The sequence below is a fragment of the Symphodus melops genome (genome assembly GCF_947650265.1).
Source record: "Symphodus melops genome assembly, chromosome: 10".
Taxonomy (NCBI): Eukaryota; Metazoa; Chordata; class Actinopteri; order Labriformes; family Labridae; genus Symphodus; species Symphodus melops.
In genome coordinates this window covers 19,491,135-19,552,082 of record NC_136700.1, presented here as the reverse complement: position 1 = coordinate 19,552,082, position 60,948 = coordinate 19,491,135, and the positions used below count along the sequence as shown (strand labels likewise).

At 40.1% G+C, this 60,948-nt stretch overlaps 3 protein-coding genes across 7 annotated transcripts in view; 2 read left to right on the top strand and 1 right to left on the bottom strand.

Annotated features, from left to right (window-relative positions):
* The first annotated feature begins 475 nt into the window (after positions 1–475).
* fli1 (Fli-1 proto-oncogene, ETS transcription factor) lies at positions 476–32,444 on the top strand. 5 transcript variants are annotated; one of them, XM_079353922.1, is made up of 10 exons: positions 476–619; positions 2,446–2,525; positions 11,334–11,545; positions 11,834–11,988; positions 12,834–13,037; positions 20,343–20,411; positions 28,272–28,331; positions 28,625–28,684; positions 28,989–29,036; positions 29,208–32,444. In XM_079353922.1, the coding sequence occupies exons 2-10, from the start codon at positions 2,487–2,489 to the stop codon at positions 29,735–29,737; spliced, it is 1,377 nt and encodes a 458-aa protein (XP_079210048.1). In that variant the 5' UTR covers positions 476–619; positions 2,446–2,486; the 3' UTR covers positions 29,738–32,444. The 5 variants fall into 5 exon arrangements, with proteins under 5 accessions (XP_079210048.1, XP_079210047.1, XP_079210051.1 ...); XM_079353921.1 differs by having other exon boundaries at positions 11,831–11,988; XM_079353925.1 differs by lacking the exon at positions 20,343–20,411 and having other exon boundaries at positions 11,831–11,988.
* A 2,262-nt stretch (positions 32,445–34,706) lies between these two features.
* LOC306831042 (ATP-sensitive inward rectifier potassium channel 1-like) lies at positions 34,707–39,737 on the bottom strand. Its single transcript, XM_079354899.1, has 2 exons — positions 39,624–39,737; positions 34,707–36,571 (listed from the first exon to the last, which is right to left on the bottom strand). The coding sequence occupies exon 2, from the start codon at positions 36,559–36,561 to the stop codon at positions 35,440–35,442; it is 1,122 nt and encodes a 373-aa protein (XP_079211025.1). The 5' UTR covers positions 36,562–36,571; positions 39,624–39,737; the 3' UTR covers positions 34,707–35,439.
* Positions 39,738–53,071: 13,334 nt separating this feature from the next.
* kcnj5 (potassium inwardly rectifying channel subfamily J member 5) overlaps positions 53,072–60,948 on the top strand; it is a 24,252-nt gene continuing 16,375 nt past the window's right edge. Inside the window, exon 1 of the mRNA XM_079354528.1 lies at positions 53,072–53,772. The gene's annotated coding sequence lies outside the window, so the exon portion shown is untranslated. The remainder of the gene's footprint in view (positions 53,773–60,948) is intronic.

Genomic DNA, 60,948 nt, shown 5'->3' with positions numbered 1-60,948 from the left:
GTAAATACATAAAACAACGTTAGATATTGCTGGTGTAAATTCCTTCCTCTATTACAGACTTAATCGACGTCTTTCATTTTAGAAGGAAAGTTTCCAGGTAAAAGAAATTAAACAAAGTCATAATCCTGGGAGTAAAAATGATGTATTGACAATTTTCACTGTGCTTTTGAAGTTCTCTGTTTATCCACATGCGCAACTGCTGCTGCAGTACTTGAAGTGTTGTGTATTATTTTTTAAACCTCTGATGAACACCTCTGAGAACTCCGTCTCGTAACAATTAAAACATTACTCGTTTGTTTACCCTTTTCTTTACAAAAAGGGCTTTATAACGCAGATTTATGACGCTCTGCTTTTCCCTTATTTCATGGTTCAGTGGCCTCACACGGCAGGCAAGGGGAGGTTTTCGCTCGCTGCTCATTGGTCGCGGCTTTCCCATCTCAGCAACATTTCCATTCATGCACCCTGCGCTCCTTTACAGCCCCTTTCTAAATAACTCAACTGTCAACAGCATTGGGAAACAGCTTTTCCAGGACGGGACTAATTATTTAAAATTGGTGGAAGAGTGATCAGATCGAAAAGAAAGGAAGAAAAGAATAAACGACCGACACTGAAGCGACAGGTGAGTGAAAAAAAACAACCAGCTTTACCAAAGTGATTGGAGTCCGTGCAAGTTGTGCTTAGACAAACTCTGCAGCGAAGATGTGCATGCATGACAATAATAAATAAATTCCACATGTTTTAGGGTTTTTATTAATGATCGGTCAAATTGTAAACTGATTGCAATTAATCGTTATGAAGAAGTAGATGGTCCGGAATGAGTCTAATAGTAGATTAAAAGTATAAACTGCAGCTCAATCTTGGTGTTTTTTTATTTTTTCAAACAATATCTGTTTTAAACGTTTCTCTTTATATATAATCCGGGTTGAAGCTTTAGTTTTTAAAATTGAAAAACACTGTTCCCGATTTTTTTGTCAGCTCACCTTCTTACACTTTCACTCAAGTCTTTGCGTAAAAAGAAAACAATGGAATGCGTATTAGCTGAAAATCGGTTGGCTCTCGTTTATGATGGATAACAGCAAGGTAAGATGCTTAAAATGTAACACTAGAGGGGTCCCAGCCCATGGGGCTGTCTCGGAGGGAGGTTCACGCCGTTATTCACCAGTCCTCCTCTGCCTAATTGGCTGCAGATGCGGTACCCTATGCTCCTTTTACCGCGCAGAAATTGGATGCATTTGGGGAACTTTATGGGGCGAGCCTTGCGTTTGCCTGCAGGATCCAAAAACACACCAGCACGCACACACACACAAAGAAAGAAACATTGGTCCCATACACATACCTGTTTTTAAATTATGTCACGTTCTTATACAACTTTCTTCAATGGCTAGATTTTCATGGGCAGGAATTAAATTAAAAATAACGTGGATTTGTCCTAGAAATAAAGTGTAGCCCCCTGATCACGTGTATGTAGGTATACGTCAAGGCATTTAATTGTTAAATCAGCAGTCTCCTCCTCGCTATGATACAAGTGATATTGGGCCCTGTGATATTTGCCCAATATTACAGGGCCCTTAATATGCATCCACTAATTATACTAAAACGTAGAGTCGCTCAAAGGTTTCTGACTGTATGTTCATAATCCTGCGAGTCAGAGCTCTGAACAGGCAACTAAAGGGAGGAGGACGTCCTAATTGCCCTGCTAAGATATTTGGAACTTTAACGGTGCGTCCTGGTGCCAATATAGCGGTCTATATATGTTCATATGCTTAATCACACAGTCTATATAACAGCCATTTGTGACGGTATGTGCCACTGCCTTCCTAATAATTGCACGGGCTGGGAAGGGCTAAAGACACCGTCCTCTAAGTGCCCTTTCACCCTAGACTTTGTAAGCTGCACTTATTAAAGCGAAAAGTGTTTCAATATGTGGTAAGCTTGAGGGGAAAACTTGATGGGGGTTGGGATGGGGCCCTGTTCTTCATGCTGCCCAGTTCCTTTTGGAGTAATCCATCCATAGTAGCAGTAGTTCAGTGGTGTAATATCCATCTGTTGATGTTGTTAATGTACGGACAGAGGTAATTAAAACGTAGCCGTATCTAATAACTCTTACTACGCTGGAAAAAAAGGCTTCTCTCCGAATGAATCAAGGGATTATGTGTGCAGTCAGACATACAGGGGGCCATTAAGCAAATTTGACTTTCCCTTTATTTTGCTGGAAGTGGTAACCCATGAGTGCCCTGAAGTGGAAGTTCACAAAACCCGCAGAACTGTGTTGATGTATGCTTCAGCACAGACCTGTCAGGTCAAGTGGGCCCCGTCTTGGTGACAACAAGAATAAAAAATGATATTTTGTCTCTAAATAAACTTAGATAGCCATGAATTAAATCAATGTGAAAATCGAAATAGTAGCTATCTTATTGTTATTTCTGTATTATTTCTGTTTTTCAGGGCCCATTGGACACTTAGCACCCCTGGGCCTGTCTGTAGACATGTTTCAGACTGTCCCTGACACGTCGTCTTACGTCAAGGTAAGACACCACCGTCTCTACGAGCAGGTAAAGTTGAAAGGGCAAACTAAGAGTCTTCCTTCCTTTTCTTTTCTTTTCTTTTCTTTCCTTCTATGTTCTTTTTAACTCAGTCTGTGACGATCAACCATCGTCACGTAAACTATCTTGCAAGCAAGTCTAAAAGATAAACGTTTCTTGTTTCGTTTTAGTCTAAATTGAATGGTATGAAATAGCATTCCTGTAAATGTATATGAGCTTGATCTAAACAAGTTTTTTTCCACATCTGAATTCAACACATGTAGACACATTTTGTCTGCAGTCCAAATGCTTCTGTTATGGCTCGTTATCATATTTGACGTCACTTCTCTGTCTCTCGTGCGCGCGCTCCCTCTCTCTCGCTCTCTTTCCACCCAGTCCTGACTGTATAAATAAAGCAAACAGTCCACATCTGGTTTTCACATTCAAAAAAAAGGCATCATGCTCATATGGCGCATGCATGAATACCTGCAACTGCTACATGGCTACCTGAGACACTGGAACCATTTTAAAAACATCATAATTGTATATGACCATATAATATCCACATAATGCCAAGTTCTACGTGCACTTTGCTCGCAGTTGTGTCAGTTAATTTGGCTGGCTGCTTGACGTTTGCTCACATAGAGCAAAATATTGCTGAGGGTGACTGCTCAGATTGTGCCTCATTAAAATGGACCATTGTGCAGCAGCGCGAGCTATGGTAATATCTTCATAATCAAGGTATTTTCCAAGAGAGGCTTGCTAATGTTTTGAAGACTTATTCCCCCTTGAATAAAGGCTCTTTTCATCCAGCTTCAGCGTTTGTGCCACTGCAGAGAGACTCGGCGTTTCAGTGCTCGGAACAATTCCTGATTTGTTTTGAGAGAGTTGAATGGCTGAGATCGTTTAAAAATGTTTATTTTTTATAGTCTTGTTCCCTCTTAACAAAATAGGCAGGAGTCCAATGGAGGACAAACAAGGTTGTGGTTTGGGTGTAAAAGGCCATATGATAATGTATCCTTAATTTTCAGATCAGATGTTCTTTGCAGTGGAAAAGCAGCCTCGATTATCTGTTTTATCTGATTTCAATAATGTGTTTTTTTTTCTTTTTTTTTAAATTAGTATTATTCTGCCCAGACGTTGCGTGTCGTTTTGCGTGCAAGTGCCTCGCCCTGTTGCTTACTCTCCTTCAGGAGATATTGGTCAGAATATGGCACGCCTCAATACAAAATTTAAAGAAATATTCCTCATTCGAGCGAATCTACGGCCCAGCATTTGGTTTTGTTTGGTTAAGGCCAGGCGAGACTGGAACTCTCCAATAAAAATAAATCTCAAATTAATTATGGCCTAAAGCGAGGGGCCAGACAGTTCGTGCTTATGTGTGCTGCAGACTCCACGTTTTGCCCTCAGTATTTTGACTCTGACTGCCTTCTACCCCGAGAGAAGGAATGGTCTGGATACAAGTCTGCAGTCTAAAAAACAGCCAATTTTGAAGGCTCATATTGAAAGGGACTATTTCACCCAAACCAAATAGCTCCTCTTACAAGTCATTATTTTGATCACTTTCTTCACACGGAGCTGCTTGCCTTATAGTGTTCCACTGACTACACTGAAAAACATGATAATAATTGGACTACAAAGCAGTAGAAAACGATTAAGTAGTTTGGATTAGGTCACCTCAACATGCATATTGCCTTTAAAACCGGAAACACAATTTAGAAACAATTACCAGTGTTGCTCTCCACAGAGGGTCTAAAAAAATGACCTTGATTGAAGTTACCCCTTAACATTTAATGAGTTCTTTATACCATTGTTTTGGACATTTAAATCCTATGTGACAAATAAAAAGTTCTGTTAAGTTCTTTCATTCAGCCTGTAACCATTTGCCATGTAAATCTTAGTCGATCTTCATAGAAGCCTAAAAGGAAAGGAAAGGCCAAACAATTGAGAGTCTGCTGAACATAAACTCTGCATAGCGTCCGCCCACCCCTGGCTGGTTGCCCCATGCAGTGGAGAGACAGAGGAGCTACTGGGTCATGGTGTAAGGAAGAAATGTCTGGCTGTCTAGTTCCAGCATAGAGCCAGATGTTCTGTGGTTCCCTGTGTAAACCAACTTGCATCTGTTTATTGGCCTTCCAAAATGTTTGTTACCACTGTATTCATTATGGGTCTTGGTATAGGTCCTGGAACCCCAGTCACCCTAATGATTTCTTGGATGGCAGGTAATCTAAGAGGAGAGAGAGTGATCTTGTTTGATGGATATTTTAAATCTTAGAGAGCTCATATTTTACCAAACATTGACAAGTCCAGAGTAAGCTCAGACTTGTTATATTTAAATATAAATTGAAAGTGGCACACCGCAGTGCAAAAAAGGCAACTCTTTTTGGAGACATGCTTCTATCTCTGGTCATATGGTGAGTCATCTTAAACTAGTCTTTAATTTGTCACTTCATCACAAGCATCCCTGCAAAAAAACAAGCATAAATGATAACTTAGAGTCAGGAATGTATAGAAAAACAAAACACAGAAACTTAAAGAAAATTAAAAACCAAACCAGTCACTGAAGAGTTAAACAAGGTGTCTCCCTTAATTACACAAGTCTTAACTGGCCTCAGGCAGGAGAAGCCTTGACCCTTAGCAGGATCCAGATGTGGTGGTCCCAAGGGTAGGGGCCCTCAGCCCCACCAGACCCCCAAGTCGAGAGCAGACAGGCCGGCCGTGCTGTCAGTCGCTGCGGCGGCGCGCTCTCTGTTTGGCCACTCTGAGGCCGCTCCCCAAGGCAGAACCCCAACACTGAAAAAAATGTTCACCATCTTCACCTCAGCTAAATCGCAGAAACCTATGTTGTTTCACTATCAGTGCAATATTTATTGGTTTTCATTTTTTGTTGTTGAAAGTGTTTGAATAAAGTAATGGGAACTCAAGTACATTTGCTGGACGACCCTTTTTTATTTGTTCCCTCTCAGTCAAAATAAAAATAATCTGGGATAAAGTGCATTTTTCTTTGTCTATACATTCAAATTGCTCATTGCTAGTTATATATTTGTTTAGTTTGTCTTTAGAGCACATAACACTTAATAAAAAAAGTAAAATGTGACGATAAATCTGTTAAAAATCAAAACAAAAACAAAAACATACTCTTCTTGCAGTGTTATTGGTCTGGTCACGTTCAGAGCCGGCTCCATGTCTAGCATCTGCACTAAAATTATGCTGGAATTGATGAGGGTAATTTTATAGAGCACACGAAAAGGGGGGAAAATCCTACGTGGGGGAGGGGATTACTGGATTTCTCTTTCAAAATTGAGGGGAGTAGGGAATGATATCGAATATCTAAAGTCAATTGAATATCTATTATTGTGTTATGAGCAAAAACAATAATCTACACTGTGTCGTGTTTTCTGTTGACACAGGCTGCATTTCATTCAATGCTGCGCTGAACAGCAGACGCACACGTGTAGCACAGACCCGCAGACTGTAGTGCGGTTAGGAGCTGAATGCTTGGATTTTATTAATGGTGTTTCAGGAAAACTTCACAGATGCTTCACGGAAGGCTGTAAGGGGGGGGGGAAAAGACAAGGTTGCAACTCTTAGGTGTTCAGGTTTCTCTCCTGTGTTGATTTAGAGCTCCTTCAGCGGCATGTCTGAGAAACATCTGTCCAAAATCAAAGATAAACTTTATTCAGTGTATCACTTTCACTATGAAATATAGGATAAAACAGAAAATGGGCAGATTTATACGAGGATGGAGGCATGGCCAGATGTAAGTTCGAAGTGTAGGCGTGAACCGAAAGTGTTCAAACACACAAGATCACAAAAACAGCGACAGAAAACCGCATTCCCTGAAACCTCTGTGAAATGCAGAAATAAGTCACAGGTCGGACAAATAGTAAACGCTTCCACACTATCCGTGATTTTACTGGGAAGAAAACAACAAAGCCCCCCTTTTTTTTACAGCAGGCTCCACAGCAATGGCTGTGCACAACGCAGGCAGTCATCCTGTAAATATTTCCGAGCAGAAAAACATAACAGCGGAGCGAACACTCAATTGTTTTCCCTGCTTATCTCTCTGGGACAGTATCCTGCTTTTTTGAAGGCAGGGCTTTCGGTGACACACAGCTTCCTTCTCAACCTTCTCAACAGTGGTGACTTCACTTCCCAAATTTAGAGGAAAGAAAAAACTCAATCCGGCAAAAGTGTCTCTTTCTCTCCGCCACATACCGGGGGCTGGAATTAATACAGAAGCGTGTCATGTTCGGGATATTTTCGGGGTCCGCTGAAAATTGCGCAAAATGGACGGAACTATTAAGGTAAGGGTGGAGAACGGGGTGTATGAGTTTGTGGGAGACTTCTTTTTCGGAGTTGCGCCTCCTTTTTTGAAGCAATGGGTTGAAATGCCCCTCTGTTTGGGTCTGTGAGTGGAGACCTTCAATCTGACGACCATGAGCGGCTTTTCTGTCTCAGCCTGAAAGCGGTAACAATATATTCTTCCTTTTTTCTTTTCTTCCCACTGTCCTTTAAAAAAAAATCTGACTGGTTGAATTCAAATCAGAGTCACGCTTTGGGCTTGGGGACTAAGCGCACAATTACGCACGTCTGGAAGGGCAAAAGGAGTGGATATGTGTTTCAGACAACACATTGTTGGCTAACTTCAGTGTAGGTACACGTTTTCCTCGAATTCAGTGATTTAGTTTCGTCTGACAAACGGGAATTAAGCAATAGCAATGACTGGATGTACGCTGGACACGATGTGTCGACCTGCGCAACGGCGGTATGGCACATCGCCCGGCTCGGTCAGAAGGTCCTGTCGTATGTCAAAAAACATGTGATGGTTTGGTAATTGGATTATTAATATATATTTATGTTGTCTTTGATGCTGTTGATTAGTGTTACTTTTCTTCCTCCGAAGTACAAAGACTTTTGTTAAAGTGTAAGGAAAGCTGTCATTTGGTAACTTCACTGAGTAACTGTTCAGTTTGCATAACTTAAAAACCACAAGGCTTCACAATGATACCTTGGCTTGCTCCTCATATAGTTACTCAACTATTTTGAAATGGTATGTTTGTAGTCGAGAGCTCTGATGTGCTCTAACACCAGCTACTAGCCACGACAGTCAACTCCTGGATGCATTATGGCTGCGGTCACCAGATGTTGAATGGCAAGTCCCGATTAGCTCGTTTTGCGATGCTTCAGTCTGTATCCTCCGGTTAGAAAGCGGGAGCTAAGCAGGCTGCAGAATCAGCATTTACTGTCATTGTTGCTGAAAAGTAAAGCGACTTGTTTTCTGTTGGGAACTTAAAGTAGCGGGTTTGCGGCAGCTGGGTGTGGTGTGAGTTTTGGAAGAGTGTAAACGTTGGCCAGACAAGAATGTCATACTGCATATAGTCGCTTTAATCTCGTTATGTGCCGCTCAGAACCCTGTGGTTGTTTTCTTGTGTATCAGGGGTGAATGTCATGTTGCAGAAGGACATGAATGTCTCAACTTAGATGATTGTAACAAAGAAGGAGGTTGTTACAATTCATGCAATCATAATTGAATCCTCGGGTATAAATGACGGGCTGCTTGTTGCATTCATGCTCGCTAAAAGAAAGGAAGGGCTCTCTAGCCATGAGAGCTTCCTGTTCTACACAATCTTTTCCTGACAGGTTTCCTCTTCCTCTTTAAACAAAGAGCAGGAATGCCCCCCCTGGGTGGCTCCTACTAGCTGGCTGTGTGTGAACGTCAAACAATCACACGTGTAGTCTGGATGTAGAGCTATTGCATATCCAGTCTGCTCCAGACGCGTCGTGACGCATTTAGAGAGATGGACTAAACAGAACAGAGGTGGCTCCCAGCAGGTGTCACACTCACACAATGCTTGTTATGGTGATTGCAGTTTAACTTTTTCTACCTTTGTCTGAAGTCCTGTAATATGATCAAGTTACAAACACTGAGTTATGAACTTTTTTCTGAGATAATTGTATTTATTTTTTGGTGTTGATTATCTAAATAGATATTCAGATATTGTCCTTGCTAAAAAAAAAAAAAGTCACTACAAGAGGCACATAACCACTGAAATTATCTGAGGACATAGTGGGACAGACTGACTGAGAAAAATAGTGTAACCGCTGGTAGCTTTTACTGGCAGTATGTTCACCACAGATACTGGAAAGAAAACGTAGGCACTGGTCTGTCAACCTCCCAGCTTTTCTTCACGAGTGTGGTGTGTCCTATTTAAATAAAAACATCTGCAATCTTGATGGGCTCCCACCACTTGCCAATCATAGAAACAATTGCACAGGCTGATATGTCAGAGTAAATATAACGTGCAACCCTCATAGTAGTCTTCCAGGCCCTTATCGAGTAGCAGTGAGACATTCCCTCATTCTCTACTTTATCATCCACAGACTAGCTGCTGTGTTCTGCTCAGATAGAGAGTCCCGTCACCGGTGTTCAGACTATGATGGATTCACTGATGAAATCAGTGGAAAATCTAATTCTGGCGAGATGGTTAAATGCTTTGGAGAGGTTCAGCTTTTTCATCAAACCGTTACTCTGAAGAGTAGTAGCTTATCTGAGGAGTTCAAACTTGTGTCTTGTATTTTAGAAGATTTTAAGTAAATTTAGGAAATAAATGACAAATATAGCAAACACCTCAACTTTCACTTTTGTTTTGTGTTAGTTTTTGTACAGCTGAAATGGTTTCAATATCAAATCCATTTATTCCAACTTTAGAAAACATAACGGCCATGATGGCAGCCAATCAATATAGTGCTGGCTTCCTGTTTAACCACGTTAATGCAAAGGAATGCAGTGTTGTGTGTGTTTTTTATATTCAAAATGAATGAATTTTGAAGCAGTTTCGTCATCTGAATCCTAATCCTAATCCTGTTTAAAAACTCTGATCTCCTTTAACAAATAGCATCAGTTACTTTCTTTTAATACAAGTATTTAATACAAGTATTAAAAGAGAGTATGAGAGAGTATCATGAGAGATATTCGACATATTTCATAAAATGTAGCAGCAGCTGTAACCATCATTAAAGATACCCAGGTACTGATTATTGTAGTTAAGAACTGTAAACAGGTTATATTTTGTAGATTCAGCCTTTAAAAGAGAGAGTTGTGAAAGATCCTCCTTGCCATTTACAGTTACTGTTGCGTTGGTGTATATATTTCCATCAACCTACTCATGTAGCAATGACAAAATGTGCTTTAAAAGGAGACATGTGCAACAGAAACGGGATAAGTGAAAACGTTCTACTTGCATGAAAAGACTCCGAATGGAATGATTTTAAACCTTTGTGGGATCATGAGGATTTTGCTTTCATTTTGCTTTTCATTTTAGAGAATGCATAAAAGCTACGTGTTGGAAATATCGATCAATGAATATCAAGTAGCATTTTCTCCCTCAAGCAGATATGTGGCATTTGGAATGAAATAATTCAGTCCTCTGGAATTAGACACGTCTCGGTCTAAGCTGTGCCATCAGATCCAGATGTGCATCAGACCCAATCCTAATCCTCAGCAGAACCATATGACTCTAGTGATTCCACTTCATATTGTGATTTATAGGTTTTTGTGTTCGTTATAGTTAACAATTCTAGATTAAGCAATTACTACTTTGTCATTCTGGCACAGTTCTTAGATGGTGCCAGTGCCCAACTCTATTCATTGTGGAACTTTTGGCAGTGACATCTGCGTCTTCAAATGTAACCTATCATTTACAATACATGCTATCCGTCCTAGACGTTACACGAGGAGCATGTTTGAAACCACGTAATAACTTGGCCGGCACTACGTTTCTGAGTTTGTTTTCTTTAATAAACTGACATTGCTCCAGCTGAGCCACAGCAGAGGGGTCGGTGTAGTTGTGACCTCTTCTGCTTCTGTTGAGTCTTCAGCCATGAAGGGACGCACAAGACAGACATTTCAGGGCATGACAGGGGGATTGAAGTGAAGAAGATACTGACAATGAAAGATAGGAAATTATAGTAAAACCAGGATTCTGTGATATGTTGCTAAGGACATTTGTTTGTCAGTGTTCATCAAATGTGAGAAAATAAGACTTTTCTTTCTTTGCGTGAGCTGATGGGTATTAACTGGTAGAACAGCTGAATGTATGAACAGATAATGTCAGCAACGCCCAAGCTCACAACTCGTCCTTACTCCACTTTGGGCTCGATTGAAGTCATGCAAACATCATGCTAACATCAACAGGAAGCTACAGTTGCTACGTGGGCTGTATACACAAACTACTTAGGATGCCAGACTGCGATATGACCAATAACTGCACGTAATTGCTGTAAACAACAATGCACAAGAGAATTAAAATTTGATATCACAAGTTTCAGTTTGTGTCAGAAGAGACTTGCTGAGGGTAAGATGAGAAGATTTACGCCACTGTTAATCCTGCCTGCCACATAATATGGAACCACAGCAAAAGCAAAATGAACCATGTGCCTGCACCTCTTACAATATTTGATTTACACATGTAGCTCACTTACAGAGTATGTTGCAAATCATTTGAAGCTATGTCCTAGGCAGTCCTTCAGGGTCTGTAGGCAAAATAACTAAAGTTTGTTTAATGGCTTTAGATGTGTATGTGTATTGTGTTAAAGCGGCTAGTTTTTTCTCCACCTGTCTTTAAGCTAAGCTAAGCTCACCAACTTATTTTTGCAATGTGTAATGTAATTTACTGCAAACTAAATACTTTTTATTTAAAAAAAATATATTGTACGTTTTGATTTTAAGTGTATACATAACACAAGGTCTTCGAAAGTGAGGAGTGAAGGAAATACCAAGAATCCTATACATGTTTCTTCCATCTACAGGAGGCGCTATCAGTGGTGAGTGAAGACCAGTCCTTATTTGAGCCTCCGTACGCTGCTGCTGCCCCTCTCCCCAAGACAGAAATGACTGCATCTGGCACACAGGACTATGGCCAGACCCACAAAATCAACCCTTTACCCCCACAACAGGAGTGGATCAACCAACCAGTGCGAGTCAACGTCAAGAGAGAATATGAGCACATGAACGGATCCAGGTATGGAATAACAACCACTCCTAGTATCATACGTAATACGGGCTTCAGAATAATAAACATATATCTGTATTAATTGGAAGGGAAACACAAAAGCTTTTGCTTTGACTGCTGGGATTTTTTATTTAACAAGCCATTTCTTTACCACAATATCTCTTTGAGAAATTTGGCCATGGCAAGTGTAGTGCTGAAAAATCCCATGCTAAAGTCAAAAAAGAAAAACCCAATATGTACCCAATGTATCTATACCATATGTTGCAACTGTCTTCTGTTTGTGTGTTTGTGTAGCAGAGAGTCTCCAGTAGACTGCAGTGTGGGTAAATGTAATAAGCTGGTGGGCAGTAATGACACTTCATCTCAGATGAACTATGGAAACTACATGGACGAGAAGAATGCTCCTCCCCCCAACATGACAACCAATGAGCGGAGAGTCATTGTACCTGCTGGTAAGAACAGGTTTCTCAAACACACAACAAACAGAGGCATACCCGTATCAAATATGAGGTTGATATGATTAAGTTTAATCTAATATCTTTTTAGCTGCTTCATTGGGTAAACCATTGTTCTAGTTGTTTACGTCATGGGATTACTTTCTTAAGGAAGAGATGTATGCCTTTTCCATAAATGTTTTCATTAGTTTCACAAACTTTATCTTTCATTATATATCAAATTACACAGTTTACAACATGACAATTTCTAATTATAGCCACACAAAACAATTTAGAGGCCTGTTTTGATTACACCGTAAGACTGATGCCAAAGACGGGTGATTATTTTCCAAGAAATTAGCACATGTGATGAATTAACGCTGAAAGTAGAATTGATATATTTTCCTATTAGAAGGCTACAGAAATGTTATTGCTAAACTGATCCAAATGGTCACTCATCTATTAACTTAATAGAAGCTCCACGGACACCACTCCTTAACCACAAGTGGTAAATCTGGGGTTTGGTTTCAAAATTTGCTGAACAATATACAAGATTTAGGGGATTTCAGAGCCAATACTACGTTGTGGAAGATATTCTATTGAAGCCTCATCTCTATTGAAACCTCATCTCAGGACTCATCGCAGTCATGCTAACACTATCCATGTGATAAAAAAAAACAAAGAATATTTACAACTATCTGAACAAGGTCTGCTACTGATATAAAATTCTGTTTCCAATTTGTACATTTCTCCCCTGCACTTTACCTTTCCAGACGTGAGACATGTCCAGCTCCGAGCATCTGTTCAGAAACAACTGTAACAGAGTCAAGCTTCCTCTTACTTCTTCTTCTGTATTCCTGCAGACCCATCATTATGGTCCCAGGACCACGTGCGCCAGTGGCTCGAGTGGGCAATCAAGGAGTACGGCCTGTTAGAGATTGACACAGCCATGTTTCAGAACACAGACGGCAAAGACCTCTGCAAGATGGGCAAGGATGACTTCCTCCGGCTCACCACCATGTACAACGCAGAAGTGCTTCTCTCTCATCTCAATTACCTCAGGGAAAGTAAGTACCTGTTTTGCAAATAATGTGTAAAAAACCCCACAAATGAAGACGAAATCAACCAACAAGATGTACTTCTCTCTTTTCATCTCGTATTTACTTCTGGAAGAGAAATATGAGAAGAAAAAAAACGAAGAACATTGGCAGTGACACTATTTTTGTCACTCCGCTATACTCATGTTGCAATAAGTAAACAATGACATTGCTTTTACTGGAAACTCATGTCTCCATAATAACTACTTAGTATAAGGCAGGGTTGTGAAAACCGAGAAGGTTCTTTCCAGTCTCGAGATAACCATCCACTGCATCCCCCACTTGACTTTGCAGCGCCTTATTCCACATGGTCGCGAAAGATGAAGGCCAGGTGCATTGCCTCAGGAATCACGCTAGGCCTTTTGTCTTCAGCACGGCAAAGAAAGTTGATCTGCAATTTGCAATGGCGGCAACTAAATTGGAAACGGTAACCTTTGAAGAGTTCCTCGAAAACAATCCTGGTTCACATGTTTCGGGAACTCAAGCATTTTCCGCGGCACTATGCAAATGACATTTTGATGTAAGCTGTAACATCTGGCATGGCTGTTGGTTTAGATACACAGTGATGTCTGGTCAAGAAAATAGGAACACATTGTTTTCCATAAGGTCATGAATAGTGTGAATATTGAATATAAAGAGAACAGTTTGTCCCATCTTTGAATTCTTAGCATTTTGTAAAATGGTGATAGCCGCTTCTGCCGTGGCTGAGATATCATGACACCGAGTTGGGTGGAGTGACTGATGGCTCAACTAAATTTAAAATAACTTCCAAAATACTGTGATGGGCCACAGCGTGATGTAATGGGAACTGTATTTTGTGGGTGTCAACAGTTTTCTCTATGCACGGCGTCTGGGCAAAGAGAGATGCTTGTCATGAGTATAACAGCCTCATTGTGCAGCGCTGCAGCGGGTGGATCTGTCTGACCGCCACTGGGCACACTCCACCAAGCAGTTTTCATTACGGCCACTGGCTGCGGGACTTAGCCACAGCTTAGGCGTGCTGCACCGCGACTTTGCCCAATGCTGCCCTTTTTTTATTTAGACCTTGTGTGTTTTGGAGACAGAAGAAATGTCTCGGGAATCCTCTCCACTTGCCAGTTAAAATTGCTTTGGATCGGTTCCCAACAATCAAAAAGATGAATGCTCCTGTCCCGTGCCTGGACTGACTGACCTGTTTTGGGGCAGGTCTTTGAGAAGCAGGCAGTGTGTATTATTGACATTGGGAGCCTCAGGGCAAGAGGAACAATGTTAGTAAATGAGCGTCTAAGGAAGACTGAGAGGGAGGAGGAAGAGGAGGAGGGTCGAGGCTTAATGTAGACCCTGCGGGGCTGATGATTTGGAAACTGAAGCCGTTCTCTTTTCCCCCCACAGCACAAACAAACACAATCACAGACAAGGAGTAACCCCGTCCAGAAAAGAGACCTCTGGCTTCACTCACGAGAGCTGGAGCTTGGCCGAGCTTTTCGGAATACAGAAAAAGGGAAAGGAGGGAGAGACGGAGCCAAAACCTGGAAGTATTAGTGACTCCAGATAACGTGATCTCTTCCTCCTTTCCCATTCACCCATTTATACATTACCCCCATATCCTCCTCCAAAAGTTGGATGGTCCAAGGGGGTACGGTTTCATTTCTACACATCTGTGTGCATCATGTGTGCCTTTGGTTCTGTTTATTGAACCTTTGATTAACATTCCTCAAAGTCATTAAGCTCTGTATGTACACACGGCACGGGGCAAGGACACGCTTTCCCATCCTACAGCCATACAATAGCAAAACAATCTCGCCAGGTCATGTGCAGGAATACCATGCAGACACCAACACTGGTGCAACCGCTGGCACAATCACAAGATCTGTCTGGATTCCCAGCTGCTTGCAGTAACAAGGGTAGTTGCCCATGCATTATTTTGGCCTCATTGTTGGTCACTTATCCAGATTTTTATAAGTAATGGCCGCCCGCACCCCAATGTGCTTTCAATTTGGAATGCAATTTGAGAATTTGTTCAAATTAGTCTGTCAAGGAGGGACCACGGATTGTTTGCTTTATCGCACCCATGTAGGTCGGTTTGATACCACATGTGCTGGAAAAGGAGCTGAGCAAAACCTCAGACAACGAAAGCCTGTATCCTCCGACGCACAGAGATGCAAGAGGAGAAGGAGGAATGAGAGGGGGGAAGGCATGAATGAGTCAGAAGGCGGACAATTTAGAGCAAATATACTGAGGATCTAAAACAACAATTTCAGAAATTGGATGAAGAAATATGTCCTTGACAGATGTACTGTATTTCACAGTAGTTATTTGAGGACAAGAGTGTGAGGGTGTGAGCAGGAGAAACTGTTAAAGTAGGCGAGTGTAAGCTCGAAAAAGAAGTCCTGGGGATGAACTATTTTTTAAGGATTGTGTGGAAATTGTCCGAGGTGGTCATGATTGAGTGCTGTTGGAGAACAGCAATAGTTCTGTTTCCCAGCTGTCGCTGTTGCTTGTGTGTCTGGATGGATTTACAGTGAAGGAGTCAAGACAGAGAGAGAGACAGACAGAGAGAGAGAGTGATAAGTCTGGGCTTCTGCACTCTGCAGCTCGCTCCAGAGTGGGGGACATTCTCGAGCCCTCAATAGTTTATACAGACCATAAACATCTGGGCTCGAAGGCTGAGTAGGGAAAAAGGAGGTCTGGAGAGCTCTCTACCCTCCTTCTCCCCTCACAACATTTTTATTGAGCTCCCTTTGCATTAGTTCTTTCTATTGGCAGATTATCACCGGTGCAGAGGGGCTCAGCAGTCTGGCTCTGTGCCCTTTACTGTTAGCTGTCTGCTGTTAGCCACCATTACAGAGCAGTTTGTGGCTGCTCAATGATGGCTGGGCTGCAGAGACTTTGCGCTTAAGGAATTTATGTACATATCACATTAGCATAAGGGGAGGTGGATAATAAGCAGTTGCTATTCATGTAAACACTGAGATGAGCTCAGCTGTAATTTAAGCTAGCTTCTTAGAGGTCCATGATAATTGTACTTTAGTTAAGTTGCCAGTTAAGTATCATGATTTGGAGCTATTCTGTAAAACCTTGGAATTCAGTCAGGGATGTTTTTCAGCTTTATCCTTAACATGTTCATTATTTTGTATAGTAACTTTAAACAAAATCATAGGGTTAATTTATGTGGGGGATCATTTGGATTATGGCAAATGCTTGAACAACCCACACCTGACTGGATTGGTGGGTGTGTTTAACAGAAAAGGAAGTATTTAAACGTTTCAAATGCATTTGAGGGGAAATAGTTAGTCCAAACAAAGTTATAACAATGACATAACAATGTTCGCTATGGGATGTGAATGGTCTTCAATCCTCACATTGTTGATCCATCCCTGAACCGCTTCATTATTTGAGAATTAATCAAATGACCTCTTCAGTTCTTGTCTGTTTAGGACAGTCTCAAACACTCAAGAAGAATGGCGTTGTCAGCTTACCAAATGATTTTAGATTCAGGTCATGCTGTGGGACAGGTGTGTTGTGAATTTCCTTTCATTTATTTCAACTTCCTTTTTTGTGCTTTAGTGGCCAGAACAAAAGAAAACGGCTTTCACGTTAGCATACACACGTTTCAATTCCTTTACTAAACCAAACCTTGACAATGAAGAGGAATCCCTTTTGTAATTTCATGAAAAGAGAACGTCATGTGCAAAGAGTGTGAAGCAACAATTCTTGCCAGAGGAAGGTGGCAGAACAATTCAAATTATTTTAGAGGTAGTGTGAAGTGGATTAGTTTGCTGTAATCCCTCTAGTTTATGAGAGGATTGATAGCAGTTTAATTGAACCCAGTCTCACAGTTTTGCGTAAAAATAACACAACATTGTAATGTTGTGCAATGCATACGCCAAATTGCAATTTTGCATGCATATGATACGCCCAATCCCTAACTTTCGTCAGGAGGAGTCAAGAGGTTACCCATAGACAACTATTCTAACCTCTCCCAATCCCTTTTCCTAACCTTAACCCGTCGGTATGTGTTGCAATGCGTATCATATGCACTATTCTAACCTCTCCCAATCCCTTTTCCTGACCTTAACCAGTCCCGTTTCCTAACCTTAACCAGTCAGTATGTGTTGCAAGGCGTATCATATGCACGTAAAATTACTAAAACAGAGGAAATGTGATCCTCTAAGTACCTTCACTATTCTCTCAGTTACAGTTGAAACTACACATCTCGTCTGCTGCTGATGTTTGCCACTTACTAAAAGTTAACATGGTGAATGTTCGAAACACCTGGTTATAGTATGTGGGGTTGATGGCAGCCTTTTGTGAGGCTGAAATTCCACACATTACTTTGCAACTGGGTTATTCATAGATGTAAACTTTGTAAGATGTGATAATAAGAGTCGGTCTTTCCCAACTGTACGTTTTTTTGAGGGGGGGGTTGATCATCTCCTGCAGCTATATGTTGATATGGCCTTAGTGCTCACTGCTAATGCTGAAAGCTTAATGGGAATATCCAATTTTAGTTTTTTTCTTTGACAGAGATAATCTTGTTGAGCAATACATTGTATTAAGTAATTATGAAATGAGGAATTGTCTTTTTTTTTAAATAACTTGAGAAAATAATGTTGGTGGTGTTGTGACAATAGTGACATCAGAGAATTTGAAAGACACTGATTAATTATATATCCATTTTTGAGTGCTTGTTTCTTACATTCATGAGACAGACATTGCAGCATTATCACGTGAAGCTGAAATGATAACTACTGCTGACCAGAGGAGTAAAGTAACACATTACATTTACTGACATTAATGTAATTGGGGTTTGTGTGTGTGTACTTTTAATTTTGAAATAAGTTGGATGTGGCTGTGACTCTCCTGACAGAATCGTCTCTGCTCCGTGAAAGCTCAAAGGAATACACACATCTAATTCCGGAAAGATTTTCACAATAAAATGTACTTATTGCCATCTCTTCGGTATGCTCTTATTTTAAAGCACACATCAGAAAGTGTTATAAGCTGCAGCAACTTAATAAGATGTTGATAGTGTCAAAAAAGAAAATGATTATCTAAAAGGTAAAATTTGATCATATTTGTAAGGATTGCAATATAATTTTAAAAAACTTTGAGATTTAAATCCTCCCATACTTTTTGCACACAGGAGAGATGAACTTGTAACTTTAACCTGCTGTAAATTTACAACAAGCTACTTTTTACTTTTACTTGAGCACATTTTCAGACTGGTATTTGTACTTAAGTAATGTTTTTTTTTTAAGTAACAGTACTTTGACTTGAGTACTCTTTTCACCTTTGCTGCTGACTGGCCCCCTTTATGTGGCAAGATGCCCAAAAGAGGGTGACTGGAACCGTCCGTTTGTTGACAAAACTCAAACCGCATGTTTGAGGCAACAGTATCAAATAGCTTTACAGAATAAACAGCAGGGGCCTGACGGAGGTCAATCACAATGCTGAGCAAGCCCTCCAAGATCTCTGTCAATATTATGGGGGTATCCAAATTAAAGGACAGCCCCCTTTTTTAAAGGGCCATCACTCATAGGAAGGAGAGAAAAGAAAATTGTTTGTGGATGTTATGTAATCAAGCAGACTGTGAGCAGATGTGACAGGGGAGGGAAAGAGAGAGTGGAGGTCTTAAAGGCTAAACACTGGCCAGTCCTCCCACTGTGCTGTCAGATTACCGGGACGAGTTTGTTTTCTGAGAGAAGGAAGAAGTCGTCCAAATAAATAGGCAGCATGGCCAGGACCCCCTTCACTAAACAGTCAGCTGTCTCTCTCTCTCTCATACTTACTCTCACTCTCCCCATACAGCAGTCCTGATTTTCTCTGTGGGGTGGTTTGAGGTTTTCTCAGCAATGCTGCCTGTTTGACTGTCTGGGTCAGCCCACATATGTGGCACACAGTAGGAAAAGGGTTAATGACCCCTTCCTCCTCCCTTCTCTCCCTCCCCTTCTTTTTTTTTCTGTCGGTTCATCTTTCTCTTACACTTTCTGCCTCATTCCAAAGACGGTGCTTTGGTGGCTCGTTTGCCCCCGTGCGCTTACACTCTGCGTGTGGAATTATTTTTGTACGGGGAGCTGCATTTGATTGCTGTGCAGGGACCCAGCCTCATACAATGGCTCCCCTGTTCTGAGGCCCCCAGGTTTCTAAACTAGACCCAGAGCCTTGGGGGTGCCGTGGAGTAGGTAGAACCAGAAGGGGTGGGGTGTTGGGAGGTTAGAATACACTTGTGGAGCACCCCCCCTCCCAAGCCACCCCCCAAAAAAATAGACCCCTAGTCTGCCACCATGGGCCCCTTACCCCTATTCCTCCAGCTTTTAGGTCCTGCCTCAAAGCTCAAGCAAAGCAAATCCCAAATCTAAATTTGCTTTGACGTTTTTTTTTTTATATGATACCATTCAGAAAATATATCTCCCTTACTCAGCAGCTCTCTGTAGCCATCGCAGTGCTAAATCTTAACACTCCCTGCGTAGTAGCTGCTCTTGTGTTTTCTCTGTGCATTTTTGGCTCTGTTTTTCCACTCGCTGATTTATGCCTGGGGGCAGCTAAAATTAAGAGAGCATTTTGGTGCCGCCCAGGGTGCCTGTAAGTGAAGGAATGCAGTGCAGAGTTCTGCTCCATAAGGTGAAATGAATAGGCCGCCATATGCAGACTCCTGCCTCCCTGACTTTATTATTCAGGAGTAAGGATTGCAGTTAAAACACTGCCAGGCTCCAGGGTTTTTTTCCGACATGTAACGCACAGACTGTGTGCTGGATTGTATTTATTTCAGACCAAATTTATGTGTCATGAATTATTATAGGGCGTCTATTTTTAGTTAAAAACAGGAGCACAATTCAAGAAATGAAAAGGGCTTTATATTGCTACATGACAGTAATTGATCTGAACCTTCTACTGCCACCTGCTGGTTATTTTCTTTATACCCTGTGAGCTTTCTGAATGTCTTCAGGGACATGGTACACTGTAATTACAGTCACTAATAATATCCTGTGTATTAGTTAATGCTATTGATTTTCAAATGAGCAAATATTCTGCAAGCCATCTGACTCTAAACGCAACACTAAATGACTTTCAAAGAGAAGGGAACTTTACTCATTTATATCTTAAACTGTGGGTCACTGATCGCTCTCATGGAAGAATCTATAAAACGTTTTTTTTTTTCATTTTTTAATATCATCTTTATCTAAGCTGATCGATGCTGCTTTTGTCTCAATTATATTTCCTTTCATAACCTATATATTGATTCGATTTTTTTTTCTTACTACTGTGCTCTATTTTGTTTCATTTTAATTCCAGGTAGCTCATCATTATCCTACAACGCACCATCTCATACAGACCCATCCCCTCGCCTGGCTGCCAAAGAGGGTAGGGAAACATTTCATTTACATGTTCGCTTTATCCTGACGATCCCTGTGTGTGTGTGTGTGTGTGTGTGTGTGTGTGTGTGTGTGTGTGTGTGTTGGTAGACTTGGGCTGTTGTCACTGTTAAAACACAGTAAGTAGGTCAAGGTGAAATTGTCAGGCTTAAAAATAAAGAAAAGAATGAAAGGTGAAAACAGAGAAATAAAAGTATGATGAGGAGTTGACCCTCAGAGAACCTTTTTAGACAGTTAGATACTGTACACAGAGACTGCACACACTCTAGCATGCAGTTCACTTTCCACAAATCCAAACCTCAAGCTCTGGTCTGTGCAGGTGCGCCTTTTGTGATTCCAAAAACAATATAAGCCAAACTGCTTTTTTTTTTTTTTTTTGGTGAGAACCGCTGCCTCTTTGACAGACACTCTCAGGAGAGAGGCATGACAAGTGGACAAAAGCTGGGTGTTGATCAGTCCTTTTCACAACAGCAGAGTCAAAAGCAGAAGGTGAATGTGCTGATTATGGCAAAGAAGGGGGACACAAGACTTGTGAATGAGGTTGTTTGGGAGAGACATCATACACAGGTGCCACAATGTGGACAGAAAACACAGCAGAGGAGCCTGATTGGCTTCTTCAAGCCAGACTGAAGCAGAAAGGAGTGTGAGTTGCATGCGACAGTGTGTGTAAGTGATCTATTGGCAAAGAAGATGACAGCAGGTAACAAGTAACCATGCTGCATGTGGGACTTTTAGCAATGACTGGCCATTTTGCAGTTTTAAATATTGTGCACAAAATAAAAATAGATACACATTTTTCAGTCAGTTCTTTACACGTGTTTCAATAATGCAGCCAATTTAGATACGTATCGCTTAAAATGAGCGCAAATTAACTTGAGCTGTGATGAATGAAAAATAATGATTGCAATTTCTTAATATGAGTCATTTTATTGATTTAGTTCTGTATTTCGTCTAGATATTGACAGATGTTAGAAGAACAAATGAAACTGACTGGAAGAATAGAAGCAGTTAAAAAATCATGAGAATTTGTCATGTGTTTGTCATATTAGGATTTTTAGGCAGGTTTTCTCATGACTGGGAGCACAGAACCGAGACTGAGATGGAGCTTTTGTTGCTGTTTATGCTGAGCAAAAGTGAACTGCATCCAAAGCTTTTTTATTTTTCTGCACCATTTCTATGCAATGCCGTGGTGAAGTAGAAAAGTAATGTCTGTGCTGTTGAAGCAAAAGTTCTGCAAAAGCCAAGCTGAGTTTCGAAGAACAACGCCCACAGCGGCTTAGGATGATTGTCTTTTTCCTCTGGATACCTTTCCACTCAACAAACATCATTTTGTGCTGACACAAAACCCTCTCGCTGAAGGCTCAACTGCATATCAGTAAAGTAAAGACAGCTACACATCCTTTACATCAGCTATACGGTGTCACCACCAGAGACGAGAGAAAGGACTGCAATAACAGTGATAGCCTTGCTCACAGGATGAGGGGCCCTATCAAGGCAGGCCTGAGAGGAAACACTAGGTCTGATAAGTGTCCGAGAATGCCCTCTGCCTCTCACTATCGGGCCTCAGTGGTGAGCATTAGCAGGCTGTGTACTTGTTCTCGCCCCGCTTCATTACCAATAGAGCAATGGGCAGGCAAGATAAGATTCTGCTCAGTCACCCCCCGACCCTGCTCTTCCTGGTTCTCAGCGGCAGGTATTTGGACTGGCAGGAGTAGAGGGTCACTCCCTTCACCAGCATTTCCCTTTCACGAGAGATGACTTCTATAATGGGCTCCGGTAACACTGAGTGCGCCTCTAACTTGGACTGACTCTTTGTACCTTTTATTTCCCTGTGGTGTGTTTTATTTTCAAGTTTGCTCTATACAGAAACCAATTCAGAATTTTCTCTGTTAGCCCTTAAAGCCTATTTATATTTGTTAATGTTGAATGCAGACAGGGGTGGAACTCTGTATAATCCTCATTTTGCTTCATTCCCCTCCTTGCACTCATCTGCATCTGCTAAATAAACACATAAAAAAAAATCTGTGTCTCGTGATCCCAGCTGAGCTGCCGCCTCTCGCTTAGAGAAGCCTGGGTCCCAAACAGAGATGACTTTTTAAATGGACCTATTACCAAAATGATAGACTGATTAACATAAGAGTTGAATTAATAGTTGCTTTCCAACTTACTTAAGACATTTTATCACGCTAAATGTTACCTTTTTATACATTTAAACAGGTTTTAGCAGGATGGAGATGTGAACTTGATTCGACAATAAAAGAAGTCTTGCTGCTGGAGAACCTTTTATCAACAGTTTGTCAGAACAACACTGCCAGATGTTCAAGTTCATATTGCCTTTCGAGAACAGTCAAATACCATTCAGGCTCTTTGGGGTAGAGTAAGCACGAGCATGCAGCAGGAGACAACCCATAATCTGCTCCAGACTCGGTGGTGTAAAATGCAATGTTATGAATAAAAGAGAGCATATAAAACATGGAATGCAGCAGCTATGAAAGGAGATGTGTGTGTGTGTGTGTGTGTGTGTGTGTGTGTGTGTGTGTGTGTGTGTGTGTGTGTCTAACGTCTGTGTCTTCAATATGCCTGTGGAGAGGCATGTGTGTGTAGGTGGGATTCTGAATGCCTTAGTGTATTTGTCACCCTTTGAATGAACATCGCTTTTGAGTGCATATGTTGAGGAGTTTCTGTATTGTTGTGTCTCGTTTGTTTCCTACTTGTTAATGTTCGTATACAGCACTGCTTTCTTTTTTCTTCTTCCTCTTTTTACCTTTGGTGCCCTTTTGTAACTTTTTTCAAGTTTGTCACATCTGTTTGAGCCGTCTGCTTTGACATTTTGGAACAGTACAATTCGTAGAAAGCACACTCATATTCTCCGCTGCTTCTTCCCTCGGTGAATGGAGGAAGATGATGACGATGATTCCCCTCTGTGAATCTATTTATTTTGGTGCCACGTCAAACTGGCAATTCAGCGTGGTGTTTGTGCAACCTGTCACATCTATGTATTTCATATGCTCCTCATTGCATTTACATAGACAGAAAAAAAGAGAAAGCTACAATTCTCTCTTTAGAATAAAATAAATGCAAAAGCGTCAAGTGATAGCATTGCATCTTGTTCTTTGCTCCACTCGTCCTCTGATGGCTCCTTCCTTAAACGGCTTTTAAAGCACCTGTATTACGGGTATTAAAACTCTTCACACTGTCTCGGTCTCTTGTCTTGGCTCAGACACAGGTTAAGAACAGTCCATGACTGGATTATCGCCTTTGCTTCTTTTTCTCTTTCTATCCAGCTTCTATGCCCAGTTGTTCTTTCACTCCCACTCTATCTAGCTTTCTCCTTTTACTATATCTCTTTGCCTCTCTCTCTCTCTCTCTCTCTCTCTCTCTCTCTCTCTCTCTCTCTCTCTGTCTCTCTCTCTCTGTCTAGCACTCAGGCCTTGTTTTGACTAACTGGTCCTGCAGTCAGAGTCTCCCAGGAGCATGCACCACACCCCAGACCAGAGTGGAAACTGGCTCAAGTCGCAGTCAGAGCAAGGCCTGGAAAAATGAAGTGGGGGGTGTTTGGGGAGAGGCAGCTCTGTGTGTGCACATTTTGGTCTGTGTCTGTTTGTATGGCTGGTTCGCCCCGAGTACCTCCGACCACTTGGGCTTTGTACATTTTACCTCTGCTGCTTCTTCCTTCTTCTTCATTCAACTTCCCTACCTTTCAGTCAGTCCACTTAGTTTTTAACAGATTATTATAGACTGGGAAAACTTGTATTAGTGCCTGTTCTCGCTTGCTTGCATACTTTTGTAGGTAAATGTGATGAATTGTAAAGAACTTCACCACAGATTTCCTAAAAGCTGAAGGAGACATTATTACTGGGCATCTCAGCTAGCTCATACCAGACGGTAGCAGGGGTTTTCTGCCATTATTTTCTTTTCAAATTCCAATGTTGTGTTTCGTCTGACTCTTTTTTTCACGTTATTTTTCTTCCCCCTCGCTCACATTTCTCCTTCTCCTCTTTCTCTCAGCTTTTTCATGCTCTGTCACTCTGTCTCCATCTTTTGCCCCTCTGCCTCTTAATAAAATTGCTTTCTCTTTCTGTGGCTTCTTTACATTCTGTCTCATTCCTCTTTGCTTCTCCCCCTTCAAACAGCCTCCTGTGCTGTTTGTGATTCCCCCCCCCCCCCACGTATGTGTGGAGGTAGCCCTGATGTGTTTTTTGGGGTGGCGGGGAGTGGATGTGGATAGGGGGGCTGGCGGTGTGTAGAGGGGAAAAAAGGGCCAGTCAAACAAAGAGAGGTTGTCTGCAAGCGAGGCAGGCAGGAAACGCAAGTCTCCCAGGACTCTCCCCCAGTCGCTGCTCCTTGGCTATCCTGCCGACCCACAACAGATTGAACCTGACAGCGCCACTGAGCCACGGCAGCCCGCTTTTTATTTGTCCCTTTTCTTCCTCTTTTTGTCTCCCTCTGTGTTACTCTTTTGTTCATTTGTTTGATCAATATATTCACTTTTCTTTTTCCATTCTATACCTACCATTGCTTTGTGTGTTTTTGAACTGTCACTTGAAACGATAGAACTTTACTCTATTTTAATATTCCTCGATTCATCACACAGACCAGAGACCCTGTGTCATCTATACTGACAAGTATGGGTGCTGAAAAACTCTGTGGTATAAGATAAAAAGTAAAAACTGAGTGAAGAGATCAAGAGGTCCCTTGTGCAGGACGCTTTGGCACGGGTGAATATAGCGCTGTTAATAAAAGGAACAACAAGGCCGCACAGCTTCCTTTGAATGTAGCTCAAGACCGATCATTGGATAGGAAGTGTTGTTACTTTTGATAGGGCAGCTAAGAAACAAATAAGACAGTAGAACTTTGTTTGGCAAGTTACAAAGCAATTTATGTTTTTTGTGTTTACGAAGGTATTTAGTTCAATTGTGTGTCCATGTGTGTGTGTGTGTGTGTGTGTTTGTGTGTAAGGAGGCAGATGTTGATTTCGTACATTAATTATTTCCACTTTAAGAAAATAAAGATGTCAATATGATTTGGTCCACAGGAGGGCAGCATTGTACAGGATTTAAAGGGAGTCGTATACTGTATGAAACTTAGCTGCTGATGAATTATATGCCACTGGAAGTTCCTCTAATGCGGTTAAAAGAGATTGATGGGTCAATACTGCAACTTTCATCCTTACATCTTTGTCTCGTGACACAAAACCACAGACATGCAGTTCTTTGGGGAGGTGGGATGGGGGGGGGGGGTGCTCTGTAGTGGACAAATTAGTCCAACAACAGTGTTCACTGATGTAAGATTGTCACATTAAGCATCAGCTGTACTAACATCTTAAATTACAGGGTAGATTAAATTAAAAGAAGTGACCAGGATAGTAAATGACACGATTGAAATTTGTAATTAGCCTTGAGCTTGCACAGCTCTCTTAGCTTTTGCAATGCAGGTCACATCTACCCATTATTCAAAGACTGATGGAAGAGGTTGCTTTGTAAAGTGGCTACCATGATTAACCTATCCATTCATTGGCATGCATACGCTGCTGACAAAGAAAGGGGAGCAACTTGGAGTTAAGTATCTTGCCCATGGGCACGTCGGACATTAGCTGTAGAAGCTGAGATTCGAACCCCTGATCTTCCGTTTTAAACCTGATGATGCCACCACTGTTCCATATCTTAACATATTTACAAACCACATCATCACATACCAACTCTGCATGACTCAATCAGCCACATGAGTACCATTAGGACTCACAAACTTCTTAACCAGTCTGTATTATAATGAAGCATTTTTAGGGCTTAAGGGGTGCTTGTACTTGTTAATCAGAGCAGGAAGGAAATCTGCACTAAGAGCTATAAATCAAATATGAAATGAAGAGTACAAACTAGGGATATTATGCCAGATATCTTAAGCCTGTATTCCTCACTGACTGTTAAAGGTGTAAGTTGTACTCCCAAGTTGTACTCCACTCGGTTGTACTCCCAAGGTTTGTTTGTTGGAGAAGTTTTGATGTTGTTGCTGATATTCCCAAACCAACAGATAGGAAAGACTTATGATAGACTCAGTCTTTAAAAGAGGATCAACAGGGACCTCTCAACATGAAATCAAGACAATTTCTGGAAACACAACCACATAAAAGGGTGTTCAAATTAAAATTAATGTTGTCAATTAAAATCCCATGGTACTTAATAGTTCTCTTCAAAGTCTTCCACCTTCCCCTTGACAATCTGAGAAGCTGAGAGCTGAGACTTAAAATCATAACACTTGCCCTATTTTTATTATATTTATTATTTATATTTTTTACATTTAGTTGCTCTCATGTGCAAATGAATGAATTTTATAAACAAGAGACCACATCTACTAAACTAACTCCATTTGCTCCGTCACCGGCCTGAAAAGTCAATTTTACTTTTAGGCCTTCTTAAGACATTATGTTTAGATTTTTCCATGAGTCTTAACAAATTAGATCTTCAAAGTGGAGACAGAAAGTTAAGCTGACAATTTGTTGGTGTAGAGATGGGTAGCTTGCATGTTACATAAATACACCGGTTGATGCCTAGTTGAGAATAATTTAAGTACGCATAAATATTCATGACTTACAAACAAACACCTACACATACACACAAAGACTACAGTTGTTTTCTGGGATGAGCATACTCCCTTATAAATCCAAGAAGTAACGAGACAAGAAATTGATCTTGTGTTTCCTTAGAAAAAAAATGTAATCCAGACCTTTGCTGTATTTGAAGCATTTGACTGTCTTTATAAGATTAATTTTACATTGGTCAGCTACTGACCCAAAAGCAATTCAATGTCCACTTACAGTTGCAGCAGAATGAGTCTTTCACCAGGGATTTAAGCTGTCAGCTTTGATTGTCAGTAAGCCTGCGTCTCAAAAATTCCAACTCTACTGATAGGAAACAGGATTGCCTTTTGACCTTCTAACAGCTTGTTTATCTGAGCAACAACCTCTGTCATCACCATTACATCGTCTCTATTCGGTGCCCTTTGGGAGAAACACTGCTGACAAAAAGATTTGCAGATAGTGATAACCCGGTGAATAGCGTGTTACGCACAACACAGAGTGTAAGGCATATCTGGCCACAATACGCATCATGTTTCCCTGTACTCTGACAACTGTTTGAACTGTATAGCCTGAAATAATAGAAACCATCAAGGGGTACTGGCCAGGTGCATCGTGAGTATACCAGGGTGTTTTTGAGACACTGCCAGGTGAACGATGCATCCTCCGTTTTATCTGCTTGTGTCAGAGTGATTGATTGTTACTGGAAGCAGTCCAGCTTTACGTTCAGTCAGGGACACAGCGTGTAGGGCCCATGCAAACGGGGTCAGTTTCGCTCTTAGTCAAGGTTTTATAAAAGCAGCTGCCTGTGTGTGAATATCACATACGTTTGTGTGTTTCAGTTGTAATGGCGTACATGAATTTTAACCAACGCTTTTACTTGTGGTCAGAGTGTTGCAAGCTGCTGAACCAACTGTACCCTCATGAAGATGATGCCATCAACACCTTAACCACCACAGTGTGCCAAATGAAAACCACGTTACAATGCCCAGATATCCTGTTCAGAGCCCCGTGGACCATTTTTTGATAGATTTATTGATGCCATTTGGCAGTTTTGTTATATATCTGATAGGTTACAAAAATATGAAGTGAGGTATGAAATAACAGATTTTTTTGGCAAACAACTGCTGGTTTCTTTAGCTTTTTATTGTGGAGACGGCTCTGTTTCGAGTGTTATACATAACGTTTTACACCGCCAAAAGCAGCCTTAAAATACATATCTTTCATTTCATTTTTTTGTACTCAAACTTCACTTCTTTCCTCTATTGTTCCTTTTAGACCCTTCATATGATGCTGTACGGCGGACAGGATGGTCAAACAACATGCACAGTGGCAAAGGTGAGGATTGCGTTTTCATTTCGTCATCTTGTATCATCATAACCTCTAAAGGATGTATTACTCTAGAGAGGTATCCTCAACCTCCACACAGACATCCTAAAGATTACACCTTCGGTTGACAGAACATTAACAGTCTAAAGAAGTCAGTCCAGCCCTCAATTAGTGCCTTACTGTACAAACTTTGGAACTCTGCTGACATGATGTTTTGAAGGGTGGTACCCTACTAATGTTGTCTCCAAACCTTTTTATGCCTCTCTCATTCTCTTTTTTTCTCTCTCTCTTCCTCTCTACAGGCTCACCAGTTGTTACCCAGAATGTGACTAAGACCGCAGAGCAGCCCAGAGCTCAGCCAGGTATTGGTTTATGGATAGGATTCTTTCTTAAGCAAACAAAGTTAATTATTTAGCATTGTTAGCATGTTCCCCTGTGGCTCTTTCCTTGTTTAAGTATTTTTTGTTTTGACTAATTTCACCAAAGCTAAACTTTAATTGTTCACATTGTCATGTGACATTATTTGTAAAATGTAGGAAAAAATTAGCTGTTGCTTTGTGACAGTCAATTTGACCAGACCGCCATGTAAGTAAGTAGAGTTAGCATTCCATTTTGTCCCAACAGTACCTGCTGTGTAGACCAACAAAGCTCTCCTTTTGTCCACAGATCCTTACCAGATTCTGGGTCCAACCAGTAGTCGTTTAGCCAATCCAGGTAAGATTTTAGGCATCCTCAAATCATGCCTGGTATGAATGGGCCGATTTTTCTCAGAAATCCCTTTTTTACTGGATGGATAATGAGATGTCAAGCTGTGAAAAGTGAATACATCGTTTTTGGTTGAGTGTGGCTCCATAGTTACCGTTGTATGTCTATGTCCACCATCAGGCTCAGGTCAAATCCAACTGTGGCAGTTCCTCCTGGAGCTCCTGTCGGACAGCGCTAACGCTGGCTGCATCACCTGGGAAGGCACCAACGGAGAGTTCAAGATGACGGACCCAGACGAGGTGGCGCGGCGCTGGGGCGAGCGCAAGAGCAAGCCCAACATGAACTATGACAAGCTGAGCCGTGCGTTGCGCTACTACTATGACAAAAATATCATGACCAAGGTGCACGGCAAGCGCTATGCCTACAAGTTTGATTTCCACGGCATCGCTCAGGCACTGCAGCCGCATCCCACTGAGTCCTCCATGTATAAGTACCCCTCGGACCTAGCCTATGTGCCTTCCTACCACGCCCACCAGCAGAAGGTCAACTTTGTATCCCCACACCCTCAATCCATGCCTGTCACTTCCTCCAATTTCTTTGGACCCACTGCTCCGTACTGGAGCTCACCCACTGCAGGCATCTATCCCAACCCAAATGTTCCCCGCCATCCTAACACCCATGTGCCATCACACCTGGGGAGTTACTACTAAAAAACTCTGTCTGCCCTTTCAGTTCCTTAAAAAAAAATCCTTACCCCTCAACACAGTCAACAATTGCTGACCTGCACTCCAAATGATGCTGAACCAATGAAGACTTTGTTGAAAGAGATTGTTTTCCTCCTGAATGAAGGATGATTAAATTGAAGGATCATTTTTTTATTGTAAGAATCTAATAACAACTGGATGCTATGGTCCAAAATGGAATACTACTTAACTTTACAAGACTAGTGTCTGTTTTTTAAAAATGTTTTTTTTTTCAGATATGAATCTGAGTTTCCTGTGCCTTCTCTTTCATGTTCACCAGAATATGCACCACTCGGTGTTCCTACCCAAAGCCTTTCCAACCCAAAGCCTGAGGCCAGGGTGAACAACTCAAGTCTGTCCGCCTCTTTGCAATCCAACCGCACCAGACATGGGCCTAATATTTATGGGTCTCAATCTACGTCCTCAGTACATTATGTACATAACGCTTTAAAGCATCTGTTTTTTTCCGCATGTCCACAGCCTTCTCGGGATTTCTTATTCCCACCACGTCCAGCCATCTGTTTCCACTGTCTCTGTCTGCTTGTCTGTCCATCTGCATTTTTGTGTGTGTGGAGAGTCTTCTGAAATTCGCTGGATAAGGAGAAGCTCTCGAAGAGATGGACTTTTCTCAGCACTGAATGAAATGTGGCAACTGGAATATGCCATTCACATTTTAATTTATCCTCCAAAACTGGAAGGCTAGAGAAGAGTTAAATGCCAGTGAAGGAAGCGCTGTATGTTTTGCTGACCTGGGTCAACCTAGTTACTGAAAATGCTCTCTGTGTGTTGTGTGTGTAGTTCAAGATGGCTGATGTATACAGTTGACTCCACTGTGCTGGGGATGCTGGGGCAAGATGTAATTGAAGTAATTTGCAACAATAATTCAACCCAGGTCAGATGTTTTTCAGGGGGCCACACACTAGGCTATTAAATTTGTTGCCATGTTGTTGCCTCTCAGCCATGCTATTTCCAGATGTTTTGTTGCTCGACCGTGTCAGTATTAATGTGAATGTCTTCTGGTTTGTGAAACACGCGTATAAGGGATACCCTGCAGCAAAATCAAAATTTGTCAGATGTTGTTATTTTGTGAATAGAAGAAAAGAACATCCTTGATTTTTGACAACCAATATGCTGCTCCAAAACAAAAAGGGCCTTTTTCCAAAAGTGATGATTTAGATGTCACCTACAGTACATTGTAAGACTGTTCATATTTTGAATCTTTTTTTTTTTTAATCGTAAGAGGCTTATGGTGCCACGAGTGCATCTTTTTAAAGTATGTGTTACAAAGATAAGCATATCCCTTACACTGCTTTGACTGCTGTTTATATTATGTATTTTCTATTCATTGGACACAAACTGCATCACATGATAAGATGCATAATTGGATACATATTTATCATCTCCTCACTCACTAAAAATCTGACAACTTTTGATTTTCAAATGAACTCTGACAGTAATGGCTGCCACACGGTCTCCTTTCTCTCTTTAGGCCAGCCAGTACGCTATAGGTCAGTACAGAGTAGAATCTTTGCAGTAAATCCTGTTTATAGACAGTCAAGTTGCATTTTACCAGGGCTGGATCCTAGTTTACGAGCAGCATGTGTATTTGAATGTTAGTTTGTCACTGATCTTAAGCCCAGCCAAATGCACATGAATCTCAAGTCAGGATTCCATAATGTCAAAACATATCCATCTTCAGGTGTTCATGGCTGCAAATGTGTTCCTTTTTGAACATGAATTACTTAGGACTAAGTAGTTTATCAGAGAACAAAAACCAGCAAAGTATGACAAGATTTAACAAAGAAATCCTCAGATTCGCAAACGCTGTGCGTTTGTCAGACCTATTTTGTATTATTGTATAAGCATCAGACAACTAGGCATTAAAGCAACTTACTGTATAAATTATGCAGAGTTATTTTCATATGTGACACAGTATAAAAAGTCAAGAGAATTAATACGAGTTGACCTCGGTCAAAAAATGCAAAAGTCCATTTCTGCTAAATAGTTTGATCAGCATTTTAAGCATTTTTTATATCTGTACATTTGGGCAATACATGTTACAATTTTTTTGTTTTCTTGTAATTGTTATAAGTTCTGAAACTTGGTTGGAACATTGTAAGTGACCTAATGCACAGAAAGTATTTTCTTTCTTTTCCAAAACTCAAATAGCCTGCTTGAAAAATTAACCAATAGCCAGGGATTCCTTTCCTCTATATGCAAATGTGTTCATGATGAATCATTTCCTTCTTGAATCTTTTTTTTTTTTTTATGCCAGAAAGCCCTGGGATCGGTTGCTTTTTCTGTTTAGTCAAGAACTTCAGGTATCGTATGCAAATGAATACAAACATTATTGCTATTCAAAAACAGCCTCTCCAGAAAATGTACATCTTAACAGAACAAATACAAAGGAGATGTGTTATTTGCAGCATAAAGGAATTATTCTTATGAACCCTTAACTTTCATGTTTCACAAGCATTATCGAAAAGAATCTGTGCTACTTCTTATATGCAATGTATTTTGGATATCAAAAATATATATATAAATATATGTGTATAATTTTACAATTAACCAATGTACTATTTTTATTGTCATTCCTGCAATGTATGAAGTAATACCTTTTGAAAAAGGGCTTTTGTATAGGAAATGTGACAAAATAAATGTTTTTACCTCTCAATCCCTCTTCTGTTGCCTGCCTGTGGTTTCATGAGAGCTCTCAGATGAAGGAAACATGGTTACTGTCATTTTAAGGACATTTGGAAAAAGCAGATGATTAAGACTTGGGTAAATGGTATAAAGCCTTCATTCTCAATCGGTGGTACGAGTACCACTAGTGGTACACTTGGAGTCCCTACAAGAGTCTCTGATTTATTTATTTTTGAATAAAGATGTAAAAATCAATGCATTGTTTACAGGCAAGGCTGGCAAGCGGAGGAATTAAATAAAATCTTTTGAATTTGTGGCTCGAAAAGCGATATAGCAGATACATCAAGCAGCGCTGAAGTAGACGACAGTTAAAAATATGTCTCGAGTCCCATCCTACGCTACTGTATTTCAATGTTTTCCATAATGGTGGTACTGGAAAAGTCAAATAGATTACTTTCTGTGGTGTTACTCACTGTGAAAAGTTCGAGAACTACTGTTCTTAAGGACTGCAGTTATACAGGCAGCCCAGTGGTTTACATATTAAACTTATCAAGTCCATCAGCTACATCCTTCGAGTTTGACACATTTGGTTTCAGAAAAGGGATTGCAAAGCCTTTCGTCTTTCTGTCTACCTATTTAAATGTTAAATGGACTTAAGCTTGTATTGTACTTTTCTAATCTTCTGATTACTCAAAGGGCTTTTACACCGCATGTCACACCTACCCATTCACGCCCATTCACTGATGGCAGAGGTTTCTATGTTTCTAAGTGACTATCAGACTATCAGAAGTAGTTAATCCCATTCATACACATCATGCATACACCGCTGAAGTAGCAGCAGGAGCAACTTTGGGTTAAGTGTCTTGCCCAAGGACACATCGGACATGTTGCTGCAGGAGCTGGGAAACAGACCCTTGACCTTCCTGTTGAGAGACAACGACTCAACCAACTCAGCCACAGCCACCCCAATTATTCTGCCTCCTTCGGTACAGTCATTTTAGATAAGCAGAGATGCACAAGCTTAAATTAGTAAGCTCCTTGTACCAAAAAATATACTGCACTGTGCTCCTTTTTTCCATAATTATTTGTAGAGCATGCACTAGACTCTATTTAAAGCTTAGGACACTAATGTTCTTGGAGTTAGTGGCTCTGAAGTTTCTGTGTTTTGATATTTTTACAAAATGTGGCAACTCTTAGATGGGTTAGTACAAAGACTAGATGGAGTACTAACTCGTGTTCCTTTCAAACAGTTATCTCTTTTCTTTCTTTCAAAACAAAATCAAAGAACGCATAGTACTCCAACAAAACAATTTAATTCTTATACCATTCTCCTCACTGAGGTGTCCTTTTTTATTTGATTAATAATACAATAAAACGGCTTTACAGTTTGGGGATAACAACTTAATCTTGATCTAGGGCTTGTCATCTGATACTAATTTAATCAAATGCAGAAAATGGACCAAGAAAAGGACTGAGGATAGCTTTGTCCCAATTGAAAAACCATCACATTCAGACACAAGGTGGCGAAAAGTGGTCTTAAGAAGTTTCTCTTAAGTTATGAGCTTGATGTTGACCTTTATATTGATTAGCAACTAATGCATTATTCAAACAATATTCATTTTAAAAGACAGTGTTGAAAGACAATGCAAAGATTATGAGTCTTTTTTTATGGTGAACCCAGCTTGTTGCCATGATGAAGAGCTTGATTTGGTTATTGTGAATACAATGATGAACTTTGTTTACTTTCATTCAAGTCCTTTAAGCTGGAAGCAAAGACATTTTGGGTGAAAGAGCGTTCGGTACAGATGTGCATCAAATTATAAGTCTTATAAGTCTTGTGAAGCTTCATACGCTTACAAAATATGCTGTACTTCTTTCAGTGGAGAATTTTGGGTTCATGTTCAGATCCTGCAGGCAAAACAATAAGCAGCAGGCAGCCTCTCTTATCTCATAAACACTTACACTCTGGTGTGTTTAGATCCTTATTTGCTGTCACAACTTCCCTTTGTTTATGGACGTAAAGCTCAGATTGAGAATGGTACCTGGCATTATGTTACCATGATAGCCCTTATTTGACACATACTCTTATTTGTCTCTTTGTTTTCAATCAGACAGAAGCAGGATAAAATGACAAAACACGTTAAACATTTTTCTTCAAAGATATTCTTGATTTTATTATATTTCACCCATGAGAACAGATTTAAAAAACAGTCTGAAAACATTTCTGATTTTTAAACCATACACAGGGGTTTATTAAGTAATATATTAAACGTTTATTGGAATGTTTGTTCCATTTCAATGTCTTCACTGAAGAAGAAATTCCCATAGTATGATCATCCATACTTTGAAAAGTGTGCCCAAGAGCCCAACCCTCGTCTAGTGCCTCAATGTCTGAATAGTAAAGCATACTTAAATGGTTCAAGTTCAGGTATCCCCTGGAGTACAGCAGCTTTGTAAGTATTAATAAAATCACAAGATCTGTTCACAATAATGACAACAGCATGGCTCCAAACACTGGTCTTTCAAGTGACTTCATAATATACACAGTATAAAACATTTGCTTTGTCCTTTTGGTTGTTTTTGTGCCTCTCAATTGCCAGGTAGTCAACTATGACAGAACAGAGGTCAATTATAACAACTCATTTTGATTAACAAGCTATTTGAAAAACTGTCTTTTTCTGTTCTTGATTTGTAGCCTAACCACCTTGCATGACCTGGACTCTCTTTTGAAAACAGGTTTTTGGTCAGCACACAGTGACAGGTGTGGTTTGACATACAAATAGTCCACAATAACTCCACAGTCCTGCCCCACAGACATCTTTGTTATCTATGGTAAACACAATAGAATGACAAATAAGTAGGATTTTAGGTATTTAAATGCTTAACAATGTGCTGTCTGTGATTAGGTAATCCCAGCTGCCCCCAGCTTCTGTTAGTCCTTTGGAGTCTCGAGGAGTTGTTCAATGAGAAGGTGAAGGCCTCTTACAGTCTCCGTTTCTACTGTTCATTAACGGATATGCTTCTCTTCACATCTTTGTGACATTAGTGGGATCATTGATATCAATCACCTCAAAGCCCGGGTTGTCATGTCCATCTCTGGAGTGATGATGATGACCCTTGATATTGTGAAAACAGTAGGGACAGTGTGCAGTTGCCACTGGCACCACCTTGGAGAAGTTGGAGAAATCAACTCTGTACTTGCCCTCCTTGCTTCTGGAGATGATGGGCAGGAAGTTGTAGCCCCACATGATTTCTTGAGGAATAAAGGAGGTCCGGACTTGGCAGGAGGAGCTGGTTGACTCTGCAGTGCCATCTAAGAAGACGACAAGCTCAAATTCTTGTTTGTTTAGCGTGTCCACTGCCATTTCAAAGAAGGGGCTGCTCTTGTCGATGACATGGTAGAGCGTTAGAGGACATATGAAGAAGAGATTGTCTTTCCCAGCGTCCATCATAAAGTCAATGTTTACCTGGTCCATGATGATTGTCTCCCCATCTGGTGTTATTGTTGTTCTCAACAGTTTGCCATAGATTTGGCTTCCAATCATCAGGGTCTTGCGCAGGTTAGCAACTCTTATTGACAGGCATAGAGTACCGTTTTTTGGGCTAATGACTGCCATATCACTAAATGTGATGGTCTTGGCTCTCTTTTTGGGTGAAGAGATTTTGGACAGGATGACTCCACACATGAAACAGTTGATAATTGCACCAATTAGAGACTGGATGATTAGGAGGGCAACAGCACCTGGGCAGAGAGGGGTTAGCGCTCGGCCACCATAACCAATTGTTGTTTGGGTTTCAAGGGAGTAGAGAAACGCTGTGGTGAGTCCAACAACATTATCAACACATGGAGTGTGGTCAACTGGAGGGTTTTGCCACGTCAGGTCTCCATTACTGCGAGCGATCCAGTACCACAAGAGGCCAAAAATGAACCAGCTCAGGGTAAAAGAGGCGATGAAGAGGAAGAGGACAAAACGCCACCGGATCTCCACAAAGGTGGTCCAGAAGTCTGCCAGGAAGGCACAGTGTTTGCTGTACTTGAAGTTTCCGTATTCAATGTTGCAGCGACCATCTTTACTCACTAGTCTGGTTCTGCGACTTTTCCGCTCCACCATATAGTCCTGGATACGTTTGTTAAGATATCCAAACATTTTGTATGACCTAGAAGACATTGAAACGCAAAAAATATAAATATGTGTAAAGAAACAGCAACTTAATACAGAGTACAAAATCATTTTCCTGCAATCAAGAGAGCAGTCACTTTTGCATTCATTAAAAAAAATGCGAAGCCGACTAACTGCAAACTTTTAGAAAATATTCAATGTAAACTGTACATTTTGTATGAAACAATAAAACTTTTAGTTGATCTGTCCTTGAAAAAAAAAAAAAAAAAATTTATCTGTGACCTATTTTACCTTTTGCAGCCCAAAAAATGCCAAACATGTTTATGTGATTAGGCCCAAATTCTTTAAAATAAGTATTTTAATGCAAACAATAAGTTGACCAAACTTTAAATACACTTCCGAGTAATCGACCCCCTCAGCTGTCAACAGGAACTCTCAAACTAACAATAATCCTTAAATACAAAAATTCCATTTTTTAAAACTGCCAAATGTCAAAATGACCTCACTTCACGTGCATAGAGATTTTTAGGAGAACGAGCAAGAACAAATTGTTTCAAGACAAATAATGCAATACAGAGTTAGGTGTGTTTGTGTGGGATTTAAATCTAGACTGAGGTAACTCTCATTAAGTCAGGTTAATAAAATCAAACAAAATCAAGAGTTTTAGTATCAGTGAAAGCAAATTTTAGTATTAAGGCCCAATGTTCTTGAGTAGATTTATTGCGAGTCTGAGCACTGACCTTGGATCAAGGAACTTGTTGTATCTGTAGGAGTTCCTTTCATTATTCGTTCTGCTACAAATTCTTTATTCCTGTTTTTCCCATAGCCAAATATCAGTTCAGACTCTTCATACCTAGTCTTAAATGTTCCAAGCCGCTCTGGCTGCTGTTTTAAAGCTCCTCGGCTATATCATTAGTATGCAACACTCTGGTAGAGAATGAAATTATTGAGGAACAAAGTCTCCACTCAACTGCAACACGAAAGTTCTCCAAATGAACTACGTACCAGTAAATTGTTTTCAACTTGATCCCATGCAAGTGTCTCAATACAAGAAGTGTTGTTTGCTTGGTTTTAATGCTGCAAAAATAAACATTGCATTTAAAGAAACTGGACAAAACCAGCCAAAAAGACCAGTTACTCACAATAATAACAATCTTAGACTGTATTAAAGCACTGACTTCTCATAAGTCTGTCACTTGATGGATGGTAACTGGCAGCATTGGCTGTACAGAGGTTTCCAAATAAGTATTGCCTATGTGCTTGCCAAGTCATGCAAACTACCCATTTGGCTCATTGCGTGCTTGTTAGTGAGTGTAAAGCAGTACAAAACGATCAGAGCAGTGACTTTATGTTTTTGTTTTCAACCCTCAAAGCTCACATCCAGTTATTTTGGCAGAAGCAATCTGATAATCACACTGTGTGGCTTGTTTGCAGGCTTAAAATCTTTCATAGGTAAACCTAGTCCTTCCATACCTTATCATTATGTCACAATTTTTCCATACAGTAACAAGATACGTACTGGAATAATTTCAGGTATTAGGTATACTAATGTTATGTATGACAAGTTACCCTAAACTGTTGCTAAGCATTAAACAACTAGTGCTTCTATAAAAGTAAAAGCCCATATTCTGAAGAGTATCCACAAAAGAGTGGACACTGCATTAAATCTAAAAGAGCAGGGCTGTGAGGATTAAGTCACTGCATGTCGATTTTAAAACGAGACTGATCTTGTAAAGATCAGGCGATTGTAATGTAAATGCAAAGGCTCAAAATGGCAAGTTCTTAAAAAAAAAGAAAGAAAACAACAACGGTTCTCTTGTGACTCTTGTTGACACAGACCTTTTGAGTAAGCCTTCATTGCTGGTCATCGCTTGTGAGTATTATGCATTTTTTGTTGACGTTTTTGTCAAGCTTTTCTGACAAGAAAAGAAAACATCCATCCCCAACTGTCCTGAAGTTACAGAGATAAAAAAAACCAAGCATACTTCATGGAAACCACAGCACACAAATCACAGCCGCATCAATTCCATGTAATGTCCAAATATTGGCGTGTTGGCATCTTCTACTGTGTCTGTTATTTAAAGTCTTAATGGACAGGGCCAGGACCCTGAATTTTCTCATACAGGGTTAGATCTTAAACTCATGGTGAAACTGTGGTTGGATCAGACACAATTTTCAATTTTCTGTTATCATGCATGACAATAGTCTGCTCATAGATCATTTCCAGGGATGGTTATTATTTAAAACTCCCATGATTGTTATAGCCTTCTGTACAAGGCAAGTTATCTTCAATAAACAGACAATTGACCTTACCAAGCTACTTTGTTGTATATTATATTACACTCAAAACTATATCATAAAATAGTAACATAAACTTCCTCTGAACTCCATTGACCATAAGTCTAAATACATGTCTGGTGCAGTATTCTCCAAGTCATCGGAAAAAATCTCAAGTTCATAGCTCGGATGCTTTTCTGTGGATCTGTTGGGTATAAACAGTCTTACTGCAGAATTATTTAAAAATTTAAATCTCAGCTCCATTTTCTTCCATTTAATTTCCCATTAAGTAGAAGCAACTGCAATATGTACTGTCAGCGGCATCTGGTTAATCTATAATCAGGAAGGTGATCAACAATTGATTGCATTAACATTATCATCTCAACTTTCTACTTTCTTCACTTACATTTGCAGCTATTCCAGTTATTCTGTAAATTTACATCATATTTTGCATCATTAAGTTGCTTGATAATGTTAATTCATGTCAGCTACAGCAGGGTTTAGTCTTACTTTGAATGGTAATAATAAAGAAATAATTAATCATCAATCTTATTGCTTGATTTTAGTAAAGGTTTGTTTATGTCGAGAGGAAATAAAAAAAAGATACATGGCATTTATCAGAGATTTTTTTTTTTTTTTAGCTCCTCTGTGTTTTTAACATTTGTATATTAGTCTCTGAAAATTCAAATTATTTTTTCTATCTGAACTGTTCACACCAAACTGTAACCTAATATGTCCATGCTAATGTTAATGTGTCAAATCTGACAATGACATGCATATAAGAAAGTTAACTGTCCTTTTTCCAAACTCACCTGTTATATGTGAAGTCCAAGTAGAGTGCAGGTCCAGAGGTAAAATAATGACAAATTCCTGCTTGGCCTTCTGTAACCTACTTGTTCACAATTCAATGAGACAGTAGGTGTGTCCTCCTATGTGTCTGCTTGCCAACACCTGTGTGCATTTATGTGGTCCCTTTTGAGTGTGCTGGAATCAGCCAGGTGATGTTTACGCCCACAGACACATCAAGTAGCCTTCCGCCCCCAAACAAACTCACACACACGCACACGTACCCTCCCCCCGGCTCGAAAAAGCTGTTTACCCCACACATGCCTGGCACCAAGGGCCAAGCTGACCTCTATCAACCACAATCCCAGTCCGCCTCAGTCTATGAAATGCTCCTTATGATATAGTAGTTGTTTCTCTCAGTTTGTGATTTATAAATCAAAGGTTTTTCACACTTGCTTGGACCCTAAAAAATGCTACTGACTGTTTACAATATAAAAGCAACATTTGTATGTGCTGTTTCTGTGTGTTGTTCTGGTTCTCTGTATTTCAATGACAAACAGGCATTATTTACTGTAGACACATGCAACCCATTTTATTAGCATGATGAACACCTGGGGCAGTTATAGTTTTTCTGTACTTGTTGCGCAGTGTTTAACAAAGAAATGAAAAACCAAGAGATATGCAAAGGAAAATATTGAAATATCAGGAAAAAGTACTGATACTTCCACAGCTCTTCCTCACTGATATGAAATATTTTGATTATCATGTAATCACTGATTTAGTCCTACTCCATATTTTAATGACTGTAGGATATTCCTAAAGTTTTTTGTGCTATTTATAACACCCTGTTTTAACACATATGTTCTTACATTATTATGTCACTATGAACCAATCATCAGAGCTTCACAGCTCTCTTCCTCCAATAAACAGCTACAAAGGGGTGTAATGTGAAAAGATATGGAGGCCACAGAGCATAAAAGGGTGATGGAGTGAGTCAAGAGAAGCTGCATAGATGAAAAGAAGATGCTCCAGATATGGATACATCGCTCTCTGGGGTCAGCCATGAACCAGATGAGTTCAGGAGCTGGAGGTGTTTTAAATGCTCAGGGGAGACGGGTTACAAATCTTAAAGGGAGTAGTTTTTCAACTCTATTGTTCCGAGTAAAGTGATGGAAAAAACCGCTGTATCACCTTACATGCTGCAGAGTGTGTATTGATGACCGCAATACACAACAAGATTAGTCTTGTCTGTATTATTTTATACCCATGCTATTGTTATAGGATGACAAGCGTTTTCTCTATAAGCCTTTTTATTCAACAAGTGATTTGCTTGTTTGTTAAATCAATTCCCTGGTTGCTAATCCCTTTTATATCGGACAAAGGGCCAGCGTATAGCGACCAGACCACATGGCTGCACTGATTGTTGGGCTGGTTTAGCAACTTAAGAGCTGTGGAGGCTACATTTGATTGACAACAATGCAATCTGGGACAATGCCATAAAATAATGGCACAAAAATCACAGCTTGGCCTTTTTGATGTGGAGATGATGTTAGCATATTATAATTATTAACAACACCTACTCCCAGGACTCGCAAGTGTGTGTTTGTGTGTGATTTTATCAAATGCCCTTAACCCTTAATTTTACTTTTTTTGTTTTTCTATTCTCAGGTGACTTAAGTTTGCAGAAAAAAAGTGAAGAAGTAAAAAATTGTGAAAAGGGTGAAAAAGTACAAAATTAAAGAAAATGTAGGAACCTTAAATGTGTATTTAAAGGGATACTTCACCCATTTGCATGAAGCTTTGTATCATTAGAAACATGGTAGTAGTGTTGAATGGTCGTGAATCCAACCCTCATTTTGCCCTGAGACGAGAAAAATATGTTTTTCTTTGCCTGGAAGTTTTCTTCATGTGATGCAATATGACGCTTTTTGCATCACATGAAGAAAACAGCTTCATGTAAATGGGTGAAGTATCCCTTTAAGTATGCTTGAGCAAATACACTCAGTTACTTTCCACTTCTGATGTTATCAGATGTTTACCTTACAGTACTTACTCTATGCTGATTACTTGCAATGCTGTCACTGCAGGCCTTGATAAGAAATTCATGTTTTAGGGTTTACGACTATTGTGCCATTGATAATGAGATGTCTAAAAGTGATAGTAAACATTGGGATTTTCCTCCCACGTCAATTCAAGCATTCAAATGCATAATGTGGTTTCTGGACCAGTTTCTGTTACTAGCTTGGGGACATTTAGGCTACCAGAGGTCGCTCAGTTTACCTGCTGACTCTTACTAGGCATTAAAAATAGTTTGTGCCTTTTGAAGCGTGTGTAAAGTATCCAGTTTGCATATATCAAACTACAGGGATGATATTCTTTTCTACTATTTGGTCAATCAATCAATCAATTAAAAAAAAAATTCTTTTCACATTTCACCACACACTCACACACACACACACACACACACACACACACACACACACACACACACACACACACTCACAGCAATCAAACAATCACACAAACAAACAAACACATTTGCAGAAAAGCTTTAAACTTGGAGGTGAGATTCATGAACATTCCCGAGTGTGGCCAAATGTGTAAATTTCTAAAATAAGAATATTCCCGTGATCAACCTGGTTTCTCTAAAAGCTTTTAAATAAAGGCGTGAAAATTAAACCCCCCGAAGAGGAGGGACTTTCGGTTTCAATTCATCACATTTTGACGGAAAGTTTTCATGACGTCATGAAGGGGAGGGGTTGGAGGAAGAGGAGGACTAGGGGTCAAAGGTCACCACCAAATTTTATGAGCTCCACATTCTTAAGTGAGAGAAGGTGGTGTATCTATGCTGTACTCTTTTTTTTATTTTTCACCAAAACATAGTTTACAAGAGGCAGCAGAAAAGGAAAACTTATTTTTTTACAGGCATACAACTATTCAGAAACATTTAAAGATAACATTTACTCTTTTCATAAAGCATTTCACTCATGCCACAGTTTTGTCTGTGTTTGTGGCTTAGTGAGTCAGTGGCAGAGATGGTCATCTCTCAACCAAAAGATCGAGGGTTTGATTCCCAGCTAGTCAATTTCAATGTGTTCTTGGGTAAGACACTTAACCCCTAGTTGCTCTCACTTTCATGGATGGTGTGAGAATATGTATGAATGGGATGAATTAATTATGTACTGATGGACGCTTTATATACACACACAAGTCACAAGACAAAGCATCATAAGCTGAAGTCCATTCAACAGTAACATTACAATACAATCACAGAAGAGACATCAGAATTCAAAAGGGTGTGCAAACTTGTGTTGTGAACCACAAGACCCAAGAGAGTCCCTGACGTCTCTCGGGGGGAGCCTCTTCCACACCTTGGGACCCACACACACGGTCCCCATGTGTTGTCATGTCTGTAACAAACTAGGAAATACTATCAGACCTCTTCCAGGAACCTCAGGTAGTGAGCAGTGGTGTGATGCATAAGTAGTTCATCCAAAACAATTTTTAAACCTGATCCCAAAACCTAAGCTTTTTAAACAACATTTGAAACAAGATGTTATTAGTGTCCTAAAGACACTTGTTCTGAGTAGTTACATTTGAGATGCCACTGGACCTAAGAGATATGTAAATTGATTACTGTCATGAATGTGTAACATATGATAGCCCCTTGGAGAATATCAAAGTCTTCAGTTGTTTAGAAAGGCACTTTTAAGATTGTATCTGCTAAAACTTCTGCAGTGTCTTTGAGATAAGCTTCCTCAGAACTGGTGAGTGGTTTGATGAAAAATTCAATTATTATCTCTGTTAGTTTATTTAACTAATCCCATTAATACAAATTCATATGCCACTGACAAAGCAGTTGAAGCAACTTGGAGTTAAGTGTTTTGTCAAAGGGCACACCAGTTTCTTGTGCTTTTCTTAACAAAACGGTACAAAAAATAAAGCTTTATGGCGACCTTTTCAGTAGTGTGATCTGATATTAGAAAATCGTATTGATCTACTTTGTCTAACAGTAACCTGGTAGTCTTAGGATGAATATGTTAGTTTGAATGAATCCACCCCTCACAGTCATTTTAATGCTCCTATACAGTACCTCAAGACACTGGCCAAGGTGGTGGAATAGCAGCTATTTTTAATTCTGGTCTTGTAATTAACACTCGACCAAAGCTGAAGTATACTTCTTTTGAAAGTCTTGCACTCAGTCTTTCACATCCAGTCTCTAGAACATTTCAGCCAGTTTGAGTTGTTGTAGCTTATTGGCCTCCTGGTCCATATTCTGAATTACTATTTGAATTTGCTGAATTTCTATCAAACATAGTCCTTAGCAGTGATGGAATAATTGTTATAGGCAACTTCAATATCCATCTGGATGTTGTTAATGATAGCCGTAGCACAGCTTTCACGTCACTATTAGCATCTATTGGCTTCACCCAGGGTGTAAACAAACCTACTCATCGATTTAACCACACCCTGGAGTCATCGCTCCATGCGAGCCTAGCCTCTAGTACCACTTTTAGGAATCTATGAGTTCTTTTTGATTAGGTGTCATGGACCAAGCAGTCAAGATAAGCAAACACAGGTTAAAAGTTCAAAAAAACAAGTTTCTTTATTCAAAAATGTTGTTTAATAAAGGCAAAAATAAACACTGTCAAGGTGTATAAGTAAATAACTTTTTAACTTGGTGCAATGACTTGGTCAAAATAACATAACTCTACTGAAAGCTTGTACTATCTAAACAGGGTGTGAACTCAACTAACTGACCTGCCAAAATGAGAACTGAGGGGTATATTTAAAGCTGCTTACCAAAACCAAAACCAACACACAGGGGAGGACGACACATAAAATAACTAAAAGTTATCCTCCACAAAGTCATGCTCCACCCCTCAGCCTCATCCTTTGCTCAACCAGGAAGGAGAGCACACCAGCCAGGTAACTCAAAAGAAAAATGAACAAACAATGACTAAATAAATTGAATGTGTGTACTTAAATCAAAAGCTTTAATAAACCGATGCGCAGCCAAATGAATAACCTGTGTCATTAATTGGAAATGTTTGCAAATAACATGTGAGTGTAAGTTGTGTGGCCTTCAACCTTTTAAGGTGTGGCTGTGTCCATCACATCAGAATATGTGCTTTAACTCTCACATTAAACAGATTTCAAGGACAGCTTACTTTCACCTTCATAATATCTCTAAGATTAGGCAGATCCTGTCACAAAATGATGCAGAAAAACTAGTTTATGCATTTGTTACCTCCAGATTGGATTACTATAATTCTCTTTTAGCAGGGTGCTATGGTAACATTTCTAAAGACCCTTCAGCTGGTCCAAAACGCTGCAGCTCCAGTCGGCGTCCGGGAGGCAGACACACTAGGTACTTTTAAGAATAGACTTAAAACTTTTCTTTTTGATAAATCTTATAGTTAGAGCTAGCTTAGGTATAGACCAGCTCATAGTTATGCTGCTATAGGCCTAAACTCATGGGGGAACTGGCACCTTGAACTCTTATCTCGCTCTCCCTCTTTCTCTATCTCTCTCTTTCTCTCTCTCTCTCTCTCTCTCTCTCTCTCTCTCTCTCTCTGCTTTCATATCTTATTACAGCATGTCACTATCTTAAATTTACTAACCTCTCCTTTTTCTGGGAGCTTCTGAGCTCTCTTAGGTTCCTCTGGGCTGTTGGTGAGGATGGGCTGCCCAAACAACCATGGAAGTGTTTAGCGAAAACATTAGTAAAACTTAGCAGGAAAACAAATTAAAGCCATTTAAAAATAAGAATAATAATAATCCAAACAAAGCCTTATCATGATAAAGCCTTATCAGCATAAAGTGTGTATAGTAGCTAATGTTTCATTAATGATCGGTTAATTAGGAAACAAGTGAAGATCAACTCAGCAACAAATTGAAGAACAAAGAACTATTATTTTAACAGTCCATAACACTGAAAATAAATGTTTTTTTTATTTTATTGACACTCTATATACTAGTGACAAGACCAACCAGTAATGAGGGAAAAACATATAAATGTATAAAATTATTCATCATAATTGAAGTTATTCCTTATTCAGTTCTCTTTTGGTTCCAATTTGCTTATCATTAGTGGACAGAACATTTGACGAGGAGTCACTCATTAACTGATGGATGACATGCAGTTCAATCAGGAGAGACACGTTAATGAATCAACAATAAATCTATCTATCTATCTATCTATCTATCTATCTATCTATCTATCTATCTATCTATCTATCTATCTATCTAACTATCTAACTATCTATCTAACTATCTATCTATCTATCTATCTATCTATCTATCTATCTATCTATCTGACTGACTGACTGACTGAACTTTCATTAGTGCTTTTTAGTTCCTTATGTGTTCACCACTGTAAGAAAACAGAGTCCCTCATTGGACAGTATTTTCAAAGCCTTGGTGTCTTGTGCCTGTTTAGGCAGCTGTGGCTCAGTGGCTCAGTTGGTGTCGTCATTGTCTCTCAACCGGAAGGTTGAGGGTGCTATCCCTTGTCTGATGTCGCTTTTCAAATTAAGGTGTAATAGAGGCTAAACAATAACTGGATCTTTTTCGGGTCAAATTACTTTGACATATAGGACCAAACTAGCAATTTCTGGCAAAAGATTGTTAAGAGAATCAACAGCTTCTTTTGTTTGAGTACCTCTGCCCTTCATTTGTTTTTCTCTATCAAAGGTAACATCAAAAAGGAAACACTTGAAAAACTAGAAAATCTAGAATTCTAAAGTCATGCAGTCTCAATTAATTTTCTTTTAAAAGAGCTTTCATTCACTTTTGCTTCGGCAGTTAGTGATGAATAAATGCTGGACAGAGTCTTGTTTTTTGCCTTGTTTGCTCTTGAATTAGAATACAATATTTGAGATTTAGGATATTTTGAATGGGGAATGCCAAAAAAAAACAATCATGAACAGCAGGGCCAGTGTCTAATTTCCAAACAAGATCTCTATTAAGGCTGTTTTACAATGAAATGTTATGTTTAGTTTAGAGTGATTCAGTTTTGAAATTCAACCGCAGCAGGCTTTATAGATAAAAAAAGCTCTTATATATTAGCCTCACAGCTATCAATACTGTCATCTCTAAGTGGTTGTTGCTTTTGTTTTGGACCAAGACCTATAAGGGGCTTTTTAATGTCTCACTTGTTCAAATAATTTCATTCAGGTTTTTTTCTTTCGAGAATTTGTGGAAGAAGTCATCATAAAACGATCTCATGGGCAGAATTTAGCTTTGTTGGATTAAATTGTTAGATGATGATGGTGAAAATGGAAAGGCAGCCTTTCTTTTTCCCCCATCAGGTTTTGTGATTCTAATGTGTGTTGAAACACATAGTTTTGTTGTCACCCTTTGGCTTCATATAGCTATGATCTGTTTGGTTTGAACTGAATAGGTCGATACTTTGGGGATGATGGTTGCCTGTGTGTCTGTGTCTGAAAGAGAGAAAGAGCTAAAGAGAGTGAAAGCACAAAGGGGTGTGGGTGGGTCATGGTGAAGCCATTTTAAGGGGTCATCATGTCACTGAGCATTCATATTCCATATCAATCATAACAGAGTAAAAATGGCAACGTGCTAAAGGCCAAGCATTGCAATCCTGAACAGTGTAATTTACTTGTAAAGCATTTGCAATTTATTATAACACGAACCCTTTTTTGGAAACTGTTTCTGCACCTTGCACCCTCATTGTCAGCATGAATGTGTGCAAAAAGAATAATTTTGAGGCAGATGCATTTAGAAACTAAGTTTGATAGTAGTAATGTAAAAATACTTTAGATGCCAAAAGATACCCATAGACCAGGACTTCAGTTGTCAAGCCTGAATAAGGACAACCATGAGAGGTCTGGCCAACAAAGTTTTGGGGGTTTCCACCACAGCAGTTATACTTTGTTTGCATGCCCACTTACTATTGGCCCAAATGGAATAATGATGATTTTAGTATGCAATACTTTTCACTGCTCTGCATAAACAGATGGTCAGGATGTGACTGCAGCATGTGCTGTATGGCAAGCATGCTGTGCACATTTCAAGTACACAGCCCAGTCACTGTTGATATGCTTATGAGTTGAACTTGCTAGCCCTGTGTGAATGTCTAGAGATAAAATGACGATGTATTTTAGAGAGAAAAATACAACAAAGTAATTTTAAATTGATCTTTTAATGTATATTTAGTTGGCTTCTGTATTGTTTTGTGCACTGACAACATACAATAATAAGTCACTGAGAAAGGTTTTGTTTTTCTTCCATTCTAGCCTTGATTATGATCTGCTCTTCTGGTAACACATCCTCCCACTCAAAGGACTTCAGTCTGATTAAGCAACCACATAGCTTATAAAAGAAACTAAATGAAAAGGAAGAAAATACACAACCACTCTGAAAAAGCTCCTTCATTTATTTGCATGCCACTTTAATCTCAACAAGTTGCTCTGCACAGTCAGTGGCATGCTTGGAATTAATGCAAATTAAAAAAAAAAATTACAAAGGAAAGTGACACCTGGTCATCAAATCCACAAGCGAACACTGAACATTTGTTCCACTTAAGGGATTATATTGTCCTGCATATACAGCCAGTATATCACATTTGATGAATTTTCACAGTTCTTGGTACTTTTGTTATATCTCCTTCACATTTTACATTTTTGTATGTCAAAGAATTTTCTTCACATTATAAAAAGGGTTACTTATGTTACAAAGACGATTTGGCGTTTTTCATTTGTTATAATGATGGCAGACAAACCAAGTCTGTTTCAGCCTGTAGAGGTTCTCAAAAGGTGTGCATCCTGTCTCTCAGTGAAAACTCCACCTGACAGCCCTTCCCTGTAGACTTCACCTTTCAACACATAACCTTTAAATGAGGAGTTTGTTCTGAATAAAACGAAACCTTTCTGAAATTGATGACCTTGGACTGAAGCGTTGACCATATATGATGGGCCTTGGGAGAATAAAAAAAAAAAAAAAAAGTGAAGTGGACATTTAGTTTCTTTTTATAAATGGACAGTCTCTTCATAAGCATAATATCTTCATGGTCTTCGGAATGTTTACCCACGTAATTTACAAAAAGGGAATCAATGAGAAAACTAAAGAATATGCTTGTGTCCCAGGAGCTATTTGGAGAGTCAGTCAACTGTAAAATTGCTCTGCTTTGGACTCAAATAAAAATGTTGCTTACCATAAACACCCTAAAAGGATATACACATTTATTGTATTCTCTATTTGTTCTTTTTTTAAAGTATTATCATTTATGTTAGGCTATTATTCACTGACAAGCCCACTCAACCCCTTGCGATACACAAGATTTTCATCACAGCTCAAGACTGCACACTTTGCCAATGATGACTGAGAATGAAAACATGAGAATAGTGTAATTTGTTATTCAAGATGAAAATCAGCAAATTTTGGCCTTGGTCACTGCTTTATTTTTGCTAATAAAAATCAAGCATCCTGTTATTTCTTAGAACTTGTTTCATACTCAAAGTATGTTAAATCTAGCATGTTATCACCCCCTTAAAATTAAGGAGCTACTTCATTCAAACACATAGCAGTGGATAGTTGTTGTGTTTTATCCGTTACTGCTATTCTTCTTTCCTCCACATAGTGTCACTGTGTCTAGACTGTGTAATGGTGCTACAGCAAAGGAACAGTTCACACAATTGAAAATAAGATTGATTATTTCAGCACAAAAACAAACAGGGGAACATGTGACATCATATCATCCTATAACTTTCCTATTTTAAGGTCATCTAATGACCTCTTAAGGTCAAATATATATACATGGATGTATGTATGTATGTATGTATATACATACATACATATGTGTATATATATGTATGTATGTATATATATATGTGTGTATATGTGTGTGTGTGTGTATATATATATATATACACACACACACACACATATATATATATATATATATATATATATATATATATATTGATTATATTGATTATGAATATGTTGATTGAAAAGTAATTTGTGAAAAGTAATAAAAACTGTAACAATTTGGATTTGACCGTTTGTTAGCCATTGGAAATGTTCTTTTACAATTCCTGCAATGTATGTTGCTTGTTTAAGGACTGTGGATACTTCAATGTTCTAAGCACAAGGGAGAAAAAAAGCATGCTTCAGCATTTCTAAATAATGTATTCACATATAACAAGCTCGGCGCTGCTGTGAAGGTCTTCACACTCATAATTTATATTTAAACGTTAATGTACTCATTCTTTTAAGTTAAATTTCCCCTATAAAACGATAAAGCATAAATATTGGAGGATAAACCTTATTTATTGTCTTTATAATAATCTGTTGAACCAATAGACACTGACAAATTTGTTTAGGATAAGGTTGTAGCAGCTATAGCCGGATAGATTCTTTAATAATTAACATATTTTCCATTGCAAACATACCCTGTCTCTTCATGCATTCATCAATTCTCTTTGCTATTAAGTGCTGCCCTGCTGCTCTGCTCTTTGTGCTGTAACAATTCACAACAAGCACATTTGATATTTTAGATAAAACCATAGAGGCATGACATCATAAGCACCCTTGCTAAACTATTCAGTACAGAGGATAACAGTGTGAGACTTTCTATTTTCTTTTTAAAAAAGGTAACTCTCGCAACACACACACATTTTCACACACCAAACATGCTCCACTATAACCTTGTAGTGATGTGTTTCCTGTGGTTGTCCTCTGATTTCTATTCCCGTTCCTCTTTCGTATATTGTATGCTGCTCGTAACAATGCAGTTCATTGCTGTGCCATAAGCTCTGACAAGAAGATCAATCAGACCTAATGAAGCCTGGAAGGAGGTGAGAGAAAGTGAAAAGGGATGGATCCGAAGGGGCGAGTGAATAGAGGAGTTTGGAAGTGGATGTGGATGTTCGTGTGGGGAGGGAGGGAGGGTGACTGGAGCCAAGGGAGTAGAGAAAAATGACACTTCCTCCTCATCTCTTCACTCCATGCAAGACAGAACTAATTCATCTTTCCTCAGTTATCACCTTTGACATGGTCTTTCCATTCCCTGATGGCAATGGCCTATAACACATAATCTGCTGTGGGCTGCAATGGCAAGAGATTGCAGATTTGAACTAAAGCCCTGTTTCCATCTCGGAGTCTGGGTTAGTTCTCTTCATTATGGTACCCTTTTATTAGTGTTTCCACTGTCAAAAGTTGGGAATGATACTAAAATAAGGGATCTGTACCGTCCTATTTTTTTGGAGTGTTGGAGTGCCAAGGATACCTTTAGGATACCCTAAAGGGTTCCTTGTATGTAATGCGTCCCATTCTTCTTCGTTGAACTTAAATTAATAGCAGGCTACTCTGTATTAAGCTGTTGTAGATGTTACACTATTGTGTGGCTTTCTCAGTCTGGCTTACACTACACTTATAAAATTGTGCTACCTTTGGTTGTGGAAATGCAAGCAAGATCAGAGTTTACCGTACCAAAGTGAACCAAACTGTACTGAACAAAACCGGACTGCTTTGTGGAAAAAGGGCTTATGGCCTTCTACATTTTCCCCTTTTAGACAATGCCTTCAATTTTGGACGGCTGTATTACACCCAACTGTCTGTGTAGAAGGTGTATGGAGGCAAAATTGCTGGGTTGAAGCAGTTCCACCTGCAGCGCAACAGAAACAAAGGTGTAACAGAGGCTAAACAGCATCTGTTTAAATGGTGGAGTCTTTAGGAAAGAAAACAACACGACGCCGCTTGTGTCTTGCAACACTGTGTAAAGTCACACCGTGGGAGAACAGAATGCCAGCACTGTTTGGCAGTGTAAAATTGCATAGGTGTCGTAATTGCTGCAGAATCTTTGTGTAAAAAGCACCATTGAAGCCCGTCACTGCTATCTTGTTGGAACTGTTTGAGCAGAATGTGCCAAAATGTCATATATGTTGATTGATGGTCATGCATTTGAAACATATCCACATACTTGAAACACATCCCTCTTCACTTTCTTCCTCCTACCATGTGATGTGATTCATATAATTGACGATGTAAATCAAAATACATGCCATGCATGTTTATTTTTATGACTGCAGGATGCATACTAAGAATAGCTTGTACTCACCATGAACATGCGTAAAAGCTATGTTTATTTCATATGACAATCTTTGCATAGATGAATATGTCATCAGACAGAAAATGAGCTAACAGTACATCCTCTAATTAGGCAGCTACATACTGCAGCTCACCTGAGCTGGATTATCCACAGCCGGGTAGTTGGATCATCTTTTAAAGACAAATGAAGAGCCTGTTACATTGTGTCACCCACATCCCTTAGCATTATGCTAATGACTCCACTGTATACACAAGTTTCACCCGAGCACTTTCAATGATGAATGTGCCAAGGAGCTTTATTAATGCGTGATGAGTGATTAATGTGAGGTGGTACCGTTAACAAAATGGTTCTCTCCACAGGATGAACAGCAGAGGCAATAAGGTGGAAGGGGCTCAGCTTTGATCAATAACAGTGTAACCTCAGGAGGGGAAATAATTACACATGCCCTGGATCTGAGCAAGTGGGATCCACCAGGGGCTGATCCATACGCAGGATTCATGTGGCTCTGCCGCCTAAGGACCTGCCTTTTCACAATTAGGAACCCCAACACTTCATGATCACTGCTGAGATTATCACTGCTAGCGAGAGAGAGCGAGTGTGAGCGCAACCCACAAGTCATATCCCTCAGCTGAATCCCAAGCTTCTCATTATTGCAGCCTCACTCCTTGATGTTCCATAATTTGCTGTCATTGGCTCCCCAACCGGCCGAGACAGGGAAAAAAAAGTATCTCGTAGCCATCTTGCTGCCCCTGCGACTCAGCAGGGAGAAAGGGGAAAGGGGGGGGGGCTCATTCAGGAACAAAGCGGGGCCGCAGAGTCATAAATCTCCCAAACTCAATGCAGGAAGTACATGAAGAGGCTTGGTGGTGATAGCGGCTTCTGTCGCTCCTCCCCCACTTATCATCATCTCCATATCGCTTTCCCTCGTTGCTCTCAGTCTCATTACTCCTCCTCTGTTATGTCAAGACAACATTCAATTTTCTCTATGCATAACTACATCTCAATGTCAAGCATCCATCTGTCAGTCTATACTGTATGTCCTATCATTGGGCAACCTTTTTTTTATCCTTAGTGGAAACAGATACAGATCAACATTTTTAAGTATTAGGCATAAAATGAGCCTGGGCTCTCCAGCTCTGCTGCTAAGCTGTGAATGTATTTTACATTTGAACCAGTGCTTAAAAGCTTGATGCTAATTTGGCCAAGCTGAGGCCAATTCACTTTCAGTATATTCTATCACGTTGCTGTTGAAATAAAAAATGAATTTACCAAAAGTAACACCAGTTTGCAATCTACCTTTCCACTGAAAAGACAGCTCCTCCTCTTTATTCTCTCTCTCTCTTTTTCAGATGTTCTGTGTATCCTGCTCTTTTTTGTCTCACTCTGTGGGTCTCTCACTAAGACTCTTTTCTCTACATTCACTTTATATCTCTCTCAAATCCTCAGGGCTTTTTTCTCAACTGCAGTTTTAGCGATTGATTGTACCACACTCCTCTTCACCATCACTCTCTCCCCCAACACGCACACGCAAAACTCAGCTCTCCCACTGCACTTGACTTTTCTACACGTCTTTCTCTGCAGCACCAAGAAGGGAGCCATGTGGTGGATGTATACACACAAACACACATACATACAAGGATGTTAGGCTCTTTGCAAATAGGCAGAAACACACACTTTTATAAAAAGGTAAATCCTGAGAGACAATAGGACCAATCGCTGTGTGGAAGCGAGATGAGAGGAGCATTCAAGAGAGAGCGCACGCATATTTACATCCTCTCCATCTCTTCTCGCACCCACTCTGATTGTGCTGCTCTCTCTCTCTCTCTCTCCCTCCTCCTCTTCTTCCTTCTCCAGATACACACACACACACATACACACACACACACACACATACAAACACACATGTACAGACAGACCCCCTCTCACACAGGACTAGATAGAGAGCGGTGAAGAGCAGAAGGAGCTGGTTGGCAGGAGAGAGGCAGGAGGGCTGTTGTTGATTTAACAAAGCCAGGAAAGGAGTGCGCAGTCCTGGGGAGAGGAGCAGCTGTGAAATGCCTGGAAGGGAGCCTGCCAGCTACTCCTGCAGAGACCTGAAGGTAAGCCTTGTGCACCGCTGATGGGGGAGAAAAAAAAGCAGAGATGGAGACAGAGAGGGCAACGCAAAAAGAGGAAGAGGGTTTTAAAGCCACTGATGCATGGTACGACCGAGGCTCCATGTACGAGCTGCCTCCTCTAGATTTTTCTGTGGATGGCATCGCATGCTGTGATTGCATTAGTTGTTCCACATTAGTGCCACAAAGCCCACCTTGGGGGGGGGGGGGGTGCATTATGTGAAGAGAGATTTAAAGAAAGTGTGAGAGTCAGACAGCTGGTGTTGAGGTTAGATAGCGAGAGGAGATGTGAGACAATGCAAGTGCAGGAGGACAGCAAAAGGGAAAGTGATGGTGGGAAAAGTAGCTGGATTACCCTCCTCCATCAGTTACAGCCTTTATCACCACATCTTGCCTTCTTCGCCCTCTGTCACCGCAGAGAAACATAGATCATCACCATGCATTTAATCACTCCCATGGCGGGGGCAGGGTGATCAAAAAACGCAGCTGATATCTCTGACGCAAGCATAGAAAAGCCTGTCCACACTCCCTCTGCTGATACTCATGTGCTGCGCTGTATACTTCTCTTAGTGCAATGCAGGAGTTTTACGAGTGCAGCACGAGCAACACTGGCGTCAATGTGCTAAGTGTAGGTGCATGTGTGTGGAGGATGGGGATCTTGTACCTGTCAGTTCGAACACGTTTTAATGCGTTCAATAAAAGCAGGAGATAAAGCAGAGAAAGTGGGGTAGTGATAGCTGCATGCAGTCTTTTCATGAATATTGTAGGCTACACCAGAAACAATGAGAGGAAATCATTTATATTGATTCCATGAAACACTCTCCCTGAGCTGAGGATTAGGGCTGCTATAGCTTTAATGTGTGATAAACACCACTATTTTCTGTAGCTGCACTTGAGTGCACACGGCTGGACACGCATCTCAAGAGTTGTTGCTGTAAAACTTTGATGAGAATGCAGTGGGCTAAGACATCACATTAATCGAGCAGAGATTCCCCAAAGCTCCTGCCCTTCCTGGTTTTATCTCATCAGGGAATGTCAAGACAGCAAGTGGACTCAATCATCATTCTTTTATGTCTCTTTTCTGGCACACGGGAGGAATAATTAGTGCAAACCATCTCTGCTCTCATTAGCAGCCATGTTTTTGCACATGGCACATTCGTAACCCGAACTCATCGGAGGAAAAAGAAAAGGAAAGCCAACTCTGACAACAATTGCCTAATTCCTGCTTTAAAACCTGCCCATTTGCTCCACTTGAGGCTACCTTTTCCTTCGTAATCCATTATGAATCTGCTCACAGCTGGTTGAACCGTTATTGGCTATTTGAAGAGCGTAGGGGGAAGTGCGAACTGCTTAGATATAATGCGTTTTGATGGATGGCCTTTTGACCTTATTATCAGCACTACCACTGTAGCTGAAACTCAACGCTGCGTACCTTGTTCTCGACTCCGGCTCCATTATTATCCCTGTCCTGATCTCACTTACAAGTGGACATAAGAGGCCAAAGGGCAGATGTTATTCCCAGCTGGATCTTTGGGGACTCTCAAAAGAGAAGTCACTGTGAATAATTAATCTGATGTGTTTATTTAGTCAAGAATGTGCGTCTCTCGGGGACGTATGGAAGGCTCTGTTTTTCAAGCAGATCCAAATTCTCTAATACCGCAGAGGCGCATTTGTGTCAAGAGCTTAGCCAGGCGTGAAGATCTTTTTTTTTTCTGTATTTAGCGCTCTCAAAATTGTGTGAGTATGTCAAAGCTCACTATTTTATCTGGGGCTGTTGATAGGCCTACATGAAGATTCCTTATTTATGCCTCACTATGGAATTAATTGCCTTTTATATATTCTTCAGTTCTAGTTTGTACTCTTCTCTTGTTAAAACATTTCTGGGTTCATGATTTAATATGCAGAGCTCTCCACTTTGTGAGCCGCATATGAATACAATCCAGCCTCTTTGTATTTGTATGGAACACATGAGCAGCAAAACACAAAAAAAATCCAACAATCTTATTATCCCCCAAAGCAAATCACTCTGTTTATGTCCTCATAAATCTGCAACCAATGCAAATCAACCCTATGTGTTTACCGTACTTGAGAGTGTCAACAAAGATGGTTTATGGTAAGACCCACTCACTGATTCAGAAATGACTTCACAATGCATGTGTTTTTACAACAGTCCTGTCACACATAATGTTGATACAGTGCACAGAGCTGCTGCTTCAGCCTACATGCAGCATAAACACACCTTCGCCCTCTGTTTGGCAAAGAGATGACTGGCTCTGAGATCATTTCTTTGTTCTCTATTTGTCCAGCACATTTATACTTACATAAATGGACACATAAGAGTGAATTGGACATGCAATCCTCTGATATGGATAAAACACAAGAGCAGGAATGACATGTGCTGACATCATGAACTTTTTTATGTAGCTGCTGCCTGTAAATGACTGCAGTTTTTTTAGGGTTTGCACCACCCATCTTATTGGAAAGGGAAAAAATAATAATAATAATAAAAAAATATACACATATAGTATATGTATACTTCATATGTATTCTTATATATATATATATGCAGACACACACACACACACACACACACACACACACACACATATTGAATGTACGAAAGGTTACTGGTTACGATAGAATAAAAAAAGTGTAATCTGTAACAGATTGCTTTCTATTTACAGTAAAAATGCCTACAAGAATTCATTGCATGCTTGCACCTGCTCTTATCTATCAAGAGCATTCAGGTCATGTAGTGGAATGAATTGAATTTTGAGAGTTTTTCTAGCTCCTGGCATAGCCACTGGGGCTAAACTAGTCTTTATCTAAAGTTATTTTAACAAAGGGGGATCCCACTATTCATGAAGAACCCTTTGTCCAGACCATGGCACAGATATAGTCTCAAACTGACAACATTCAGGTCAGGTAAGTTTAGCATAATCACAGGAAGGTTCATGTTAATTGGCTGCAGGATTTCTGCATGCATTCATTGCATGTACTTAAAGTAAGTAAATATCTCACATCACATATGGGAGGGGAATTTCATATGGTTTGGAAATAATTTAAAAAGAAAATGGCAGAAAACTGCCATTTTGGTTAGCAACGTGCCTTCTGTCAGAGGTATCAGCTGCATTTTTGATCACCCTGTCCCCGCCAAGCGAGCAATTAAATGCATGGTGATGATCTATGTTTCTAAGAAGAAGGCAAGCCTTACAATATTGTTATAATTGTATATTAATAATTGCTGAGCCATTTTCGACATCGTCTCGCCTCACAGTTTACACCGCTAAAACTCAGTGGCATCTGTCAGCAACAGGAGTTTAAGCTCATCACGAAAGGACACCTTGTCAGCCAGAGCACTGAGCAAAGGGTGCATTACTCAGCTGCTTTGCCAAACAAGCTGTTCTGAGGATTTTTAATATGCAACTGTAGGGCTGTAATCTCATTTTGTCCTGATTTGGCATGTGATGGCTAAAGAGAAGGAGGCTCCTCGAAGGGACAAGCACGGGGACACACTGAAGCATGTCAGGAATTCCAATCAAGACAATTTGACCTTTGGCTCCTCCAACATTCGCCATGCGCTGCCTGGCTCTGCAGCCCCGCCCCACCCTGCTCACTGCCTCCCAATCTTCCCCGTCCTATCCTCCCGTGCTCTTCTGTCCTTTACAGTGAGGTGAAGCAGAGGATTAATGAACCACAGGCAGTGAAGAAGTTTGATGAAGAGGATTTATACAAATTGATCTGATTTACATACTTTGTTCATTTTCTAATTAATGTGAAAAAATAATGGATATTATCCTGAACATATACCACTATGCTCCACCATTACAATACATCCTCTCATTCCAATTCAGTCTTTTGCTTAGCAATCCTTGCCTTCTGAAACAGCACTTGGAAGAAAAGATCCTTTGATTTTTAAGCCCTGTTTCAAAGTGCAGACCTGACAGAAATGCCTTGAAAGAAAAAGAGACAGGGTGTTGCAGCCGTGCTTTGACACTCACATTCTATATTTGTGTCACATCTTCCAGGCAAGGACAGTGGTTGAAGAGGGTGCTGTTTGGCTTCATTGGGTGTTGTGCCTTTAATCCAATCCAGGCTCCACTCGACAGTAATGTACTCATCTTAGTGGAGGAGCAAAGCACATCTGAAAAATGCAGCAACATTATTATTTAATAGCTGCAATGGCTATTCTTGATGTGAAAAACTGTACTATCTTTTCTAAGAATTTGTGAACAAAGCGTGTACGGGTGGGACATATCATTAAGGAAATAGCTTCTCCAGAGTGAGTCGAACGTCTCTGTGCAGCAGTGTCACTCCAGAGAAGGTCATCCATGAGAAGGACACAACTGGATACACTCAGCTCACTATCGGCATGATGGCTATATGGGAGGTAGGGAGGGAGGGATGGTATGAAGAGTGTGTGTGTGTGTGTGTGTGTGTGTGTGTATTTGTGTGTAATTGTGTGTTTGCTGGGCCTGGAGCCAAATGAGCTGGGGACGTTTTTAGTCATTTGACCTGCCTGACCTCAAAGTGTCATAAGTGAGCAGAGATAGGGATGAAGCCATGTTATTTTATGGGCCAATCTTAGCCTGAGACATAATCATGTGGCATGGTAACCATGACTCTTTGCTCTCACTCAAGGGGAAGAGTGAAGGAGGATAGGAGATCAGTGGAAGAGAAAGTTCGAGAGATTCCGAAGCTGAGAAACAGAGACAGCCGATAAGATGAAACAACTTTGCCAGAGTAGATATTTATCAGATGCAGTGATCGGACAAATATAGCTGCTGTTCTTATCTCTGCTGCAACCTTTTTTTCTTTTGCGTCTTCTTCTTTCTCTCCGCCTTCCTTTAAGTTTGCCGATTTGTTTCTGATGTCAGCAGTGTATTTGATGAACTGACAAAAAAACTGCAAGCTATGACCTCGAAATCTATGGATGAGCGCCCACTTATAGTCAGATTTGTATTATAAACTAAGGAATATTGCTGAGTTTGCAACATCTTGCTGCCATTTGTAACCCTGCCATGCTCAGAAACATAAGCAGTATTGTGAGGTCAGAAGGAAGGGAGGGTTACTGAAAAACATACAAGTTATAAATATCTACATATAAGTGCTTATTAGATTTTATTCCCAAAAAGTGAAAAATGTCATTAAACCAAACTTGCACCCAACAGCTGCATTCTGCATCTGCAAAACAAGCACGTCTATGCAAATTCAAGGAAAAAGTTTTTGTCCACAGGCTAGAACAAAATAAATTGATTACCTACATAAAATGGGAAATTAATAACAAAAAGTTATTTACATAATGAAACCGTTTGCAATTTTGTTGATCAAGTGAGAACAATAATTTTTACGGCGATGTCAAATGGGTTTTTTTGGACTTGTGATTATTATTGATTTAAAAGAAACATATGCTCAGCTGTGAGCCAGTTTTAACCTTAAGTACTGAAAGTTTCTGAAGTTCTGCAAATGAAGAAAATCAAATCATTGAGCAAGTGCCATTCAGTTCACTATAGGCCCTTGGGGGAAATTATAGTGCTTGCCACAGGTTGGAAAAGAAAAAGCCAATTTTTGCTGTGCTCTGTGCACATTATTGTTCTCAATGTGTAATGTCAGCAAATAAGAAAATATATGTCCGGCAGATATCCCTTAGGAGGCAAGTTCCCATTTTACTAGTACCCTTTTGCTTTATGCCCAACAGATGAGTGGTCTTGTTATCAGGACACAAACACAATTCAGCCAAAGCTTCCTGTCACTCTGCTGCTAACAAGATAAATGCTTGTTACCCTCTTAAAGCACCAAGATAAAACACCCAAGCTGGTATCTAGTTCCAACACCTCTCATATGGGCTTGTTGAGTCTGCTGCGGCATACAGACAACACAATCACAGCCTCGCTGAAAATACACAAAGGTCTGGAGTTCACAAATCACCAGGGAGCCATGTTTAATTCATGAGAGAACCTAAAATGAGTCAGAAAGCGAGACCTTGTATCATCTCTAATGTATTCAGCTAGGTTTTTCAGAAGCTTTGTGTGTGTCCCGCGCCTCTGCTGTCCGTCTGTCTGTCTTTTCCCTGCTCAGATGCCTGTCACGTCACTCTGCCCTTTGCTTTGGACCGTCAATGTCAACACCACATTCCTGTGTGGATCTGACTTGTGACGTGGTCCCCTCACTCCTCCTCCAAGCGCGCCTTTTTGCATTCCCTCTCCTCACTTGTCAGCGATCAAATATAGAGTAAGATCAAGGACAGATGACAAAGAAATGTCAGCTCTAGTTAAGGTCAGGAACAAGCAACATAAGTAATCGTGTTTTTTTTAGCATCATTAGTCACAAGACCCTGTTCATCCACAGTTCTTTGGTCAAATTAAAAGTACTTGATTTTCAAACACCACCCAAGGGCTCTGTAACTTAATTGCCTCTTGTGGAGCTCCAAAGGTGTTGTAAGATTGTTGCTAAAGTTAGGATTTTATCTGAGGCTCCACCCTTACACACACACAGACACTCCCACAGTATGCAGCTGCTGTTTTTATATCCCTCATTATTCAGGACACATTGAAAGTGTTCCTTTTCTCCTCCTGTCACTTTGTACCTAAGATAACAGATGTTTAAAAATACCAGTTTCGGCATACAACTCAAGCAGAGAAAAACTCTTTAACATCACATCACACTGTCAAGCACATCACCTCCGGACTGCTCCAGTGAAGCTAAAAACAGCCACAAAGATAATGCATCCACTTCTTTTGTATGAGATTGTATTTAAAGTAAAAGAGGCAATTGGATTTCCGTTGGGAGCATTTATTTGTCTGTCTGCAGCTGATTGAGAAAGCAATCCCTGCATCTGATTGGAAACATGGAGGAACTGCGAGTGATTAGTGAATCTTCAGTGAGAAGACAGTGTGTGTCAGTATGGGTGTTCATGTGGGCACGTGTAGTGAAAGCAAGTGGTCATGCTAGCACTAATGAGCCTGTTCTTAGAAAAAATGACACTGGGAAAAACACTGCAGCTGAGCTAGCTTCATTGTCCATGCACACAGTGGGCACTGCGTCATCCCCCCATGTGATGTTAACAGTTAATCCTTTATTATTCTAATGAGAGTGAAAAAACTGACAGGCTGATATTCCAACATGCATGTGTGAATTTCTTAATTCAGTTTCATCAGTTTG

Excerpts from the sequence above, each read along its gene's own strand:
- fli1 (XM_079353921.1), top strand. The coding sequence starts at position 2,487 with ATGTTTCAGACTGTCCCTGACACGTCGTCTTACGTCAAG. Across the intron at positions 13,038-20,342 it reads TCTCAATTACCTCAGGGAAA|GTAGCTCATCATTATCCTAC; the intron begins GTAAGTACCTGT and ends TTTTAATTCCAG. Across the intron at positions 29,037-29,207 it reads TAGTCGTTTAGCCAATCCAG|GCTCAGGTCAAATCCAACTG; the intron begins GTAAGATTTTAG and ends GTCCACCATCAG.
- LOC306831042 (XM_079354899.1), bottom strand. The coding sequence starts at position 36,561 with ATGTTTGGATATCTTAACAAACGTATCCAGGACTATATGGTGGAGCGG.